This window comes from Pipistrellus hanaki (assembly GCF_964339955.1).
Source record: "Pipistrellus hanaki genome assembly, chromosome: 9".
Taxonomy (NCBI): Eukaryota; Metazoa; Chordata; class Mammalia; order Chiroptera; family Vespertilionidae; genus Pipistrellus; species Pipistrellus hanaki.
In genome coordinates this window covers 63212205-63283648 of record NC_140511.1, presented here as the reverse complement: position 1 = coordinate 63283648, position 71444 = coordinate 63212205, and the positions used below count along the sequence as shown (strand labels likewise).

The following is a 71444-nucleotide window of genomic DNA, read 5'->3' as shown; positions in this document are numbered from 1 at the left end:
CAGGATCTACCACCGTGCAAGCACAGAGGCACCCTACACGACGTTTGGTATGGTGTACTGTTTGGAGCAATGCCAAAGATAAAAAGATTACTACACACAAGCTGAGCAGAAAAAATTATTGCTTCTATGCTTTTTTTTGGGGGGGGGAGGAGGGGAGAGGTGGAATTTTATAAATGTTGTGGTTGGTTAAAAAAGATCATTTAATTTTTATAAGGATGCACTCCAGTGTATTCTTTGTGAATGGGTATTGAGGCCACAGTGTGAGAAATAGATTTTATTTCTATTTCTCAGGTGTGAGGGTTTTGATGGAATAAATCATTTTAAGCTTTTTTTAAGGGGTATATATAGCCGCAAAAAACTCTGACCTGGAATCAAAGTAATGGAAAGGGAATTTGGTAGGGTAATCCTAGAATATCAGTGTTTAGCTGGGGAAGGGGATAAAACAAAATAATATTTGAAAGGAGAATTGCCTTCAGCACCCAGGTCTAGAGAATATCATTAAAATACAAGTCACATATCATTAAAATACATCCAACAAAGGACAGTCACTTTCTCTTTTAGAACTTCTCCCCTTGTGGTTAGGATCACAGCTTTGGAGGTAGATTGCCTGGATTCACATTCTGATTCCCCTACCTCTGGCTGTGTGAACATGGGCAAATTACTTTACTCTGTGCTTCACTCTTCTCATCTGGAAAAAAAAGTGATTAATAATAATACTTGCCTAAAGGGTTGTTGGGATGATTAAATGAGTAAACAAGCACAAAGAATCCTCCCTGGTTCACAGTGAGTTCTACTTAGCAAAACCTACTGAGAGAAACAAGGTGCTTTCAGGAACTGGTAAAAGGAGAAATTTTGTTTCATAATCCAGCAAAAGGTCCGCCGTGTTTTTATTTCTTTCAAAAGGATGTGATCAAAGAGACACAAAAAGCTATTTTACTCAGCAGCCACTTGCTGGCTATAAGTACGGGCATTCGGTTTATATATGCCTTTTTCCCCCCACTTCTACCATCACCTAGGCAGCCACTGTTGACATCATTTTCTATTCTAGGCCTTTTCCTAAACTTGTTTCTCCAACATATTTACAAACATGGGGTATATGTAACCCAGCTGCTACCTGGTGTTGCTTTTCCCCCAGAGATATAAATACAGTTGATCTTTAAGGTCATGAAGCCCCATTGTGATTTTGCCAATTTCTGGAACCAACATTCTCATATTTTGGTTTCTGTATTTGCACATACTGCCCCAGTTTTGCTTCACAACTTCCAAGAAAACAGGTGTGAATAAGGTTGGCTCCTTAACAGAAAGTGCTTGGTCTTATACTTGAGGAATGGTAGGAGAAGATAATTTCCAAGTTCTGGCCATGATCTTGCTCCACTTGTAATTCTGTCCACAACCTCCAACATCACTCTATCACTCTATTTTCTGCTCTCCTTTTCCCTTTTCTCATATTACCTCAAGAAGGAAAAATAAACTCCTCTTCTTATTTCATACAGAGCCATTCTATTTTCTTCTCTAGAAACCCTTGACATCCTTCCTCACAGAAACACAGAGACTCATCTGCACCAAGAATGCTTGTCCAGATATTTTTCAAACCAATGTGGCTCAAGTCAACAAAGTGAAAGCAATTATAATTATTTACTAAGTCATGAAAAATGATTTAGAAAAATAATTCTAGTGGCAGCATAATATTCTGTTATATTTAGGTACCCTAGTATATTCTGTACCTAATGTAGCTAAATTCCAATAATTTCATTTAAAAAATATGTATTGAGTCTGATGCATGTTCTGGGTACATAGGATACATCAGTTAGCAAACAAAGATGTATTGCCACTGTGGAGCATATATTCTAATAGGGGTGTTAAGACAAGTAAAGATAACAATAAGGAAGTGTGTCAAAAGGTGATAGCTTCGCCAGGACCGGTTTGGCTCAATGGATAGAGCGTCGGCTTGGGGACTGAAAGGTCCCGGGTTCGATTCCGGTCAAGGGCATGTACCTTGGTTGCGGGCATATCCCCAGTAGGGGGTGTGCAAGAGGCAGCTGATCGATGACTCTCTCATCGATGTTTCTAACTCTCTCTCTCTCCCACTTCCTCTCTGTATAAAATCAATAAAATATATTTAAAAAAAAAAAAAAAAGGTGATAGCTTCCACAGGGAAAAAAGAAAAGAAAGGGGGGCTGCCATCAGTGGGCTATGTGTTGAACTAAAATTACCCAAATCCATCTCTTTTTTTTAATTCTTTATTGTTGAAAGTATTGCATATGTCTCCTTTTCCCCCCATTCTACTCCCCACCCACTCCAACCCCCAGCACAGGCCCTCACCTCACTACTGTCTGTGTCCAATGGTTATGCTCATATGCATAATTACAAGTCCTTTGGTTGATCTCTTTAAAAAAAAATATTTTCTTGATTTTTTACAGAGAGGAAGGGAGAGGGATAGAGAGTTAGAAACATCAATCAGCTGCCTCCTGCACATCCCTCACTGGGGATGTGCTCGCAACCAAGGTACATGCCCTTGACCAGAATCAAACCCGGCACCCTTCAATCTGCAGGCCAATGCTCTATCCACTGAACCAAACCGGTTTCGGCCTTTGGTTGATCTCTTAACCCCTCCTCCCACCTTCCTTTGCCCTCCCTAAGGTTTGACTGTCTGTCTTATGGAACAGAGCTTGAGGGAGAAAGATAGCCCTGCAGATATCAGAGGGAAAAGCAGTCCAAGTAAAGGAATCAACCATTTAAAATGCCCTAAGGTGAGAACATGTCTGGCATGTTCTGGCAAGAAGGTCAGTGTGGCCATAGCAGAATAGCTCAGAGAACAACAGTAAGGCATGAAGTCCATGAGCTATGGGGACCAGATCATGTGTGAGCTTTTAGACCAGCTTTTGCCCTAAGGAAAGTAGGAGAATATTTTGAGGAGTGATATGATGAAGTGTTTTAATAGGACCATTCTGACTGAAATTCTCTGATAATATTAAGGAGGGCAAGGTTAAGAGCAGGCAGGTCAGTTACTATAGTCAGGTAGGTAAAAGATGATGGTTTTAGACCAGGGTAAATGCAGTGGAGGGAGTGATAAATGCTTAGTTTCTGTATATATTTGAAAGTAATGCCAACAAGGGCTTCTTAATGGGTGCAGGTTGTGAAAAAAAGAGGAGTCAGAGATTAAAATAAAGCTTTTGATTTGAGCAAATTGGACTGAATTAGGAATCTTAGATATGAAGGTGGTATTTAAAGCAATGAAACTTGTCAAGATCTTCAATGGAAGGGGAATAGAAAAGAAGAAAAGAAACAAAAACTAAACTCTAGGACATTCTAACATTCAGAATAGGAAGAAGAGAAGATTATTTTAGTTGAAAGTTTTTTGGTTTGAGTTCAGAGTACAGTGTCACTTATATTTTATGAATGTGCCTGTTTTCAAATTAAGCAGAAAATAAATGTAAAGTGTATGTTTTTTTTTGCCCTAAATTTAAAAAGATTTTTAAACTATAATAAACATTAGGTGGCCCCTTATCTGGGTAAAAATTTGAGTTCACCAGGTTGTTTTTTTTTTCCTGGAAAACATACCTATTTATTTTTATGTTATCCTGGGGAAATCTTTTACCACCTAGGTAAAAATTTACTACCTTCCCTCTACCACCCAAAGCTCTCACTGCCCCATTGCATAGCATCACAGCTGTCTCTTCTAGGACTAAATTTCACCTTATTTAAAGTATTTGCTCAAGATTCACAATCTGTAGAAGGAGAATTGACCTCTTTTACTGACCATGGCCTAGCCATGGCTCTTGGTGATTCAAGAGAAGGGAGGACTTCCTTTCTCTGTATTTATAGTTGAAGCTTGATAAACTTCTGTTATAAAAACGAAACCAGTGAGAACTCCCAAAGCATAAAGGGGGCTACCTGCTGGACAAACAAAAATGAACATGTTCACATAAGTCCTTTCCTTTGGTTGACCACTATCAAATCACATCCTTCTTCCCATTACAAAAAAATAATTAAAATGTAACTATCCCCCCCACACATACATACAAAATACATGCTGCCCCTTCTCAAAGAGGCACAGCCTCCCTGTGCAACGTATGCAAGGCCCTCAGTACTCATTGCCATTCAAGGCTTTGGATGCTGTCTTCTGGAAAAGTATTAAGTAGTAAAGTGACATTACTGGAGAAAGGATAACACAAATCCTAGACTTGAAGCTTATCCATATGATATTTATTAAATGCTATTAAATTAAATTTGCCATTTTTTTCCTCCCATGTTAGATTGCAGGATTCTGAGTGGGATGCTGGACTGAATTCCTTGCACAAAGCTTAACATGTTGTAGGCACTGTACAATTATTTGTTAAATAAATACTTTATGCTTTAAAATATATTTTTATTTATTTTAGAGAGGAAAGGAGAGGGAGATAGAAACACCAATGATGAGAAAAAAATCATTGATTGACTGCCTTCTGCATGCCCCTCAATGGGGATGGAGCTCGCTACCCGGGATGTACCCTGATCAACAATGGAGCTATGACTTCCTGGTTCATATTTTGAGCTCAGTCAGTAAACCATTCTAGCCCGGCAAATAAATAAACAAATACTTTATGTAAAAAAATGTTTTTATCTTATTGGGTGTTAGAGTTCAGGCAGCATCCTGATATCAACCACAGAAAGATTCTAGAAAATCAAATAAAAAATTTCAACTTGAATGTTCTATTCACCACAACAGACTGATTGATTCACCAAAATCTGTTTATACTGCCCTGACTGATGTTTCTCAGTGGTTAGAATGTCAGCCTGAACACCAAATGGTAACAGGTTCCAATCCCTATCAAGAGCATGTACCTGGGTTGCAGGTTCCATCCCCCAGCCTCTGTTGGGGTGCAGGTACATGCAGTAGGCAACCAATTGATGTGTCTCTCTCACAGATGTGTTTCTCTCACTTTGATGTTTCTCTTCCTCCCTCCCTTCCTCTCTTCTACTCTACCTAAAAATCAATGAAAAAATATCCTCAGGTGAGGATTTTAAAAAGAAAAAATAATGTTTATGTTGTTCATGACCATTTTTTTTCTTTTTATATCAATTACAGTTTGTTGGTGCCATTATGATGAACATCATAAGTTTCTGCGTTGCTGCAATTGGCACAGCTATATTAACTGTTGCATGTTTAAGTTACCAGTCAAAAACTAATGACTATGTTTGGTCATACGTAAGTACCAAGTTTAAGAATAACTGGATAAAAAAAAATTAGATATAAATGAAAAAAACTATGATGAATGATGTATGTTGTAGTGAGCAAGATATGGAAAAAGCAACCAAACTTATAAGCCATCTTTGGCATAGAAATATAGGAAGAAACTGTATTTGCTACAGATATTTGCCATAGGGATATTTAAAACTCAGTTTGCATCCTCCAAAAAGATATATTGATGTCCTAATCCACAGTGCCTCAAAAGTTGTCATTATTTGGAAATGGGATCTTTGCAGATGTAATTAGTTAAAATTAGGTCATACTGGGTATGGTGGGCCATTAAGAAGAGGGAAATTTGGACACAGACACAGAAGGAAGATTGCCATGTAAACATAGAGTCAGAGATTGAAGTTCTTGCTTCTACATACCATAACTAACAGGAGCTGAAAAAGGCAAGAAAGAACTCTCCTATAAAGGTTTTTTTTTTACTTTTACCCTCCGGAACTCTGATACAGTAAATTTCAGTTGTGTTAAGTCACCCATTGTGACATTTTTATTATAGCAGCCTTAGAAAACTAGTATAGGAGGCCAATAAATAGCCATCCACCCTTCTCTCATGTTCGGAACCAACTGAGATAAAACACGAAAATCAAGCAGATGTAGATAAAACCATCTGCTTCATTGTTGATTATTGTCATTGGAGAATAAGTCTAAAAACTTTGGCTAAATGAGCTTGCTGGTACCTCCTCTCATGAATTAATCTCATCCACCTACTTACAGAGCCACCATCGGTCTCCCTATGCTAGGACCAGACAGTTATCAGATGTTAAGGAGAACTTGGGGTCATAAATACAAAGCATTCTGGAAAAAAAAGAGAATCCAGAGGAGCTGGGTTCCTTCTCTCAAAATCACCAATTAGATAATCCCTGCGTCTCACCTGGGGATCTGTAGTGAAGGGTTTTGGGAAGCACCAAAGCCATTCTTTTCTAAGAGAGCAGAAACTCCTACGTTGGGTAAGGTGACCAGACGTCCCGCTTTTGGCAGGACAGTCCCGATTTTTAACAATTTGTCCCGCGTCCCGTGGCGTTTTAAAAAAGTCCCGATTCTAAAAATTTTTAAAACGCCGCGGGACGACAGACAAATTGTTAAAAATCGGGACTGTCCCGCCAAAAGCGGGACGTCTGGTCACCTTAATGTTGGACCATGGTAGAAATGTGGAAAGAGAGAGAGAATGGTTCCATCCACTAAGTATAATAATGTTTGTAATGCACAAGTTAAAAGAAAATAGAACCTGCAATCACCTTTCTGCAAGCAAAAGAGAGAGCAGAAAAAAACAAAAATCAGTAACAGATCCTGAAGACTTCCAATAGTTCGAGGTATAATAGGTTATTTCTGTACTTTTCAGTCTTGTCATGTGTAACAGAAAAGTATCAAATTTGCAAGGCGTTGCCTGAATTAAAGTGCTTAACGTAATAGGTGGTACATATGTAAATATTCAATAAATGTGGTTCTTGTATAATTTTTAAATTGTTAATTAATATGAAGAATTAATTCCTTTTTTATTCAGATGGCTGGTAGTATGCTAATTAATTCCTTTTTTATTCAGATGGCTGGTAGTATGCTTTTACAATTTTTACTATTCAGCACCATCTCTGAAATGATCATTGCAGGCTTACTTATCCACTGGATTATGAAAGCATTGCAACGTACAGAATGTGATGAAGAGAGTGAGTAATTTTGCCTCTGGCTTTCAGTTTCTGTTAAGAACCCTCTGGGGGACTAGTGTTTAGCTAGAATTGGGGAACAGACATATTACTTCTAAACTAAGTAATTACTTGAAAATTTATGGAAATGCTTCTTGCTCGATACTGTGTAAAACTGAAGTCAAACAACCTAGATTAGTGGTCGGCAAACTGCAGCTCTCGAGACACATGAGGCTCTTTGGCCCCTTGAGTATGGCTCTTCCATAAAGTACCATGACCTGGGCAAGTATATTTTAAAGAAGTGGCATTAGAAGAAGTATAAGTTTAAAAAATTTGGCTCTCAAAAGAAATTTCAGTTGCTGTACTGTTGATATTTGGCTCTGTTGACTAATAAGTTTGCTGACCACTGACCTAGGCAAAACTATGAGAGAGAATTATGTCTTTTAGATTTACATCCTCCAGGAGATTAAAAGAAGAAATGTATAGACTGAGGAGTTTCACAGGTCATACCAGTAATGTGGGGACAATGAATGCTAATTCAAATTTATTTATGGATTGTTGGTTTCCAAAGTTTGAGATCTTCAAATGCCATCAGAAAATAAAAGTTTTGGAGGACCATTAGGAGAGTACTTCTGGAATAGAAGAATAGAATCTCTAACAATCCATTTCCTTATAAAGTAAATAAGGACACTGGCAAAAGTTGTCAAAATCAACTTTTTCAAGATCCTGGAAATTAATCAAAGACTTGCAACAATCCAAGGAGCACTTGAAAAAAAAAAAAAAAAAAAAAAAAAAAAAAAAAAGAATGGCTGATTCTTAGTAAGAACAGTGAGCTTTTTTGTGTTGTAATTTTCCCCAGTCCCATTCCCCTTGCCCCTTTAAATGAATCAACAGTGTCTGTGAAAAAGACCAACCTAACAATCCCAAGACGGTTGGGAAGGGGATGAAAGTGGAGTTGTGCCCCCCAGCTAAAACAAAAACAACACAACTTATTCCAAGAGAATTGATATTGATTTGTGTGGTAGCGCCCTGGAAATTCCTTCTTAATTTGACCACACTCAGAGCTCAGTCACTATGAACAACTTTTTTCCTGGCTGTCCATAAGGAACTTTGAAACTATGACAATACTTAGAAATAAAAAGGTGATGTGCATATGCAAGGATGTTTGCATACCAATAAAAACCCAAGAATGCCCTAATCTGCCACCTCTGGCAGACCTGAGGCTATCTGGAAGCAGGAAGTGATGGCTAAGGCAGAGGTGCAAACTGTCTTCCAGAGCTTTAAAGATTAACCACACAAACAGCTTCTCAGCAAAGACTGGGAAGCTTATTGGTTCAAGGCAATTAAGGAAACTTATGTCTAGTTATGTAATGACAACTAAGCTAACACAGCAGAGACATCAATGCCCACAAATGACAAATGTGAAGATTTTATACAATTAATTCAGGAAAGCCACTACACAGTATGATAAAAACAACAACAGCAAAAAACAATCCCTGAGAGGATCTGATTTTCAACATTGCCACATTATATTATTTTTAAATATGTAGTTTTTAACAAAAGAAATTATGAAATATGCAAAGAAACAGAAAATGATGGCCTAAATAAAGGGGAAAAGCAATCAATACAATTTGTATCTGAGGAAGTCTAGATATTGGACTTACTAAGAAAAAATGACTTTAAATCAGCTATTATAAATGTGCTAAAAGAACTAAAGAAGCAGTATTTTCCAACATGGCTTTGTCCATTACAAACTAGGAAACATTACTGAGAGAAATTTTTAAAGGAGACTTAAACAAATAGAAAAAATATCCCATGTTTATGGATCAGAAGACTTAAAGTCTAGTTGATAATATGCCCCACTAACCTACAATTCAGGCCAATCTCAACCAAAATCTCAGCTAATGTTTTTATAAGCTTATCCTAGTATTTATACAAAAATGGAAAGGACACAAAAATAGCCAAATCAATCTTTAAAAATTAAAACGACTGTCATTCATGTATTAAAAAGGTCAAAATCTGGAACACTGACAACACCAAAAACTGCAGAGGATATGGAACAACCAACACTCTCATTCACCATTGGTGGGAATGAAGATGGTACAACCACCTTGGAAGACAATTTGGTGGGTTTCTTACAAAACTAACCATACTCTTAACATACAATCTCATAATTGTGCTCCTTGGTATATACACAAAGGAAATGAAAAATCATGTTTACACAAAACTCTGCACACAGATGTTTATAGCAGCTCATTCATAACTGCCAAAAACTTGGAAGCAACCTAGATGTCTTTCAGGCCCTAACCAGTTTGGTTTGGTGGATAGAGTGTTGGCTGAGGACTGACAGATCTCAGGTTCTATTCTGGCCAAGGACATGTACCTTGGTTTCAGGCACATCCCCAGTAGTGGGAGTACAGGAGACAACTGGTTGATGTTTCTAACTCTCCCTTCCTCTCTGTAAAAATAGCAGTAAAATATACTTTTTAAAACAATGATGTCCTTCAGTAGGTGAATGGATAAACAAATTGTGCTCCATCCAGACGGTGGACTATTATTCAGTACTAAAAATAAATCAGCTATCAGGCCATAAGAAGACAAGGGAAACCTTAAATACCTATTACTAAGTGAAATAAACCAATTGTAAAAGGATACATGCAGTATGATTCTGGCTACATGATATCTGGAAAAGACAAAACTATGAAGACTTTGACTTTTTCTGGAGTAAAACAATCAGTAGTTGCCCAGAGGATGGGTATATGAAGAGGTAGAGCACAGAAAAAATTTAGGGCACTGAAACTACTCTTCATGATGCTGTAATAATAGATATATGTCATTACACTTTTGTCCAAATCCATAAATGAACCACCAAGAATGAACCCTAAGACTATAGAGGATTGTGATTATAATGGCTGATAATCTTATCTCTTTACCTATGCAGTTTGTTTAAAGTCTTTTAAAATTATTAATCTCCCCCACCCCCCAAAAAAAGTGCATATTGATAAGTCAACCTGAATCTCTGCCTGGAGCCAGAAGAATATTATGTTTGGTGGAATTCCTATAAAATAATATGTGGAGGAGGGTTATAGAAAATAAAGCTGGAGAAGCAAATTGAGGCCAAATTCTACTAGGGCTCAATCAGCTTACTAAATAATTTTTAATTTAGTCTGAAAGTGCAAGGAATGCTGTTGAAATGTTTTTAAAGTAATGTTTCTTAATAAGACTTTATGGTTATATAGTTGTTTCCATTAGAATATTTTCTATAGCAAATTACCTAATCAGAAAATGTGTCATCTCTTATAACAGCAAGTCTATAAGCAGGGGGTACTTCTGGCTCAACTGATTCAGATGGTCACTGATATTATTCTTTCTATCTTCCTCTGCTATTTTTAGCTTTATCATAAGGCTGTCTTACCTCGAGATCATAAGATGGCTAGCATACATCCTGGTTCAAATCCATCAGGAGAAACTAGCTGCTCTCTCTCAGAAGCCAAAAGAAAGCCTTTCTTTACCTCCCATTGGCCCAGTTGCCTCACACTAGCCCATCCCTGAACTGAATAATGGCAAAGGGGATGGGGCTGCCATGAGGATTTAGATAAATGGGGAGTAGAGAAGTTTTGAAAGAGTCAATCATAGTGTCCCCATGATTCAGCAGAATAGAGATAGAATTGGAGAAAAATAAGGCCAATAGGCCACATGACAGTCAAGTGCTGAGTACCTAAAATTTGAACAACAGAGAATAAAGAGAAGATAAATTTGAAAGATATTTAGGAAGTTTATTGATGTTTTATATATCAGATTCTCTCTCAATGTTGCTAGAGAATAAAGATCTTAGTTTCATTAAAATTAGCTTCATAAACTGCATATCCTTTATTTCTAATCCTTATATTGCTCAATAATTATTGAGCTTAGGTTTAAATACTGATCTGTATTTCACTTGATTATAAAATTCTTCAAAATGTCTATGCACATTCAGGGTGTTGTGTGTTTTTTTTTTTTGTTTTTTTTTTGTGTGTGTGTGTCTATGCTAATGCTCAACTATGAACTTCAAAACAAAACACAAAAAGAAAAAACATAAGAGTTTTACTCAGGAGAAGAAAATGATACTGTTTCCATTAAAATGCCTTCTACAATGATGCCCCAAAATCTTATGTGTGAGCCAGGTAGCTCTCCAATCCAGTGGTTGTTCAGATATTGCTCCTTCTAACCTAGAACATGAAGTTAGAAAAGCCAAGAGGAATCTTGGACTCACTAGAGTCCAGCTAAAGGTAAAGTCATTTTATGTAGAGTAATATTTTAGTTTAATATGGTTATTGTAATCTATCAAAACCTCTGGTTTCTGATGGGCCATAGGTCTGATGGGCCTTTGACTCCCCCAGGACAGACAGAGTAAGTAGGTGCTATCTTTTCAGTATAATTTCAACTGGTCACATTCTAAGTTTACATGATTGTTTGTTTGTTTGTTGTTCTTCCTTTATCTTGTTTTGACTCAAAAGCTCAGGTCAAGGCTCTTATTTTAGAGTTTAGTAATGATCAATTTTCTATCACTTAACCTTACTTCAGGTTTCTCACTGTCGGAATGCCAAATCTCCATCACTTCATAATTTATAAAGAACTGGTGTGACTCCATTCAAGAACAAAAGATAATTGTGAATTAGTGAAGAATTGTAATTTTTTTCAAGCAACCTCATAAGAAATGCATTCTAATGAAGTCCTTTCTGGTATACCTTTTTATTCAATAAAGAGTGCAATTTGAACACACACTGACTCTTTTATTTAAAAGCTATTCTGAGTTGACATGGATAAATACAGTCACTTGGAAGAATGCTGGATGGTCAAGTTGACTGCCCACTTTATTTCAAGAGGAGATTGTCCTAGTGAAGGGGGTCCATCTAAAAGAAGTAAATACTCTTATTTTGAAAGCGGGCATAATGCCAATGTAGCAATAGCAATATTATTTATCTCTGTGCTTTTATTTCACCTACAAAACAGAAGTAATAGTCCTTAGCCCACAGAGTAGATTCAAGGATTAAATGACAATATTTCATTTAAAGGACTTAGAACAGCACTTAGCTAATGATAATCCCTCAATAAATTGTTATTATTTATCCCCTATTAACTCTTGTCATTATATCTGTCACATAATGCTATATCAGGCTAGATGTACTGTTTCCTATTTTCTAAGAATTGGTGACCAGAGTTCACCTTTGAAAACAGAAGATATACTCAACATTCTAAGTCCAAAAAATCACTTGAGAGCTTTCTGAGGAGTGCTGTTATGGGTAGAATTTGGTCCCCTAAAAACAATATATTAGAGTCCTATTCCCTAGTAACTCAGAATATGACCTATTTGGACATGAAGTATTTATAGGGGTAAAATTAGGTCAACAGGGTGGGCCTTATTCTAATGTGACTGCTGTTCTAATAAAGGGGAAATTTAGATACATAAGAGGACATATACAGTGGAAATATGGAGTAGAGACATGTAAGAAAAACATCACATGAAGATGGAGGACTGGAGTGATACAACTACTAGCCAAGAAATTTCAAAAATTGCAGGCAAATCTTCAGAAGCTAGGAAGTCAAAAGGAAGGTTCCTTCTCCTACAGGTTTTAGAGGGACCATGACCCCACCAGTACCTTCATTTAGGACTTCCAGCTTCTAGCACAGTGAGACATTGGTGTCTTTATAGGAATTGCATTGAATTTATAGGTTGATTTGGGTAGTATGGATATTTTAATGATGTTAATTCTTTCAATCCATAAACACGATATTTTTTTCCACTTATTTGGATCTTCTTCAATTTTTTTTCTTTAGTATCTTATAATTTTCTGAGTAGAGGACTTTCACATCCTTGGTTAAATTTATTCCTAGGTTTTTATTCTTTTTTAATCAATTATGAATGGGAATGTTTTCTTAGTTTCCTTTTCTGTCAGTTCACTAGTGGTGTATAAAAATACAACAGATTTTTGTATATTTATTTTATATCCTGTTACTTTACTTAATTTATTTATCAGTTCTAGTAGTTTTTTATTGGATTCTTTAGGGTTCTCTACATAGAGTATTATGTTGTCTCAAGTAAGGGCAGTTTTACTCCTTCCTATCCAATTTAAATGCCTTTTTTCTTCTTCTTATTTGATTGCTTTGGCTAGGACTTTCAATACTACAGTGAATAAGAGTGACAGCATATGAGAAAGGAAATAGAACAACCTCTTTCATAAGAAATCCCAATTAGTTGATGATGGATCCTGGAAACCAAGGCCTAGTTGGATAATGGTATACTTTGCAGTATTTTTGTGCACTGATTAGCACATTTGAATCTCATAATCTTATTTGAGGTTTGAATCTAAAGCCCCTAGAAATGAGTACATAAAATAAGAAGAGGACCAAAGGACATGCCATCCTGGGGAGCAAAGCTTGAGGCACAAGAGGCAAAAGACGAGCCATTTTAGAAGAATTAGGAAGACATGTGGAGACACTGGAGCAAAATTAAATCAAGAGTGTATTGAAGGGTCAAATCCTGTAGAGGCCAAGAAAGAAAAGAAATAGAACCAATGAGCTTGGCAACATGGGGCTGGGCGAGGGGGTATTGATGACATTGTCCTTGGAATGGGGAATGAAGGTATTGGAGAAAATAAGGTTGAGAGTAGTGTTTGCTAAGATGAAAAGAAAAAAAAAAACTGTCTTCTGACCTTAACCACATTGCTTTTCCCACCACATGTCTCTACTTCTTCAAGGAGCCGTGGACTGGCTTTCTGGAGTTTTGGTCTTGTCTGTGCTCCTAGTTGACTTGAGCTGGGAATATTTCTGCCCTCTCTAACTCAGCATTTGTATCCATAGAACTCCAAGGTCTCTTCCAGCTTTTATGTGTCATTGTTTTAAAGAGAAGGGAGATGTGCAGAGAAATGACTTGTGGGATGATGCAGAACAAACAGTTTTATTGTCTACTGGATGGAGGCTGTGAGCTATCACCCCAAGTTGATGAAGGGGCCCTTAGGGATGAGGGCCTAGTACACTGAACTAACAGAGTAGGTAGTAAGATAAGAAAGGGACCCTTTTCTAACTAACCCCATGGTGATTTCAGCAGCGCAGGTGGGAGATATCCCTCTCTGGAGAAGCACCAGGTGTGTTAGAAGATGTCTTCTCTGAGATGATGCACATGTAGGAGGTAAGACACATCTGGAGTGTCTATGTTAACTCAGAGTTCAAATAAGTCAGGAAGGAAGCTCTGAGAAGAGAGTGTAAGATCAACATGGAAGATTGGAGATCAGTGGAGGGAGAAGATGTCAAATTGGATGGGGCAGTGAGAGGCAATCTTAGAAGAAGAGAGTGCCAGACTTACTCTGACAATCCAGCCTTCTAAGGATGGTCCAAATTAGCCAGCCCCTTATGGGGAGTGCAGAGTACTAACATTGGGCTCAGCTTACAAAACAGATAGGTGGAGAGCTGGTCTAAACCAGCTTATTACTTGCTCAACCTGTCATTTTTTGCTGACTGTCATTTCCCAAGGCTGCTAAGTTCTAGAAAACGCACTGGAGGCCTTAGAATATCAGCCATTCCTTCTTAGATGATGGGCAGCCAAAGGCTCTCTAGTCAGAAAAGATGTAGGTGCAGAAAAGACAGAGCTATGAACAGCAAGCTATTGAGAGGAAACTTATTTGGTAAAATCAGAGACTAAAATACTTTTTAAGTAAAATCATATTCCATATTTAGTAATAAAAATAAGTCATTGTCAGGATGTGTAGCAAAGGAAAATTTGATGGCACCTAGAATTGAAAGATTATTTCTATAATTTGCTGGCACATAACATTTAGGGAGCCAATTGGCCATCATGGATAACAATATGTAAATGAAAGTGTGCAAATTTAGAAGACATAACCATTTCTCTTTAAATGAGTCACTATCCTTTATTTAATAAAGATACAGTAGCCTCATAACTTTGGAAGATATTTTAAGACAATGTTTATTCTTGAGTAATATTGCATTGGAGGTAACAGCATATAAAAAAACTAATAATTTTAGTGGATGACTCTCCAAAGGTCCTCTCAAAATTGTGGTTTGCTATTGGACTAAAAAACAACAATATAAAAACCACACTACCTCCTTCAATTTTCCAACAAATGCTGCTTCCTTAACTAGACTTGTCCTCTGCTTCCCCATCACTGTTAGAATAAATTATTTCCCTCTCTGATCTCTCTGCACTATCCCCATATTCTGCCTTACTTTAAAAAAAATTGCTTGCATGTTCTTCTCTTGTGAGGCAGAAGTTGCTTGAAGTCAAGGAATTGCATGTTCCATGTTTACCCTCTTTCTGCCATAAATAGTTTTGAACATATAAAATACTCAGTGCATTTTTAATCAGTGAGTGAATGATTGGGAGAATGAAGCTTGGATTGTCTAGACATTTGTTTCATTAGCTCATAAGCTCATCAGTGCACTGGATGTCCCACAGGTGGATATCCTAGGGAGGACCTCTTTACTCAAATTCACTTTAAAGTCCTGTCTCCTTTTAAATGGAGAAACATCATGATTAACCAAGCTAAGGTGAATGAAGTACAGGGTGCCGACAGTTGAACAGACATATTCCTTAGTTTGTCAGAGAAGGAAGAAGCTGAGTTTCAGAAGCCCAGAGGGAGTTCTATTTTGGTTCCAGGGAACCATGCTACTGGAACCTTTGGCTTATTTGTAGTCCCGGACGTCACTGGAATAAGATGGTGGAGAGTTCATTGGTTCTGGATTGGCCACAAGGTTTGTCACATAGACGGTTTGGAAGACCACAGTGTCCTGAAAAAGACAGGCAAAGTAGGTGCATTAATGCAAAGTATGTATGCACAAAGGCCTTTACACATTCTGAGATTCCCTGTGCACCTGCGTGGGAAGGGAAAGCCAGATGACATTATTATTCCTCATACTCTTTGGGGCATCTTTCCACCCACTGAGGATCCTACAAACTCACGTTGTTGTATGAATCGCGGACCAGTTTGCAGCCAAAGTGGGCAGATGTGCAGGCAATGCAGAACTCCAGAAGACTAAAGATGAAGAGCACGGCAGAAATAGCTATTCCAGAGACCTGGAACCAAAAGGATCATGGAGGTCATGAGTGGTGTTCTGGGAGTGTGAGGTCTGGCTCAAAGCATGGCTCTGCAATGGACCTTGGCTAGGGCTTTGAAGAAGTCCTCTAACCTGGTCTCAGCCTTGTGGAGAAAATATTTCACCAGGTTTTGTGAGGGTCAAGTGTGTTTGTAAAATAATTATTTTAACACTGTTACCTGTGTTCTAGGGAAAAGAATAGTCATTGTTTAGGGAAACACCTTGATGACTTGTTTCGGGCACAGAGCAGGAAACCTAAGGATGGGGTTTGGAGTGAGAAAGTGAATGAGTGAAACTTCTGTGTAGGAAGCAAAGAGAAATTTGGGAGAATGGACAGTCCTCAGAAAGAGCAAAGGAAGATGAATAGAGGAGAAAGATGGGACTGAGAAACATGAAGGGAAGATGGAGTCTGCAAAGAAAGGCATCTTATGAGAAAATAAGACATTACAAAGCTGGAATGTCTAGCCTCCAAAGGTTACCTCCACCACCTCTCCAAACCTTTAGAGCACATGTGTCAAACACAAGGCCCGCGGGCCAAATCCAGCCCGCCAGGCCTTGCAATGTGGCCCGCACCACGCTGTCATCACTGCACTCCGCTGTCAGCTTATGACATTGTCAGTTTATGACTGTTCAGTAAACCATTCGGCCCGCGATTTAGGCTGGATTTTAGATTTTGGCCCCTTCTCTGATTGAGTTCGACACCCCTACTTTAGAGAAAGTCAGCTACTGAAACAACCTTCCTGGCTTGTGACCATGGCATTTTGTGGAGAGAAACAATTGGAACTGTCTTTAACTTAAGAAAAATGGTCAGTAAAAGGATCCCTAAATAGAACTAATTCAGCAGTAGTCGATTTCATGTGAGTACCAGGAGTCATCTAAGCCCTTCCCTTTCTGTTCTACAACAATGCTCAGGAAAAATGGGATTTCCCACTGTATCTGGGGAGAGAGTTTAGGTAGAATCTACTTTAATCATGAAAGGACAAGAGATGAGTGATCTCAAAACCATTTGGATTCCAATTACAGGGGAGAATAAATATGAAAGTGAAAGTGCATGGCAGGTATCAAACAAATGTTGATCAATTATGATTTTTTAAAATGGCTTTGGTGATAGCTGGCTGCTCAGAGACTCCTCCTTAGCACTTTCCTTCTCTTCCCTCTCAAATTATCAAGCACCTATTAAACATCTGGTTGCTCCGAATGGCTAAGAAAGCATCCCAAGAGGCACAGTCTAGTGAGGGAGGCAGATACAGATGGAGATAGTCATAATTTAAATAAGACTTGGTAAGAGCTATAAAAGAGCCAAAAATAGTGCTTGGGAGCACAAGGGGACACAGATTCATTCTCAGCATAAGATCCAATAATGTGGGGTTGGTGTCTAGGCAAAGGGAACTGCAGTATGGTGATGCCTTAGTCAAGGAATCACAGAAGCATGGGGAGAAGGAGCCTCTACAAATGATGCTGGTCCTTTTCAAATCTGTTTTTTAACAAAATCATTGTTTTATAAAGAAAGCTTTGTAATAACAGGAAGAGGGCTGGGGGATGGATGAAAAACATGAAGGTTATTAATAAGTACAAATGGGGAATTATAAAAATAGTCCCAGGAAGGTAAATTAAAGTACAATATAGAGTATATAGTTACCTGTACATCCTTATGCTGTACATTTGAAAGTAATATAGTATTGTATGTCAACTGTAACTGAAAAATAAAATGAAAAACACCTTTTTCATGAGGAAGAAGGGTTTCTCAAGAAGCTTAAATAGTTATTGTTTGATGAGAAATAATTCAAGCTTGTTGAGACCTTGGAGCACCCCCTCCCTTGGCTCTTCTTTTGCTAAACTATGTCCAAGTCCAGCCCTCTTTCTTCTGGACTGAAGCCGGGAAGTGTGTGGGTGGCCAGAACGGAAAAGTTCCTATCAAACACTGGCAGAACTGAGATTAGAAGTCAGGTGGCAGTGGCTCCAGTCAGTGTGTTGATTGAGAAACTGGTGAAAATGACTGAGTTCTGGATGCTCAAAAGTGAAACCAGCAGGATTCCCTGAGGAGTTTCCTGGGAGGTGCAGGAAACATGATTTCACCAGGTTCTTGTCCTGAGCAAATGCATGGATGCAGTTGCCATCAACCTGGAAAAGGCAACCTGTGAGAAGGTTTGGGAAGTAAAATCTGAAGATGAGATTTGGGTAGGTTCATTTCAAGATGGTGAGTGGACAACTGAATACAAGAAACTCAAGTTTGTAAGAGATGTTTTGCAGGAAGTTATGCATTTGGAGTCATGGTCATAGAGAAAGTGTTTCAAGTCACCAGACTGGATGACACTGCCAAGGCAGGGAGTAGAGAGAGAAACAGAAGAAGATTGAGGACTGAGCATGAGAAATTGAGGTGGGGGGGGGGGGGCGGCGGAATAAGAACTAGAAAAAGGGACAGAGAAGAGAGCAACCAGTGTGGGTGAGGAACACCAGCAGCAGGGCCTGGGAGCCACTGGGAATCCACCAAAGAGGAGGAATGATTGAGGACTTTGAGCAGAGGAGGCTTTTGGAGAAGTGAGACTGAAAGTATGCCTCTAGTGGGTTTATGAGATTATGAGAGAAGAGAATTGGAGACTGTGAGGTAGACAATTGTTTTAAGGACTTTTCTACAGAGAGGGCCAGAGAAATGGGGTGGTAGCTAAAATAACTGAAAGAAGTTTGTTTTGTTTTTTTAAGATGAAAGAAACAAAAGTATATTCAGATGCTGATAGAAAAGCTGTAGCAAATAGCCCACAGTGATGTAGAAGGGAGGTGGGGATCAGGGAGAAGAGAGAAACACATGGAGAAATAACCTTGGGCAGAGAGGACAGGGCTGCTGTGCAGAGGAGACATTGGTTTTACATGAAGACTCATCTATAGCTTCAATTTCCCATCTGGTAACCAAGTGGATCCCTAGGACTTGAGATGTATTGTAAGTGTAAAATGCACACTGATTTCAAAGATGTGGCCGCCAAAATGCAAAATATTGAATTGATAGTTTTTAATACATATTACATAATGAAGTGACATTTTGGATTTATTGGGTCAAATAAATGTATTATTAAGATTAACTTTACCTGTTATTTTTTCACAGAGACTAGAAAAACTTAAGGCGTATACCAGGATTACATTACATTTCTACTTTATAGCACTGGTCTATAGCATGGGATGGCTCATTCATCTATGCATTTCTATGGCTGCTTTCACACTGTGTACTTGTAACAGATACCAGATGGCCTGCAAAACCTAAATGTTCACTCTCGTCTTCTTTTGAACACCTTTGCAGACCTCTTTGACAATGAAGATGGGCAGGAAGGTGAGCATGTGAATAAATGTACAGGTTGGTGGGTACCAGTGTATTACCTGTATAACTTCATCTAATTTTCTGAACAATATCAAAAGGTAGGTAATGTTTTATAAGCATGCAAAGTGATACTAAGGAAAGTCACATGCTTAGAGTAACAGCAATAGAGCTATAGGTACGGGACCTGAAACTCTGTTCTGATTCTGAGAACACCTCTGTTTTCTTTGGTGTTTGGTGATGAAGCTTGGTAGGGTCAGTCCTTTCCCAATGATTTCCTAAAGATAGCTCAGGTGAAGCTCAGAGGAGCATTGGTCAAGAGGGATACTTACCATACCATTGGAGCTATTGTGGATAAATAGGGAGTTGATAACTATATCTGTGATGAGGAGCAGGATTCCAACCACAGAGCAGACTGCACTGGTGATACTCAGGCCCATGCTACCTTTCAGCTGAAGAAGACACAGAGGGACAGTATGAGGGAGGAAAACAAGTGCTTCATAACGTGAACTCATGGGACCCTAGATTTGAGGCAAGTAAGGAGATATCCTGTGCAAGATAGGTCTGGTGGTAAATTAACTTTGAAAACATCTGGGTTGAACAAAGTTAAATAGGTCTTTTGTGCAGGACCTTTCAGTTTTTAACAAGGATTATGGATCCCCTAGAGAAGAACCTACTAAATAAAAATCGCTCCCAAGTTTATCTAACCATCTTCACAAAGTATCTCGTAGGATAAGTATCCCATGAATAATGTTTAGGAAACACCTGACTCGTTTATCTCATAGGAAATGGCCCAAAGATTCAGCCCGAGTGTTCTGGTATGTGACAGGTTCTGATGCTCCATGATTCTAGTCTTTGTGCAGAGAGCCATGCCCTGTAGGGATTTTAAGATAGATCTTATCTGGTGTGGGACTGGTTCAGTTTGAGGCCCCATGCCCCAGATAACCTGCTTGTGAGAGAAACAAAGGTCCTTTCTTGGTCCTGTGCTTGGGGACCACAAAGCCTTGCCCATGTTAATTCACAGAACTTGTTTGGAAAGATTCCTTTGCCTGAGCCTCCCCTGGCTTCCCTGTAGAAATGTCTGGCGCTGGGCTCTGTGTGCTGCAGGCAATCAGTGCCTGCTCTGCTGTAGGGAAGCCATGCACCTTAGGTAGTTTTTTGCCTCCTCTTGTAAGATCCTCTTAGTTAAAGTTATTATCTGTCTCTCCACACCATGAAGCTGCCCTTCCTTCCACCGAATCTTCTGGACTCTTTCCCATTTGTGACTCTGTTCAGGTTCATGTGGTCTTGTTAAGTGAGTATGAGTGAACATACATTCAGTGCCCTGTATCTGGTTATTAGTAGGTGCAAGGATGAAGGAGGCATTGTGTGTGACCTTCTTTCCCTTGTTGTGTGTCTCTCCTAAGAGTCCATGATTCAGAGAGCCTGCCTCAGGATGTGACTTACCAGGCAAGAAGATCTTGGTAGCTCTTCTGATGCCACTGACAGGGATCCTGAAATGATGAACTGGCACAGAGGAGAGGGAGTTTATAAAGAGGTCAGAGGTCAGGGCCCCACCTTCAGGTGTCCATGCTTCTGGTCACATACGTATTCTCTCACACATGCTAGGATCCTCTGCTGGGATATCTTACTCAACTTGGGAAAAATTAATTAATTAATTAATTAATAAAGGAGGGAAGGAAGGAAGGAAAAAAGGAAGGAAGGAATGGAAAAAGAAAGGAAAGAAGGGAGAAAGGGCTATTTTGCACCACTAGACAGGGCAGTGAATTGGGATAAATATATATTTTAGAATCCAGTATACCAGTTTTTAAACTCTAACTTGAAACTCATGTGATCTTGGGTAAGCTATTAATTTCTCTAAGTGTATAGTTCTTATTCAAAAAATGGGAAAAACTATGTATCTTCTTAAGTGTTATTATCATGAGATAATTTGTCGCTTGCATCTAACATTTAGATCCTGTACAGAGTAGATCCTATACATCAAGCATGTCAAACTCACAGCCCATGGGCTGCATGAGGCCCACAATGAATACTTTTGTGCCCAGACAATATAATGGTATGTAAGAACCATTTTAATAAAATTTTTGTAACTTAATTTTTATATTTTATTATACATAATTATTAATAACAAACTAGAATGTTTGCTAATGAATGATTACCATAATTGTATTGCATTCATTTTTTTTTATGCACCTTATGCATGGGCATACTGTTTCTCTCCACTAATACTAGCAGCAAATATTTTAGCAGCTGATGAAAACTTACTCTAGCCACCTGTGCCTTCTAAGAGGAATGACATTTTTCTTTTGAGTGGGAAAATTAGTCCCAATCTTCTGTCCTTCTATTTCTACAGATTTGACGAGTAAGGAAGGAAACAGTAGGCTGGACTTCTGGTGTCCCTGCTGGTCCCTTTGAGATGCCTAAGGAGAGGGCCTTTGGTTTGGAGGAGGATCATATGACCTTTAGGAAATAGATAGTCCTGAAGTCAAGAAGGCAACAAAGAGCAAAAGTGCCCTGTAGGAAAAAGGGAGGATGAAGTCATGAGGGCTTATGGGACCTGAGCAGCCTGGTGGAAGGTTAGATGGCCAGCAAGGCCTTTGAGATGTCTTAGGAGAATCTAACACTCAATAGGAACTGTTTTGTGACTGTGTTTTCTCCATTTCCCCAAACTTCACAGAAATCTGTTATACACACAGGTGTCTGTGGTTAGCTGAGTTCCAAGTCTGGGTCTGTGCAGAACCGAGAGAGGATTTAGGCCTCGGAGGATGAGACACAAATGGGAACAAGAGAGAGCAGGTGCTCAGACAAAAATGCTCCCCAGAATCTAAGCCCTGCCATTTTGCAGATGCTGTGTGTATGAGGTTGGGGAACAACTCTAGGCTATTTATTTAAATTGCATTGTATATGTTGACATGGTTGATGTCCAGGTTACTCTGGAGTTTTTCTATTTGTGAGAAAAGTTGCATTGGGTTATAGATATGTGAATTGAGAGAAAAACTGTTATAGCAAGGAGAAAAGAAGATGGTTGGTGAGAAAGGGATTGGAGTGTGTGTGTGTGTGTGTGTGTGTGTAGGAGGGAAGACACTAAGGAAAATGGAAAAGGATCATAAAGGCAGTTCATTTGAGAAGAGAACAGATCTGTTGTTCTTAACCTTTTATAGGATTCTAGGTCACCTAGAATGTGATAAAAATGGTGGGCTTTTCCAGAAAAAAACAAACAAACAAACACAAAAACATGTAATATACCAAATATTTTGCAAAATGGTGGAATTTGGGCCCATTAGGGATCTGCAGACTGATTAAGTCCCTACTGCTTCATGACTGTTCTGTGCCTGGGCAGCCACTCTTAACCCCTGGTGGAAATGTTTTTCTCCTGGCGCTCCAGCTGTGGGCCTGATTTGAACAACATATGGGCACTGGGCTAAAGAACTATGAAAAGGTTTCCTTACCTCTGAGGCAGGCTAATTAGAAAGCTGCTTACTCAGGGGCAATGGCACCTTGCAGGCTGTCACTTGTTATTACCTGGATTTTATCTCCTCATAATTCATCTTTTGAAGTCCAAACCCCCAGGACCTCCAAATGTGACTGTATAGTTTTATTCCAGATTCACTATAGTTGGACTTCTGATTTTTTTGACTTTACAATTGTGTGAAAGCCATATGCCTTCAGTAGAAACTGTACTTTGGTTTTTGAACTTTTATCTTTCCCAGGTGAGCGACATTAGTAAGGTACTCTCTGGTAATGCTGGACAGAAGCAGCCAGCCTGAACTCCCTGTCAGCCATGCAATCATGAGGATAAACCACCCATTCTCTGTAGTGAAGTATCTATTTAATGCACTTTTCTTAAAATATATTTTTACTAATTATAGAAAGAAAGGGAGAGGGAGAGAGAGATAGAAACACCAGTGATGAGAGAGAATCATTGATTGGCTGCTTCCTGCATGCCCAACCTTGGGGATCGAGCCCTAAACCCAGGCAACATGTCCTTGACCAGAATTGAATCTGAGACCTTTAAGTCAGCAGGCCAACACTCTACCCACTGAACCAAACCAGCTAGGGCAGACTCAGGATATTTTCAATTTATGATGGGTTATTGAAATATAATTCCATCATAAGCTGAAGAGCATCTATATTTGAAAATAGGGCCTTTAAAGAAGTGATTAAAGTTAAATGAGGTCATATGGGTGGGCCCTAATCCAATATTATAACCGGTGTTCTTATAAGAAGAGATATGAGGATACAGACACACACAAAGGGTAAACCAGGTGAAGTCACAAGGAAGAAGATAGTCATCTACCCATCAAGGAGAAAGGCCTTGGGAGAAAAAAACCCTGCACACACCTTGATCTTGGACTTCCAGCATCCAGAACTATGAATTAATAAATATCTGTTGTTTTGCCACCCTGTCCGTGGCTTCCCAAGAGGGCTAATATTTCTGTGAATGAGGCCTGAGCTGGTTTCACAGCCCACATGCTCTGTTGAGGTGGGCTAATTAGAAAGAAGCCCAGGTACTCTATTGGCTGGAAATTTTCTGCAGCAAAATACACCACTTGCCAAGGTGGAACTGAGTATGTTGGCACTTTCTGAAACTCACTTGCAGGGCAACTGACATTACTTACCAAGATGCCTCCCCAGAAGGGATAGCCTCCATAGAATGAGACAGATATGAAGGTCCCAGGCAGGAACGTCCCAAGGATGATGCCCAGGCCAATGTGTATCAGGCCGATCAAGATCTGGATGGCCTGTCAGGAAAGCCAGAGCTGAGACCTTTGTTTCTTAGGCCAGATCTCAAAGAAAATAACCACTTATATTTTGGTGTATAACCTTCGATTAGTTTTTAAATATATACACTGATAATACAAAATGAATGCATATTTAACTTAATATTTCATTATTAATACCTCCCCATGGTATTAAATATTCTCTGAATATATGTTTTTTTAAGGATTGCCCAGATATATTGGGCAGGTATAATATGTTTCCGTGTTATAAACAACACTGCAATGAACATCATGTTAGAGATAACTCTTTGTGCTCATCTTTTATTTCTTTGGAATATTGTTTTGGATTTGATTGGGTCTTCTCTCCCTCATCAAATTAATATATGGCTAAGCAACTGTTTAACTGTCCAACAGGTAGCTATCACCTGCACTGATCCACAAAGGGGGAAGACCCTTGCTGAAACTGGTTTGGCTCAGTGGATAGAGCGTCAGCCTGTGGACTGAAAGGTTTTGGGTTTGATTCCCATCAAGGGCATGTACCTTGGTTGAGGGCACATCCCCAGTAAGCTGTGTGCAAGAGGCAGCTTATCGATGATTCTCATTGATGTTTCTAACTCTCTATCCCTCTCTCTTCCTCTCTGTAAAAAATCAATAAAATATATTTTTAAAACAAAACAAAAAAACAAACAAACAAAAAAAAAAAAACAAAACAAAGGGGGAAGACCCTTAACACTTAATGACTTGGCAGCTACAGTTCTCCCGTGATGCACCCTGGAACCATAGAGGAGGGAGCCCAATTCTGGGGGTGTATCACTTGAGAACTGCCCTCTGGCCATACAGAACCCTTTGGAGAGCTGGTTTTGGCCCAATCCCCACAGGCCAGGCAGAGGGACCCCATCTGCTGGAGGGACCCTGTTCACTCCCTTTGAGCATCTGCACGGCCCCAGGTGTGGCTGGCCAGGAAGGAATCACTGGGGGTTTGCTCCAGGGCATGTCTGGCCCATCTCGCCCAGTGCCACCCCACCAGACACCTTCTAATTAATTTCCTTTCAATGTGCATGAATCCATGCACCAGGGCACTGGTATAAATATATATATATTTGTTAATCTTTACATGAGGATATTTTTTGCATTGATTTTTAAAGAGAGCAGAAGGGAGGGACTGTGGGAGAGAGAGTGGCAGAGAGAGAGAGACCAAAATACTGATGTGCAAGAAACACATCAATTGGTTGCCTCTCACACATGATAGCACCAGGACTGGGTATTGGACCTGCAACCTAGATATGTGCCCTTGACTAGTAATCAAACTTATGACCCTTTGGTGCACAGGTTGACATTCTAACAACTTAGCAATTCTAACCAGGGCTCAAATTAATATTTTGAAGTTCAACCTCCAGTGCCTCAGAATAGGATCCCATTTAAAATATGGTTGCTGTTAATATGCTGTAAATGTAGTTAGGTAATACGAGGTATACTGGAATAGGTGGCCCCTATATGACTGCTATTTTTTCAAAGGAATGCCATGTAAAGAGAAACATGTGCAACCAGGAGAATGCCAAGATGGGAGTTTTGCTGCCACAAGCCAAGGACCTACCAGAAGCTAGGAGACTGGCCTGGAACAGATCTACCCCTAGAGCCTTCAGAGGGAGCATGGCCCTATGGATACCTTGAGTACAAACGTATGAACTGAGACAGTAAATTCCTTGTGTTTTAAGCCACCCCACTAGTAGTACTTTATGACAGCTTTATGGAACATATGTATTCTAGCCCAAATATACAAATATATATACGCACAAACACACACACACACACACACACACACACGTACTTGTGTGTGTGTGTGTGTGTGTGTGTGTGTGTGTATTTGTATATGTGGACATAGCACAAACATGACAGAGAATACAAATATATTATTTCATTAAATTTTCACAAATGGTAGCAAATTATATGAAATGTCTGCCCCCAATAATTTTTCTCAATAATGATATAACATATAATTACACAAGAAGCCAAGGAGTTTTATTTGTATCTAAAAAACATATTTTGTATTTAAAAATATGTTGTTATTGATTTTAGAGAGAGAGAGGAAGGAAGAGGGAGAGAGAGAGAGAAAAAAAAAACATTGATGAGAAAGAAACATTGAAGTGTGCCTTCTGTACAATTCCTACTGGAGATGACGTCTGCCACTGGGCATGTGCCCTGACTGGGAATAGAGCTGGCAACCTCTGAATACATGGTATGATGGTAAAACAACGGAGCCACACCAACAAGGGCAAAGAGCCTTCTTTGTATAGCTCCATCACATTTCATTCTTTAGACATATATAGGTTTCGCTGGAATTATATTGATGAATTCTATGGTTGTTTCCATTCTTTTCCTATTGTAACAGGATATAGGGTATAAAAAAAATCTCACATCTAATTGATTAATCGAGGATTAAAAGTAAGAATATACTAATAAAACTTACAGTCTAAAATATTAATAATTTCATATTTATGCATGTTACAGGCAGAAGCAGTTTCAGGTTCCCTTTTCACTGGCCTCTACCATAAATCTGTAGTAGATGGCGATGGCTCACCAGGCCTGTAACATCCTGATGCCAGAAATAAAACCCACAGAGAGAGCAAAAAAACCCACAAAACACCAGTTGCTGACAGACATGAAAAAAGTCATCGAATCCACGAGATAGCTGAAATGTGAAACTAATGTCATCAAAATGCCTTAATACCCTTCTTTCCACAATCCCTCTAGAAAAGCCTTTTGTCTATCCTGAGACATTTAGATGGTTGTTAAGGCATGAGCCTGACGCCTTCTCAGGTAGTCACCACCTAAATAAATCACTTTCCTTCCATCAACAACAGTGTCCTGTGTTTGGCTTCATAGCAACAAACAAAAGAAACTGAATCATTTGGACCATTTTCACTATCACAAATCACGCTGTAATAAATAACCTCATACATGTCATATATCTTATGTAAACAGGCATGTTTGCAGGACAAGTCTCAGAAATGGAATTATGTATTTTAAAATTTGGAAGATACAGAAAGCCCTCCATACAGGTTGTATCCACTGACATTACTATGGAGGTGAAGCTAGAATTTGAACCCAGGCAGCCTGAATCAGAATTAATGCCTGTATTACCCTAGCTAGTATGGTCAGTGGGTAGAGCATTGGCCTGAAGACCAAAGGGTCCCGGATTCAATTCTGGTCAAGGGCACATACCTCAGTTGCATGCTCCTCATAAATATGGAGCCCAGGCCCAGGTCCTGGTCTGGGTGCATTCAGGAGGCAGCCAATCAATATGTTTCTCTCACATCATTGTTTCTCTCTGCCTTTTTCTCTCTCTAAAATAGGGGTGTCGAACTCAATCAGAGAAGGGGCCAAAATCTAAAATCCAGCCTAAATCGAGGGCCGAATGGTTTACTGAACAGTCATAAACTGACAATGTCATAAACTGACAGCGGAGTGCAGTGATGACAGCGCGGTGCGGGCCACATTGCAAGGCCTGGTGGGCTGGATTTGGCCCGCAGGCCTTGTGTTTGACATATGTGCTCTAAAAAACCAATGGAGAAATAGCCTCAGGTGAGGATTAACAACAACAACAACAAAAAGAATCCATTCACCCAAGCAATGAAATGGGCTTTCCCCTGTTCCACCCAGCTCATTGAATCCACCTTCAGGTTCACTGGACCCACCTTCTATCAGAGAACACATGGGTCAACATGGATTCTAGCAACAGAAGCAGCATTCCAATTTACTGCTTCTTTGTTGCTTTTCTCTCTCTTTCCTAAAATGCCCAGGATAGATAATACAAGGTCCCACCCAGAGGCCCTGGTCATGCTCAGAGTTAATAGAGCTGAGTTTGGCAAGGCTGGATCAGCTCCAGCCCCACCTGATGGATTTGGAGATTCTGTGTTTCCAAACCTCCTCCCACCCCTGACTCCAGCCATGTGGCCAGTGCTCACAGTGTGAAACTTCACTTACCCCTAAAACTTTGGCTTCTTTAAAGGATCTCTGGGCTGGTTGCATAGACACAGTCGGCTCCAAACCAGGTGGGTTCCCAGAAATTTGGTGGACTTGGGGCTGGGTGAGTGGATGCAGGGGCACCTGAGACATGCTTTCGGGGATCACAGGATGCCGGTTGTGGGGTGCCATCACAAACACAGAATTGGCTGTGGGGCCTGCTGAAGTCATCAGATTCATGCTGTTAAGGTATAAATGCAGTAGAGTAGTCCCTTACGTGTGCACTAATGTTTACATTGGAAAAGGACTTCCGTTTTCATTAACTCATTTGAGCATCAAAACCCCCTATGAGGTTATTGATAGCAGTTAGAAGACACATATGCAGTCAGTGCTTTACAAACACATCTCCTTGATTCCTCTCACCTGGACAGTTTTCTAGGTGAGAAAACCGAGGCCCAAAGTGGCTAAGAACTTCAGAAGGCAGGGCTGTGCTATTTTCACTTTAATGAGTATCTCTCATTGTGCTTAGCAGGTGCTTTGCACATAGTGGTACTTCAACATTGCAGAGCTAGAGAGTCTCCTAATGAACAGTGTGTCTAATTAGCTCAATTTCTAAAAAAGAAAACTGAGGCTGGGAGCAGGGAAATGAATTCCCAGTCATGTAAATATTCATTAAATAAAGATCTTAATACTTCAAAAAAGCCCATTGCCAGAACTGATTATATTCACTGGGAGTTTCATATTGCTCAATGTTCTAGGTCAGTGATAGGCAAACTCATTAGTAAATAGAGCTAAATATCAACGGTACAACGATTGAAATTTCTTTTGAGAGCCAAATATTTTAAACTTAAACTTCTTCTAATGCCACTTCTTCAAAATAGACTTGCCCAGTCCGTGGTATTTTATGGAAGAACCACACTCAAGGGGCCAAAGAGCCGTATGTGGCTCGTGAGCCCCAGTTTGCCGACCACGGTTCTAGGTCATTTGTAAATTGTGGTTTCATTTAAAAAAAATGTATTTTATTGTTGTTGTTTTTTTACAGAGAGGAAGGGAGAACGATAGTTAGAAACATCAATCAGCTGCCTCCTGCACAGCCCCCACTGGGAATGTGCCAGCAACCAAGGTACATGCCCTTGACCGGAATCAAACCTAGGACCTTTCAGTCCACAGGCCAATGCTCTATCCACTGAGCCAAACCTGTCTTTGGCTCTAGTTTCATTTTTAAATTTTACTTTTCTTCCTCTCTCTCTCTCTCTCTCTCTCTCTCTCTCTCTCTCTCTCTCTCTCTCTCTTTCTTTCCTCCTTCCTTCCTTCCTTCCTTTCTTCCTAAGAGACACAAAGTAAGTTAAATTTATTTTGCTTATTCTACTATGTATTCATTTAATTCAGAATGCTCATATTTTATGCAGAAAATTTAGAGAAAAAGTTAAAGTGAATAGTAATAACATATCAGGAAGCATGTTATTACCTTAGGTAAAGGTGATGACTCACAGAATTCCATAAAGGTAGCATAACAAATACATTTGATGACAGAAATACTCAAGAATTCGGTACCTCTGCTGATTGGCCATGTTGGTAGGGCTCTCAGCTCTAGAACATTCTAAAATGACTTACCATGCAGACCTGAGTCTCCCACCTGAGAGAGTACATTCATTTTATGAGATGGGATTTATAATCTATTTTCCAATTCTTCAGACACTACTTGCATTTTCTCCCCAATGCCATAAACTGATATACATATATTTACCTAAATACCACCATGCATGTCCCTTCTATAAGGTTCTAAGATCCTAAACAACAGTGATAATATTTACTAGTTATAGCAGCTACCCCTGAGTATCTGATAAGTAACTTGGTGTCATGTCACTTTCACTGTAATTTGTTTTTAAGCTGCTCTCACAGATCTTTATAGACATGGTCTCTGATTTCATAATAACTCTGTAAGGGAGATATATAGTACTACTCTTGTTTTATAGAGATGGTAACTAAAGATAAATAAGTTTTATTATTTCCAATTTAGGATCCAATGACACAGATTTTGAACAATCTCTCTGGCTGCAAAGTCTTCATGATTTTTCTTAAAGGAGAGCACTTTGTATTGGGAATTACAAATTTTGCAGCTTCAAACAGAATTCATTTATTAGCTCCTGTCTGTGAAGGTCAGAAGTCTGGCATGGCTAGGGGTCCCTGATCAGGGTATGATAAGGTTGAAAACAGAGTGCCTAACCTGACTAAATTCTTTTCCTTCCTCTTTTTTTGGAGGGCTCCCTCAAAAGCTAGTACAATAAACCCTGCCATGGGCTCCTCCTCACACCCACAGTTATCATTTGGCAGGAAGACCTTATCAGCATGCCTGAGCTGCCCATAGAAACCCTTAGATTGAGTCATACTCACTTTGTTCTGTCAGTGGCTAAGTCTCCTTGCTTCTCTTCCCCAGGGCTTGCTGTAGGCAACTTGTTTTCCGGGAAAGAACAAATGCACCAGGTTCATATATTTAGAAAGATTCAAAACAAAGTCCTTCTCCTAGGGGCAGGGCAGGTTACGAACTGCCAGGAGCTCAGCTTCCTCACCCACATATACTTCCTATAATTGACAAGGAACCAATCAAATGCTGTCCAATTGGGTAAGTGTATACTGGTATCTGTGTGGAGAAAAAAGGGTTGTGCTTCTATTGGGCAATCAGGGTTACTGTATTTAGCTCCTCAAAGGCCCATTGTTCCACTTTGGTCCAGTTCAGTGGCTGCGTCTCCCCAGTATGTGTTCCTTCCTAGGTCCACAGTCCTTTATGATGTCCAAGGAAAATAGGCAGTTTGTCTGGTGGCTCCTTGGACTGATATCTTCTTAGAGGTCCCATCGGCTCTGTCAAGACTGAATAGACTGCCCCAGTATCCACCAGGAAACTAATAGGTTTGCCCTCTACTTGTAAGGTTACCCTTGGGGCTTAATTGAAAGGAGCCCCGGTCCTGTCGGTCTTCTTCCTCTAAGTTAAAAAACCCTTGGAGTCTAAGTCTCCCTTTCTTTCAGACTGTCTCTGTCTTGGAGTCTAAGTCTCCCTTTCTTTCAGACTGTCTCTGTCTTGGAGTCTAAGTCTCCCTTTCTTTCAGACTGTCTCTGTCTTGGAGTCTAAGTCTCCCTTTCTTTCAGACCGGCCTCACCTTCTGTCTCTCTCCCTCTCTAATCTCTGTCCCTTCCTGTCTCTTGCTCATGTCTCTCTCCCTCCCTCATACATATACTTATACTCATGCACCCATATCACTTTCTCTCCCAATCTTTGTTTCTGTTTTTGTCTAAATTCTTTCCTCTCGGACTCCCAGAGTCTCTCTTAAGTTTCTGTTTCGTTTTTGTTTGTTTGTTTTTCCTCTCTCCCTCTCTGTCTCTCTAGACCTCCACTTCTGCTGTTTCTTTCTCATCACATGTACAACCTTCACAAAAACCTTTCCTATTTTATATTAGCCTTTAAACCTTCTTTCTATGTCCTTCAAAAATGCATAACAATGCCTTAAATCTCCTATTATTTTAAAATATTTAGAAAAGGCAGAGGGAAGAGGGTGTAGGCCCAGCACCCTGTTACCAGGCTCCAGCTGCTTGAAATTTAAAATGCCACATTTTTCCTACAGATACAGATCTCAGATTCTGATAGGCCTGAAAAGGGGAATGGGAGAATTTCTAACTGTGCCTTTAAGCTCCCTCACAGAACACGGTGAAAAGTGTCCAAGCAGTCACCCGGGGGTTTTGGGGTTTCATTGGGGTGCAGGGGGTCACAAAGGAATTTCTCTCCTGGCCACTGCTCATTGCTGCCTCCAGCTACTCTAAACAACCCCTGGGGGGGATGGACACCAGATGGGCGGAGGCAGGGAGCATGCGGGTCCCAGTTGGCGAAGGAGGTGCTTCCACCCAGAGGCGTTTTTATCTGGCAGTCCACTCTGTTCCCACTGGGAAAAAACGCTTGCCTCCTGCTAGCAAAGGTGCTGTAGGGGAACTGGTGACCCCCACACTGTAATCAGACTCTCTGAACTTTCTGAAAAGCTCCTCTGTGTGTGTTTCCATTAATATTACTGATTTTAAAACTATAACTTAAGAGTTGACACACACACACAAGGACTAAGTTGCCCTCAAAATATTTTCCTTTTCTTCTAAAGATTTTATAATGTACTGTAATCATTAATTATATCAAACTTAAATTGATCAATTGAAACAAACAGTTCCTCCACCACTGATCAAGACTGGGTGGTGGCAGAAATAAGATTCATTTAGTTTTTGTGTTGTTTTGTTTTTGAGCTTGCTGGGCAGACTTGGCAACTTTGCCAGCTCAAGCTTCCTTCTTGTAAATAGTTAACTTTAGAATTTGGTCTCTGCTTTTAACTTTTTGTGCCACAATTGTTATAATTTCATACCTTTAAATTAATAAACATATAAATCTTGTTAGGTGGGCCGATTCCCCTCTGACAGAAAGCAAAGCACCCCTGGGAAAAAGGAATCTCAGTGGCCATTTAGGGCGGTTTGCTAGCCGTCAGAGCACTCAGCTTTAAACAAATGAAAGGTTTCTTTCTTTTTCTTTTTTACAGATTTTCATACTTATATGAACAAATAATTATACCCAAGCAGACAAACAAAATATCAAACAAATGTCTGTACTTATACCCTTTCAGTAAACAAGTACTATTACAGTGTTTCAGCAAAACAGAAATGGCACTCATGTTGGACAAAGGAAACAAGATCAATACTCTAGGAACTGTGAGGGGAAAGTTATCCTACAGACCGGCGTTGACCTGGGAAAAAGAGTGGTTAATTCAAAAGCATTAACATCAGAGCCCTAGTCGTCCGCCCGTTTCTTGAAGTCCTGAAATTTTTCCAAAAAACACTGTAGAGGGGAACACCGAGATACTGACAGACCTTGACCCATTTTGACAGAGACCAAAACACAAAACACAAAACAAATATGCCTGACACAAACATGACAAAACACGACAACCAGTCTGGACACCTGGGGCCGAGGACACATACCATCGTGTCCTCTGGCCAGAGCCTGGAGGTTAAACTGCATCCAGCCCTCCAAGGACTCTTACCCTTTTGAGATATCAACCTGGGCACCTTATCTCCTGAGACCAGTCTCCCCGATTTCAATAAATCCTTGTGGCTTCTGTCTCTGGCTAAGGTCCCCGAAAGGATGGAGAGCCTCCTGCCCCTTCTGGGGGGTCCCTCTCTCCTCCTGCTGGAGGGAGAGCCTGGAATTTAGAGATTATTCCTATAATCTGATGGCACATAACCTTTAGGGAGCCAATTTGCCATCGTGAATAACAATATTTAAATTGAATGTGTACAAATCTAGAAGTTATAGATTCAGCTATTTCTCTTTGAATGAGTTCCTATCCTTTGGTAAATAAAAGATATAATTGCCTCATCACTTTGGAAGATATCTTAAGACAATATTTGTTCTTGAGTACTATTGCATCAATAACAACAGCATATAAAAAGCCTAATAATTTTAGAGGATGAACTCTCTTCAAAGGTCTCAAAATTGTAGTTTATTACACTAAACACAACTTAGAAACCACACTTTCAGAATTGTGGTGCTGTGGGAACTCTATTTAGAGTACTCTGGATATTCAAGACCAATCTGAGCAAGGGAACCCTAATCTGGATGCTCAAAGCCAATCTGTGTAAGGACACAGCAATCTTACTGTGTACACTTTACAGGCATGCCTATCAATAGTCCAAGTACTGAGGTCACTATTTGGCAAGAAGCCGCTTTTGTCTAAGTTAGTATTAAAGTATGTTACTGACCGGCCAGTGAGAGGTTGCCTTGTCAGACTTGTGTGATAGCTCCCATGTTTCTAAGCTACTTTTATGCATGGGGACTACTTGTCTACAAGGGCTGCCTTGTGCAGCTACTTGGTCAGGCTACTTTGTTAGTAATGGCTCCTGTGTTTACTACTCTATTAGCAAGGGCTGCTTTGTGTTTAATATTGTTTTAGCAAGGACTACTTTGTGGACTGTCTTGCTAGCAATGACTATTTAGTCTACAGTAAAGACTTCTTTTTAAAAAAATATACTTTATTGATTTTTTACAGAGAGTAAGAGAGAGGGATAGAGAGTTAGAAACATTGATGAAAGAGAGTCATCGATCAGCAGCCTCTTGCACACCCCCTACTGGGGATGTGCCCACAACCAAGGTACATGCCCTTGGACCTGGGACCTTTCAGTCCGAAGGCCTACGCTCTATCCACTGAGCCAAACCAGTTTTGGCTACAATAAAGATTTCTAATATGCCTGTGATTGCTCATATTGTCTTCCCTAATACCTAACACCTATCAAGGTCCAGTTCCTGGCAGAGGAACTGAGACCCCACTCTTAGCATAGCTGAGCAGAATCAAGGAAGAACTTACTCCAACAATTGGCACAGCAAGCAGGATTAAGGAGTAAGTACCTCCCAACAGGTAATTTTACACAATGGAATACTATGCGACAATAAAAAAGAAAGAACTCTTATCACTCACAACAGTGTGGATGGACCTGGAGAGTACTAGACTAAGCAAAGTAAGCCAGTCACAGAAACATAAGTATCACCTGATCTCACTCATATGTGAAATCTAATTATCCAAATAAACTGATGAAAAAAGTAGACCCAGAGTCATAGAAATATGTTGAACCTTAGAGGGAAGGTAGGGGAGGGTAGGTAGGACGAGATCAATCCTGACATTGTATGCATATATGCATAACCCTTGGACACAGACAATGGGGTGGTGAGAACCTGGGGTGGGGGACAGAGGTGGGCTGGAGGAGGTTAATGTGAGAAAAAGAGGAACATAGATAATTCTTTCAACAATATTTTTTTTAAAACACCCCAAAACAACTCTCTTTGATACCCCAACAAATGCTGCTTCTTCAAACACACTTGTTCTCTACCTCACCATTACTGCCAGAATAAATCATTTTCATCTCTGATCTCTCTTTACACACCCCTAAATCCTACTGTGTGTTATAGAAAACTGCTTGCATGTTCTTCTTCTCTTGTGAGGCAGAAGTTCCTTGAAGTCAAGGATTTTGCATATTCACCCTCATCCTACCATTAATAGAGTTTTGAACATATCAAATGCTCAGTGCACTTTTATTTGGTGAGTGAATGATTGGGAGAATGAAGCTTGGGTTGTCTAGACATTTGTTTAACTAACATGTAAGCTCACACAAGTAAACACATGAATGTGTGCACTAGACATCCCACAGAGATGTCCTAGGGAGGACCTCTTTACTCAAATCCACTTTAAAGTCCTGTCTCCTTTTAAATGGAGGAACAGCATGACAAACCAAGCTGAAGTGAATGAATTACAGGGTGCCAACAGTTGGAGAGACACATTCCTTAGTTTGTCAGGGAAAGAAAAAGCTAAGCTTCAGAAGGGGGGGTTCTTTTTTTAGTTCCAGTGGAAGATGCTTCTAGAACCTTTGGCTTATTTGTAGTCCTGGACATCACTAGAATAAGATGGTGGTGAGTTCACTGGTTCAGGATGGGCCACTGGTTTTGTCACATAGACGGTTTGAAAGACCACAGTGCCCTGAAAAAGACAGGTACATGGAGGTGCGTTAGTCAGAACCACAATTGCACAAAGGCCTTTAGACATTCCTGGACTTCCCATGTTCCTGGACAGGAAACAAAAACATAACAACCTTTTTAGGGTCCACACTCTTTAGGGCATCTTTCCACCCACTAAGGGTCCTACAAACTCACGTTATTGTGTGAATAGCGGACCAGTTTACAGCCAAAGTGGGCAGACGTGCAGGCAATGAAGAATTCCAGGAGGCTAAAGATGAACATCATGGCAGAAGTAGCTACTCCAAAGGCCTAGAATCAAGAGGAACACAGAGGTGATGAGTGCTGCCCAGAGAATGTGAGGTCTGGCTCAAAGAATGGCTCTGCAATGGACCGTGGCTAGGGCTTTGAGGAAGACCTCTCACCTCATCTCAGCCTCACAGAGAAAAGATATCACCAGGTTTGTAAGGGTCAAGTGTATTTGTAAAATAATTATTTTAAGACTTACGACCGGTGCTCTTCTAAGGAAAGGAATAGTCATTGTTTAGGGAAACACCTTGATGACTTATTTTGGGTACAGAGTACAAAACCTATGGATGGGGTCTGGAGTGAAATAGTGAGACTATTCTGTGTAGGAAGCGAAGAGAAATTTTGGAGTATGGAAAGTTCTCAGAGAGAGCAAAGAGAGATGGATAGAGGAGAAATATGGGACAGAACAACATGAACAGATGGTAGAGCCTACTTAAAAAGGCATCTTGTGAGAAATTAAGACATTATAAAGCAGGAATATCTAACCTCCAGGCATCAGTAGTTACCTTCACTACCTCTCCGAATCTTTAGAGAAAGTCAGCTACTGAAACAACTTTCCTGGCTTGTGATTGTGGCATTTTGTAGAGAGAAATAATTGAGACTGCCTTTAACTTAAGAAAACAGTCAGTAAAAAGATCCCCAAATGGAACTAATTCAGCAGTAGTTGATTTCACGTGAGCCATCAGGAGACATCTAAGCCTTTCCCTGGCTGTTCTCCAACAATGCTCAGAAAAAATGGGACCACTGTATCTGGGGAAAGAGTTTGGGTAGAATCACTTCAGTCATAAAAGGACTAAGAGATACATGATTCTAATAACCATTTGTATTCCAATTACAGGAGAGAATAAATATGAAAATATAGTATCAAACAAATGTTGGTCAATCATAACTTTTAAAATGGCTTTGGTGATAGCTGGCTGCTCAGAGAATCCTCTCTCATGGAGAGACCTCTCCTTAGCACTTTCCTTCTCTTCCCTCTTGATTTAGCAAGCATTTGTTTAACATCCGTTTGCTATGAAAGGCTAAGAAAGCATCCTGAGAGGCACAATCTAGTGAGAAAGGCAGATACAAATGTGGATAGTTATAATTTAAATCAGACATGGAAAGAACTATAAAAGAGCCAATAATAGTCTCAGGGCATTGAGGAGAGAAAGTTTCATTCCCAGTAGAAAATTCAGTGATGTGGGTTTGGACATCTGTCCAGGCAAGAGGAACAGTAGTATGATGATGTCTTAGACATGGAATCACAGAAGCTTAGGGAGAAGTAGCCTTTACAAATGATGCTGGTCCTTCTCAAATGTTTTTAACAACAACATTCTTTTATAAATAAATCTTTCTAATGGGAGGAGGGTTGGGAGGATGGGTGGAAAATGTGAAGGGTATTACAAAATACAAATAGGAAGTTGTAAAAACAGTCACAGAAAGATAAATTAAAGTACAGTATAGGGAAAGTAGTTCCCTCATAAGTTTTACGTGTCTAATCATCACACCATATACCTGAAACTAATATGGTATTGTTTGTCAACTGTAACTGAAAAATAAAAACAGCCTTCCATGAGGGAGAAGGGCTCCTCAAGCAATAATAGTTATTACTTGGCGAGTATTAATTCATGCTTGTTGAGACCTTGAAGCAACCCATCCCTTGGCTCATCTTTTGGTAAGCTCTGTTGAAGTCCAACCCTCCTCCTTCTGGATGGAAGCCAGAGGTGTGTGGGTGCACAAGATGGAAGAGATTTCTTTCCAAGATCAGACATTGGCAGAACTGAGATTAGAAGTCAGGTAGTAGTGGCTCCAGCCAGTGTGGTGACTGAGAAACTGGTCAAAATGGCTGGATTCTGGATGCATTTTAAAGTTGACATCAGCAGGATTCTTTGAGGAGTTGGCTTAGAGGTGCAGAAGACAGAGTGGGACAATCAATGATTTCACCAGAGTTTGTCGTGAGTGACTGGAAGAATGCAGTTGCAATCACCCTGGAAACGGCAAGATTTGGCAAATAAAATCTGGAGGTGAGATTTGGAGATGCTAATATTCAAATATAAGATGGAGAGTGGACAACTGGATACTAGGCAGGAGTTTGTGAGAGATGTTTTGCCAGAATCTAGGCATTTGGAGTCATTGCCATAGAGAAAGTGTTTCAAGTCACCAGATTGTATGAGATTGCTAACACACCGAGTATAGAGAGAAACAGAAGAAGATGGAGGACTGAGTGTGAGAAGTTGGGGGAAAGACAAGAACCAGCAAAAGGGACAGAGAAGAGAGCAACCAGTGTGGGTGCAGAAATAACAGCTGCAGGGCCTGGAAGCCAACAGGAAGTCCACCAAAGAGGAGGAATGATTGAGTGCTTGAGTAGAGGAGTTTTTTGGAGAACTGAGGCTAAAAGTATGGCTAGCATGGGTTAAGAGAGATTATGAGAGGAGAGAATTGGAGACAGTGAGGCAGACAATTCATTTAAGGAATTTTCTGCAGAGAGAGCCAGTGAAATGAAGTGGTAGCTGAAATAACCAAGAGAAGGCTAGTGTGTTATCAAAGATGAGAGACAGAATTGTGTTCAGATGTTGATGGAAAAGCTGTAGCAAATGGCAGGTAATGATGTAGAAGAGAGGTGGGGCCAGGGAGAGGGGAGAAGCACATGGAGTGATAACTTGAGTGAGCAGAGAGGGCAGGGCTGCTGTGTAGAGGAAGACATTGAGTTGACATGGACTCATCTATAGCTGAATTTTCAGATGTTAGCCAAGTGTCCCCTGAGAACTTGAGATGTGTTGTAAATGCAAATTACACACAGGATTTCTAAAATGTGGCACCTAAAATGCAAAATTTTGAAATAATAACTTTCTTTTACTGGGTATACTTTCAAATGATGTTTTGTATTTATGGGGTTAAATATATGTATTGTGGAAATTAATTTCAGGTTTTTTCACTCTTTAATACAGAGACTAGAAAAGGTAAAATCACACATGTGGCTTACATTAGATTTTTATTTGACAGAATTGGTCTATAGCAAGGGATGGCTCATTCACCTGTTCATTTCTATGGCTGCTTTCACACTGGATTGAGAACTTGCAACAGAGACCAGATGGCCTTCAAAACCTTAAATGTTCACTCTCTGTCCTCTTCTGAACACCTTTGGTGACCCCTTTATCTATTAAAATGGTCAGGAAGGTAAACATGTGGGTAAATGTACAGGTTGGTGGGTACCAGTGCATTATCTCTAAAACTGCATTTAATTCTCCCAACAATGTCAAAAGATAGGTACTACTTTATGAAGATAGGAACTAAGACTAAGAAAAGTCACATGCTTGGAGTAGCAGCAATAAATCTACAGGTCAGGGACTGAAACTGTTCTGAGAGCATCTCTGTTTCCTTTGGTGCTTGGTGAAGAAGCTTGGTGGGGCCAGGCCCTTTCCAATGATTTCCTAAAGATAGCTACGCTGGAAGTCAGAGGAGCATTGGTCAAGAGAGATACTTAACATACTACTGCAGGGATTACTGAAGACACTATCCAGGTTGTTAATAACCGTATCTGTGATGAGGAGCATGATTCTGAACAAAGAGCAGATTGCACTGGCAATACTCAAGCCCATGCTACTTCTCAGCTGGAGAAGAGACAGAGACAGGGTCAATATGAGAGAGGAAAACAGTTGTAGCTGAGATGAGCAGAGACTCAACAAGTGCTTCATAATGTGAATTCCTGGAACCCTAGATGTGAGGCAAGAGATGTCTGGTTTGGTAGTAAATTAACTTTGAAAACACCCGTTTTATGCAGGACTACTCAGAGCCTTTAACAAGGAATATGGATCCCCTGGAGAGGAGACTACTAAATAAAGATCTCTCCCAAATTATCTAAATAAAGTATCATCTTCATAAAGTATCTCATGGGATAAGTATCCCCAAAAATAATGTTTAGGAATCACTGGACTCATTTATCCCACAGGAAATGTGCAGGAGACTCAGCCCACCTGTTCTGGGATGTGACAGGCTCTGATGCACCATGATTCTGGTTCATACGGAGTTTTTAAATAGATCTCATCTGGTGTGGGACCAGGCCATCCTGAGGAAACAAAGGCACTTTCTTGGTCCAATATTTGGGGCCACCAATCATTGCCTGTGTTAATTCACAGAGCTTGTTTGAAAGGATTCCTTTGGGATGCTGCTCTTGAGCCTCCCCTGGCTTCTCTGTAGAAATGTCTGGCACTGGGCTCTGTGTGCTGCAGGCAGTCAGTGCCTGCTCTGTTGGAGGGTAGCCTGGCACTCATGGTAATTTTTTGCCTCTTTTTGAAAGATCCTCTTAGGAAACTTATTGTCTCCGTCTCTCCACACCCTGATCTACCTTTCCTTCCACCGAAACTTCTGGACTTTTTCCCATTTGTGATTCTGGCATGAGTAAGCATGCATGTCAGTGGATGCTTACTCATCTTTGCACCTACTTACAACCTGTGTCTGGTTGTAAGTAGGTGCAAAGATGAGGGAGGCATTGTGTGTGAGCTTCTTTCCCTTGTTGTGTGTGTCTTCTAGGGGTTCGTAATTGGGAGAGCCTGTCTCAGAATGTGACTTACCAGGGAAGAAGATCTTGGTAGCTGTTCTGATACCACTGAGAGGGATCCTGAAATGATGAACTGGCACAGAAGAGAGGGAGTTTAGAAAGAGGCCAGAGATCCCTAGCTGGTTTAGCTCAGTGGATAAAATATCAGCCTGTGGACTAAAGGGTCCCAGGTTTTATTTCAGTCAAGGGCACAGGCTTGGGTAATGGGCTCGATCCATAGTGGGAGGCATGCAGGAGGAGGCCAATCAATGATTCTCTCTCATCATTGATGTTTCTATCTCTCTCTCTCCCTTTTCTTTCCTCTCTTAAATCAATAAAAATATGTTGTAAAAAAAGAAAGGCCAGAAGTCAGAGCCCCACTTTCAGGCTTCCATGCTTCTGATCACACACACATATCTCCTACATGCTAGCATCCTCTGCTGGGACCTCCTACTCAATCAAGGGAGGGGGGGAGGAAAAGAAAAGGAAGGAAGGAGACAGGGAAGGGAAAGGTAAAGAAGAGAAAAGAGAAAAAGGAAAGAAAAGGAAAGGAAAGGAAAGGAAAGGAAAGGAAAGGAAAGGAAAGGAAAGGAAGGAAAGAAGGAGAGAAGGGGGGGGAAAGGAGAGAGGAAGAAAGGGCAATTTTGTACCACATGACAGGGCAGTGACTAGGGATAAATATGTATTTTAGGATCCAGTACACCTGGTTTTAAACTCTAAATTGAAACTCATGTGATCTTGTGTGAGTTACTAATTTTTCTAAGTGTATATTTCCTCTTAAAAATGGGGAAAACTATATGTCTTCCTAAGTGTTATTACCATGAGATAATTTGTCCCCTACTTCTTGCATTTGGTATATCTTGCCCATGGTAGATCCTGTACATAGTAGATATTCAATGAAATCACTTCTTTTCTTGTCTTTTATTTTCTCACATGCACTTGTTGTTGGCCTCCCAAAGCAATTCACTCAGACATAGGGGCTCTGGAGGGAAGGAAGAGGTTCCCATATTTTCACTGCTTTGAGATAAAAGCCCAGTATTAGTCCTTTCCTGTCTACAATTGGTACCTTTTAGTTACTCCGAAAACTGTTAAATCTCTGCAATGATCAACTATGCAAGCAACCGGATACTAGATTGTGTGCATCTATTTCAACACTTATGTTCTGCAGGCATAGTGGCTGATGGGATTCCCTGCTGTCAATAAGAGTCTGAAAGGGCATCAGCTATGGTTTAATGGAAGCTTTGCTCAACCCTACATGAAGTGCTTTTAACTTTGCGTTACTTAACTCCATGATGGCCTATCAAGCACCATTATTATTCCCAATTTAAGGAGGTGTGGACTGAGGCTTAGAAATTTTAAAAGACATACCCAAGACCATCCAGCAAATAGCATATCTGGGAATTAAATCCGGGTAATTGACTCCAGATCTCAGGTTCTTAACCCTCATCCTGAACTCATTCCACCTCAGAGTAGATTGCCTACACCTTGGAATGGAAATGGACATTCACAATGAAAACTTACTCTAGCCTCCTGTGCCTTGTAAGAGGAATGCCATTTTTCATATAAGTAAAAAAATGAGTCTCAATTTTAGGTTTTCTACAGACTTTGTAGGAAAGGAAGGAAACAGAAGGCTGGACTTCTGGTGTCCTTGCTGGTCCTTTTAAGGTGCTTAAGGAGAGGGCCTTTGGTTTGGAGGAGGACCATATGACCTTTAGGAAATAGAACATGAGATCTGGAGTCCTGGGGCCAAGAAGGCAACACAGAGCCAAAGTGCCCTGCAGGAAGAAGGGAGGGTGAAGTCATGAGGGCTGATGGGACCTGAGCAGCCTGGTGGAAGGGGAGATGGCCAGCAAGGCCTATGAGATTACTTAAGAGAATCTAACACTCAATAGGAACTGTTTTGTGATTGTGGTGTTAGTCTTCTCCATTTCCCCAAACTCCACAGAAGTCTGTTTATAGACACAGGTGTCTGTGATTGGCTGAGTTACAAGTCTGGGTGTGTGCTGAACTGAGAGAGAAGACCTCAGCCTCAGAAGATGATACACAAATGGGAACAAGAGAGAGCAGGTGCTCAAACAAAAATTCTTCCAAGAATCTAAGTCCTGACATTTGCAGATGCTGTCTGGGTATATGAGGGTGGTGGATGACTATAGACTATTTTATTTCAATCTCATGGTATATGGTGACTTTGCTGATGTCCAGGCTACTCTGGAGTTTTTTTATTTGTCACAGATATGTGATTTGAAAGAAAAATTGTGTTATAGTGGGTAGAAAAGGACATGGTTGATGGGAGAAGGACTAGACTGCATGTGTGTGCCTGTGGAGGAGGGAAGTCACTAAGGAGAATAGAAAAGAATCATAAAGGCAATCAATATATTGTAGAAGAGAAAGGATCTGTGGTTCTTAACCTTTTAAGGGGTTCTAGATCACCCTGAAAATGTGATAAATATTATGGGCTTTTCCATAAAAACAAAACCAAAAACATTTATGTGCCAAATATTTTGTAACAAGGTGAACTCTGAGCCCATCAGAGGACTCAAGGTTGAGTTCCCACTGCTTAATGACTGTTCTGTGGCTGGGCAGACACTCAATTAGTAGTGAAAATGTTTTCTCCTGGAGCTCCAGTTGTGGGCCTTTGTCCAACAGCACTTGAGCACTGGGGTGATGAACTGGGAAAAGGTTTCCTAACCTCTAAGGTGGGCTAATTAGAAAAGGTGACCTAATTGGAGTGTTGGTGCCTTATAGGGCTGGGACTTGGTATTATGAGCTGAAGTTTATCTCTTTATAATCCATCTTTTGAAGTCTAAACCCCCAGGTCCTCCAAATGTGACTGTATAGATATTTCCAGACTCACTATAGTTGGAACTATGATTTTTTTTTTTTACTTTTCAATGGTATGAAAGCTATACATATTCAGTAAAAACTATTCTTTGGATTTTGGATTTTGACCTTTTCCTGAGTGAGTAATATATAGCAACATACTCTCTGGTGATGCTGGACAGAAGCAGCCAGCCTCAGCTCCCTGTCAGCCACGCAATCACTAGCCTAAACAACCCATTCTCCACAGTGTAGTACTTAATGCATTTTTTACTCAGGATATTTTCAATTTATGATGGTATTTTGGGGATGTAACCCCATCATAAGTTGAAGAGCATTTATATTTGAAGATAGGGCCTTTAATGAGGTGGTTGAGGTTAAATGAGGTCATGTGGATGTGCCCTAATAAAATATAAGTGGTGTTCTAATAAGAAGAGCTATGAGGAAAGAGACACACACAGAGGAAGATCATGTGAAGACACAGGGAGGAAGACAACCATCTACAAGCCAAGGAGAGAGGGCTCAGGAGAAACAACCCTGCCCACACCTTGATCTTGGATTTCCAGCATCCAGAACTATCCTATATAATATAAGCCTAATATACTAAGTGTTGTGTCATTTCTGGTCAATATATTAATAATATGCTAAGCCCGCTCAACACTCGCTATGATGTACAATGACCACCAGGGTGCAAATGCTGGACAGGTAGGTTAGCTTGCTGTTGGGGTCCAGCAAATCAGAACTAAGCAAGATGGGCCAGACACACCCTGGAGCCATCCAGTCCCCCTCCCCCGCAAGATAGCCCACCTCCCACATCTCTCCCCACCCCTGATGGTACACTAGTGGGGACCCTTGGCCTGGCCTGCACCCTCTCATAATCTGGGACCCCTCGGGGGATTTCAGAGAGCTTGTTTTGGCCCAACAGCAGAATGACCGATGGGGGTAAACACTCAATACCGGAGCTGCTCCATGATGTTCCCACCAGGAGCACTGCTCAGCCAGAAGGAGGGCTCATGGCTGGAGAGAGCAACAGTGGTTTCAGGAGCCTCTCCCACCTTCTCCAGAGCGCTCAAGATGTCTGACTGCTGGCTTAGGCTTGCTTCCCATGGGGAGCGGGCCTAAACCAGCAATTGGACATCCCCTGAGGGCTCCCAGTCTGTAAGGGGGTGCAGGCTGGGCTGAGGAACCACCCCTCCTCCTCGAGTGCACAAATTTTGATGAGATAATAAATGTCTATTGTTTATTCACCCAGTCTGTGGTTGGCTGCCCAAGAGGGCTAATATTCCTGGTAAACAAGGCCTGAGCTGGTTTCACAGCCACCATGCTCTCTTGGCTAAAAAAATTTCTGCAGCAAAGTACACAACTTGCCAAGGTGAGCATGAGTATGTTGGCACTTTCTGGAACTCACTTGCAGGGCAATTTATGTTACTTATCAAGATGCCTCCCCAGAAGGGATAGCCTCCGTAGAATGAGACAACGGTGTAGTAGTAGTACCAGGAAACGATCATGCCTATGATACTGCCAAGGCCAATGTGTATCAGGCCAATCAGGATCTGGATGGCCTGTCAGGGGAGCCAAAAACTGAGACCTTTGACTCTAAGGCCGGATCTTAACCCCTGCACCCTTGGGCCTCCTTTTTATTTTAATAAATATTTTGTTCTCTTGATCAATAAAGTCATATTTAAAATGTACTCATGAAATAATACTTCCCATAATCCCCCCCCCCCCAAAAAAAGAAAACAACCACTTATATTTTGGTGTGTAACCTTCCATTATTTTTTCAAATATATACACTGATTATACAAAAGAGCTCTGCATATTTAACTTCATATTTCATTATGAAAACATCCCCATGGTATTAAGTATTCTTTAAATATATGCTTTATAAGGTTGCCCACATCACATTATATGGATGGTTTGTGGAAGAATTCAAATAGCGATATTGGGCCGGTATAATATGTTTCTATATTATAAGCAACATTGCAATGAATATCATTTTGTAGATAAGTCTTTGTGCTCATCTTTTATTTCTTTGGAATATTGTTTTGGAATGAATTGTGTCTTCTCTCCCTCATCAAATTTATGTATCTCTATTTTTTAATCTTCACCTGAGGGTCTTTTTAAAATTGATCTTGAGAGAGAATGGCACAAAGAGATGATAGGAGGGGGGGAGGGTTAGAGTTATGTGGCACTCACACTCAACATTGCCACAAGATGGCTGCCACAAAGATGGACACCACAAGATGGCCGTGCACACAGCTGAGGCAGGGCCCGGCAGCCGCTCTGTATGGTGAGGCCTGGGAGTCCAATGGTTTCGCGCAGCACAAAGGAGGTTGGTCCTGGCATCTCTGCCGCCTTGTACAGAGGAGGCAGGTCCCAGAGGAGGAGGCAGGTCATGGCAGGGGAGGGCAATTGGGGGTGATCAGGCCAGCAGGGGAACAGTTAGGCATCAATCAGGCCATCAGGGGAGCGGTTAGAGGGTGATCAGGCTGGGAGACAGAAGCATTTAGGGGCAATCAGGCAGACAGGCAGATGAGTGGTTAAGAGCCAGCAGTCCTGGACTGTGAGAGGGATGTCTAACTGCTGGTTTAGGTCTCATCAGGATCAGGCCAAAACCAGCAGTTGGACATTCCCTGAGGGGTCCCAGATTGGAGAGGGTGCAGGCTGGGCTGAAGGACACCCGCCCCATGCATGAATTTCATGCACCAGGCCACTAGTAATTACATAAAGGGCTAAGGAGTTTTATTTTTATTTAGAAAACATTTTGCATTAAAAAAAATAAGTTATCATTGATTTGAGAGAGAGAGAGAGGAAGGGAGAAGGAAGAGAGAACGACTGATGAGAAAGAAACATTGATCAGTTGCTTCCTACTGGAGATGGAGTCTGCCATGAGGCATGTGTCCTGACTGGGAAAAGAATTGTTTGGCTACCACTGAGTACATGGCATGATGGTCAACCAACTGAGCCACATTGGACAGGACAAAGAGTGTCCTTTTCATAGCTCTATCACATTTCATTCTTTAGAAATATAATATATTGATATAACCGGTATTATATTGATGAATATTTGGTTGTTCCCATTCTTTAACTATTGTAGGGTTATAAAAAAACACACACACACACACAAAAAAAAAACAAACAAACAAAAAACTTCACACCTAATTGACTAACTAATTAAAGATTAAAAGTAAGAATATAGCCAGGACCGTTTTGGCTCAGTGGATAGAGCATTGGCCTGCAGACTGAAAGGTCCCGGGTTCGATTCCGGGCAAGGGCACGTACCTTGGTTGCGGGCACATCCCCGGTGGAGGGTGTGCAAAAGGCAGCTGATCGATGATTCTCTCTCATCGATGTTTCTAACTCTCTCTCTTCCTCTCTGTGTAAAATCAATAAAATATATATTTTTTTAAAGTAAGAAAATGCTAATAAAACTTGTAGTTTAAAATATTAATAATTTCATATTTAAGCATGTTACAGGTAGAAATGGTTCCAGTTCCTCTTTTCACTAGTCTCTATCATATATGTGTAGTCGATGCCAATGGCTGGACAGGCCTATAACATCCTGATGCCAGAAATACAATCCACAGAGAGAAAACATATCAGATATGTCTGCTGACAGACATGAAAGAGAGCATCAAATCCATGTGAGAGCTTAAATGTAAAACTAATGTCATCAGCATTCCTTAATACCCTTCTTTCTATGATCCCTCTATAAAAGCCTTTTGCCTACCCTGAGACATTATGATGGTTGCTAAGGCATGAGCCTGCCATCTTCTCAGGTAGTCAGCACCTAAATAAATCACTTTCCTTCCATCAGCAATGGTGTTATGTATTTGGCTTCACAGCAGCAGGTATAAGAACCCGAGGGTTGCCAAAACCGGATTAGCTCAGTGGATAGAGCCTGAGGACTGAGAGGTCCCGGGTTTGATTCTGGTCAAAGGGCATGTACCTTGGTTGCGGGCACATCCCAGTAGGGGGTGTGCAAGAGGCAGCTGATTAATGTTTCTCTCTCATTGATATTTCTAACTCTCTATCCCTCTTCTTTCTTCTCTGTAAAAAAATAAAAAAAAATAGCCGAGACCGGTTTGGCTCAGTGGATAGAGCGTCGGCCTGCAGACTGAAAGGTCCCGGGTTCGATTCCGGTCAAGGGCATGTACCTTGGTTGCGGGCACATCCCCAGTAGGGGGTGTGCAAGAGGCAGCTGGTCAATGTTTCTCTCTCATCGACGTTTCTAACTCTCTATCCCTCTCAATTCCTCTCTGTGTAAAATCAATAAAATATATATTTAAAAAAAAATTAAAAAAAATAAAAATAAATAAATATATTAAAAAAAAAGAACCTGAGGGTCATTTGGGCCAGTTTCACTATCATAAAACATGCTGCAATAAATAAACACATACATGTCATATTACTTATGTGAATAGGCATGTCTACAGGACAAGTGTCAGAAATGGAATTACTGTGTATTTTAAAATTTGGCAGATATAGAAAGCCCTCCATACAGGTTGTATCAATTGACATTACTATGAGCAGTATTGGGATGGGGGGAGAGTTAGGATTCGAACCCAGACAGCCTAAATCAGAATTCATGTATGTCTTGCCCTAGCTGGTTTGGTTCAGTGGATAGAACATGGGCCTGCAGACTTAAGGGTCTTGGGTTCATTTCTGGTCAAGAGCCCATACCTCAGTTGCAAGCTCCTCCCTAGCCCAGGCCCAGATGTGGGTGCATTCATGAGGCAACCAATCAATGTGTTTCTCTTACACCCGTGTTTCTCTCTGTCTTTTTCTCCCTCTCTCTAAAAGATCAATGGAAAAATATCCTCAGGTAAGGATTGACAACTACAACAACAAAAATAATCCATGAGTGTCTTCTGTCACCCTAACAATGAGATGGGCTTTCCCTGGTCCCACCCAGGACAGCCTTTTGTTGGGGAAATCATCCCAAGCCCATATCTTATTCACATTGGAGATAGATTCCATTCAAGCACATTGGGTTTAGTAGCCACCTTCCCTCTCGATGGACCCACTTCTTCCAGAGGCCACATGTGTCAACGTGAATTCTGACAACAGGACCAACATTCCAATTTACTGCTTCTTTGTTGCTTTTCTTTCTCTTTCCTAAAATGCCCAAGATAGATAATACAAGGTCCCACCCAGAGACCCTGGTGATGCTCAGAGTTAATAGAGCTGAGTTTGGCAAGGCTGGGTCAGCTCCAGCCCCACCTTCTGGATTTGGAGATTCTGTGTTTCCAAACCTCCTCCCACCCCTGACTCCAGCCATGTGGCCAGTGCTCACAGTGTGAAACTTCACTTACCCCTAAAACTTTGGCTTCTTTAAAGGATCTCTGGGCTGGTTGCATAGACACAGTCGGCTCCAAACCAGGTGGGTTCCCAGAAATTTGGTGGACTTGGGGCTGGGTGAGTGAATACAGGGGCACCTGAGACATGATTTCGGGGATCACAGGATGCCCGTTGTGGGGTGCCATCACAAACACAGAATTGGCTGTGGGGCCTGCTGAAGTCATCAGATCCATGCTGTTAAGGTTTAAATGCAGTAGAGTCATCCCACACATGTGCACTAATGTTTACATTGGAAATAACTTTTGCTTTTCATGAACTCATTTGAGCATCTAAATCCCCTATGAGTTTATTGTTTGAGATAGTAGGCAGCAGTTAGAGAGCACAAATGCAGTCAGTGCATTACAAATACATCTCTTTGGTTCCTCACACCTTGCCAGTTTTCCAGGTGAGAAAACCGAGGCCCAACGTGGCTGAGAACTACGGAGAGCAGAGCTGTGTCATTTCACTTTTGTAGCTCTCATTGTGTTCAGCAGGACATTTTGCACAAAGTGGTACTTCAACATTGCAGAGCTGGAGAGTTTCCAGGAGAACTTTGACTCTAATTCTTTCAATTTTTGAAAAAAAGGAAACTAAAGCTGGGAGTGTGGCCACAAATTCCCCTAGTTCCCAGTCATATAAATATTTGTTAAATGGAGATCCTTATCCTCCAAGGAAGCCCAATGTCAGGGCTGAATATACCCACTGGGGGGCTCATGCTGCTTAGGGTTCTTAAAATTTCATTTTTTAAATTTCTTTTTTTTTTTAAAGAAATACAAAGTAAGTTAAATTTATTTTGTTTCTTCCACTGTGCATTTCATTTGGATACAGAACTCTTATGTTTCATGCAGGAAATTTAGAGGAAAAGTTAAAGTGAATTGTAATAACATATCAAGAAGCAACTTTTAAATAAACCTTAGGTAAAGATAAATGGCTCACAGAATTCCATAAACGTAACATTGAGAAGGAAAACCCCTATTTTGTAAAAACTGCTGTTTGGAATTTTCTGCTGTTTTTAAAAATATTTGCTTTCTAGTCTGCGTTAGCCTGTTTGAATAATGATGAAGATAAACTTAGCTGAATGACCTTGTAGGCCAGAGACCAGATATGCCCATAATCTCAATGCCATGCCAGGTGCATTTTTTAATTGGATAGAACTGTATTGTTTTCAAGGCCAGCATAGAGATAACCACTAAGTGCACATAGGGCTGGCTCTTTAATAAAAAGAGAAGTTCTGCTAATAGCCTTGCTTAGAATTTAAATTCATTTTCTCTAAGCCCATCGTGCGATGAATAAAGTGAGTCTCTCCAAACTCTCCTCCTGCATTGTTTGATTGTTCGGGAACTCTGTAACAGCATAACTAATACATTTGAAAATAAAATGGTACAGTACATCTTCAGAAATACTCACCTCTGATGATTGGCTATGTTACTAGGGCTCTCAGCGCTAGAATAAAATAGAATTATAAAATAACTTACCAAGCAGACCTGAATCTCCCATCTGAAAGAGTGAATTCTTTGGGGCATTTTATCTTTGGGTGAATTTTTAATCTATTTTCCTATTCTTCAGACACTACTTGCATTTTCTCCTCAATGCCATAAACTGATATATATATATATATATATATATATATATATATATATATATATATTTAAATATTTTACTGTCATAGATATCCCTTCTATAAGGTTCTTATTGTAACAACAGTAACAATATTTACTAGTTATAATTTTAACAGCTACCTCTGAGTATCTGGTAAATAACTTGGTATTATGACACTTTCCTATGGCTTATTTCTAAGCTGCTCTCACAGATCTTTATACACATGATCTATAATTTTTATAACTCCGTGGGGGGGGGAGAGGTAATATATTACTACTCTTGTTTTATAGAGATGGTAACTAAAGAGAAAAAAAGTTTCATATTTCCAATTTAGGATCCAATGACAGATTTTGAACAATCTCTCTGGCTGCAAAGTCTTCATGATTTTTCTTAAAGGAGAGTACTTTGTATTAGGAATTATAAATTTTGCAGCTTCAAACAGAATTCATTTATTAGCTCAAGTCTGTGAAGGTCAGAAGTCTGGCATGGCTGGGGTCCCTGATCAGGGTATGATAAGGCTGAAAGCAGAGTCCTAACCTGACTAAATTCTTTTCCTTTTTTTTTTTTTTTTTTTTTGAGGGCACCCTCAAAAGCTAGTACAATAAACCCTGCCATCCTCACACCCACAGTTATCATTTGGCAGGAAAACCTTATCAGAATGCCTGAGCTACTCATAGAAACCCTTAAATTAAGTATACTCACTTTGTTCTGCCAGTGGCTAAGTCTCTTTTGCTTCTCTTCCCCAGGGCTTGTTTTGTGCAACTTGTTTTTCCGGAAAGAACAAACCCACCAGGTTCAGTTACAAAATCTATTTAGAAAGATTCAAAACAAAGTCCTTCTCCTAGGGGCAGGGCAGGTTACCAGCTGCCAGGAGCTCAGCTTCCCCACCCACATATACTTCCTATAATTGACAAGGAACCAATTAAATGCAGTTCAATTGTAACAGCTACCTCAGTGTTTAATAGTATATCTGTGCAGAAAAGAAAGGGTTGCTTGAGCTGGGAGGTCAAGGTACTGCATAAGCTACCTTTAGGACAGAAAAACAAATGTCTCAGAGGAGAAACAGAAACCCTTCATCATGTAGTTTCATTGCTTCACCTGAAGTTTCACTGTTGGCTTCCCAGAAAGCAGCATTTCTGCTGGACATTTGCCGAAATTCTTATGGTCAGCGAGGGAGGAACTACAATTAGCTTACTAGTATAGGGACACTATATATGAATTACTTTATCACTTTTAGTACATTTTATTCTAATTCTGTTTAATAGTTAGAATAGTATATATATATATATTTTTTAATTTTCTGTTACAATATTGGGATTTTTGTACATCCTGCCCACATTTCTTTTTTAGAGACACAAAGTAAGCTAACTTTATGTTGCTTATTCCACTGTGCATTTCACTTGAATTCAGAACTCTTATTTTGGATTCAGAACCCACATTTTGGAGGGAAATCCTGAATTAAATGTCCCTCAGATTATCCTATTTTGCAGTCTTACTGGTAACCATTATAATTAACCCAGTTATTATATTTTGTATTTACTTATTTATTAACAGAAAAGTGGCAAAAAGAAGGCCAGATAATACAGGCATGCCATTTGTACAGCTCTGCCAGGAGGAATCTGCCACTTAACACTCTCCAGGTCTGTTGCCCGCACACCACTGGGGGAAGAGACTAGATAATAGATGTATGCACAGAAAGGTCTAAATGAGGTAAAGGACACCTGGGTTCAGAGCATTGGCCAGAATAGACATGGCCACTACAAGGGTGGAATTTGAGCTAGAAAAGCTCTTGATCAAAGGACTTTTCTCTCTTGGCCCTCTTGTGTTCCTGGCTCCCCTATAACAGGGGGGCGTGCTCCCCCTGCATGCACCCATGTGACTCACAGCCCTGTGGACTCCATACAATGGACAGATGCACTGTGACTATACTGATGCTGGTCTCAACTCAACTCCTTCAATGGAATGGAAACTTTGGACACTGGCTTTGCTTCTAGCTCTGCTGAAGCCCCAGCTGCACATTTTTCAGGGCTGCTTTAAGAGAAATGGGACTTTGTAACCTTGAATAAACCTTTCTACCATATCTCATTCTCCCATGTGAGTCTTAGGAATTTCTTTTTCTCAGGATATCATAAGAATCCCACTAGCAACGGAAAAATTCCACCTGTGCAATTCTCTGATAACATAACCAGTTACTGCTCTAACAGCAGAAAATGGATCTGGATGGGCAAGTGGGGACTTGTTTGCCTCCTTGGTCTTCCCCAACAACAGGTCTGAGCCCCTCTGCCAGGGACTGGACCTTTTTGGATGCCAGGTATTTGACGGAGAAGCCCTGAGAAATTGTGGGTATATAAGAGAGTCTTTAATGTAGCCCAAGCAGCCATTGCTGAAACATGGGCTATTAGACAAAGCAGTTCTTCAAATTTCAGTCCTCAGCAGCCTTACACCAGCTAGGTAACAATATATCTTTCCTACAAAGTAGCAGTAGCCTCAACATAAGAGCTATACAGGAACCACCCTTAGAGCTACAGCCTAACTAAGTAGCCATCTCTGAGCCTGCTACCTGCTGGTCAGTAATATACTTTAATACTAACTTAGACAAAAGAGGCTTCTTTCCAAATAGTGACCTCACTCTTTTTGGGTTATAGAAGGGCACCCTTTTGCAGTATACATACAGTAAGAAAGTGTGTCCTTGCTTCTTGCACCTGCTTATAGCAACTTATTAGGAGTCCCATGCTCAGAGTGGCCTGGAACATCCACATTCTAGATAGGGTCCCCACACCCACCCTGCCCCAAATGGAGGCCAACATGACATCTATGGCTATTTTTATTTAAAGGAAGAACTTGGAATCCTAATCATGCAAGTTAACACAAGGGTCCCAATAAATGATTTCAGGTTTCCTCACTGAGCAGAATATAGTCAAACACTGATACAGTTAAATAGTTTACCCTTTGTTCTCCCTTTGTGATCTACAATAATAATATGCTTCATGTTAATATTTACTGCTATGTTGCTGACAATTGCCTGAAAGAGAAGTCGGGGTGCTTTACTAGGCTGGAAAATGTTTAGCTAAATCAGAAAGCAAGTCTAATTATGTAAGTTTGTTCCATATATATAAAAGGTTAAGTTGACTCACACATGCGCAATACATATAAAGCTCTCACTGGTGCCAATTGCATGCGTGTGTTTCGATCTGTCATTGTTGATCGTGAATTTGGTTGACACTTCTATCATAGAGAAAGGGTGAAGAGAGAAATATTTCTTCTAATTAATTTCCTTTCTATGTGCGTGAATCTGTGCACCAGGACACTAGCAAGTAACAAATAACAAAATTAAGTTATAAAGGAGTAGACTTATTAGTCTAATATAGGAGAAAGAATAATAAAATATTAATCTGTGTAATCACAATCAAGGCAAAGTACAGAATGTGGAAGTAGAGAAAATTAGTATTTTTATAATTAACCAAGGCAAATATAATATCAATTTCCTTTGTTATGACATAGGAAGAGAAATTGAAAAATATTCCAGAAAAATGTATGCACCAAGAGAGATCCCACTATAGGTTGAGACATATGTTCACGTGATGTTCTTAATATAATCTTGAGTACTATCACCTTCAAAAAGCAATGAGGTATCAGAATGTACTGCAAAATGAAATGGTCAAAAAATGGCTTGATAACCCTGGGAAATTTCTGCCCTCCATCGATGGAAACTGCATTTCCATTGATCCATAGGTCTCCAAGGTCTCTTCCAGCTTTATTTGTCATTGATCTGAAGAAAATGGGAGTAAATGAAGGTGTGCAGACAGATGGCTTGTGGGACAGTGCAGGGTAAGTATGTAATTTTATTACCTGCTGGAGGCAGTGAGCTATCACTCCAGGTTGGAGAAGGAACCCTCTTGGATGAAGGGCCTAGCACACAGAACTAATAAAGTAGGTAGTATGATTTAAAAAAAAAAAGAGAGACAGAGAGACTCTTTTCAAACTAGCCCCGCGGTGATTTCAGCAGGGAAGGTGAAAGGTATCCATCTCTGGAGAAGCACCAGGTGTGTTAGAAGATGCCTTCTCTGAGATGATGCACATGTAGGAGGTGAAACTCAGAGTGTTTATGTTAACCCAGAGGTCAAATAAGTCAGGAAGGAGGCTCTGAGAAGAGAGTATAGGATCAATTTGGAGGTCTGGAGATCTGTGAAGTGAGAAGATGTCAAATCCGATGGGGCAGTAAGAGGCAACAACAAAGACGAGAAAGAAGAGAGGGCAGGACTCACTCTGACCATCCAGCCTTCCAAAACTGGTCCAAACAAGTCATCCCATGGTGGGGAGCTCAGTGTACTAACATTGGACTCAGCTCACAAAACAGATAGGTGGAGGACTGGGCTAAATTAGAACAGTACATGCTCAGACTGACATTTTTTTGGTATCTGTCATTTCTTAAGACCCACTAAGTTCTAGAAAACACACTGTATGCCTTGAAATCTCAGTTTTTCTTGACTGGCTGATGGTATCCAAAGGCTCCTTGATCAGAGAAGGCACAAGTGCAAAAGGAGACAGAACTTTGAACATCGACCCATTGAGAGGAAACTTCTTAGGTAAAGTCAGAGCTTAAAAATATTTACAAGAGTTAAAACATGTCTGTACTTAATAATAATAATAAGAGTGATTGTCAGACTGTGTAGCAAAGGAAAACTTGATGGCACCTGGGATTTACAAATTATTTCTATAATCTGTGGGCATGTAACCTTTAGGGAGCCAATTGGCCATCATGGGTAACTATATTTAAATTGAAAAAGCAGATATCTTGAAGTTATGTATATAACTTCTATGAATGAGTTCTGATCCTTTGTTAAATAAAGATATAATTGCCTCATAACTTTGGAAGATATCTTAAGATAATGCTTGTTCTTGAGTACTATTGCATCAATGGCAATAGCATATGAAAAGCATAATAATTTCAGTGGATGATTCTCTCTGAAGGTCTTCTCAAAATAATGGTATATTATTGTAGGAAGCGGTTATAGGGTTAAGCATAGGACTGACCTGCTGGAAAGCCACAAACAAGTCCCAACTTAGAGGGCACAGCCCTCTTAGCATAATTAAGCTTGATCTTGTGACTGCTCCCTAAATCTTTCCTGGGTAGCTAATGGGCTGCGGGAGGTGCAACAAGTACTGCCAAAACAAATGAAACTTTCAAGAACATTGTAAATTACCTTGTTTACCTCTGACTATAATTAAAGCATCAGCTTGCAGTCTGGATCTGTTCTGTGGTCTCAGTCACACAGATAAAATCCACCTAGACCCAGCTTATTCTCTTTGTCTGTCTTTTCTTCATCCTTCACCAGTCCTTCCTCAGGCTCGCTGAACCTTTGGTTGTGCTGGCACAGCACATATTATTGCACTAAAAAACAACATAGAAACCACACATTCTCTTTTAATGCCCCAACAAATACTGCTTCCTCAACCGGGCTTGTTCTCTGCTTCACCTGTCAGTCAGAATAAATCATTTCCCTCTCTGATCTCTCTGTACTATTCCCTCATTCTGCCTTATGTTAAAGAAAACTGCTTACATGTTCTTCTCTTGTGAGGCAGAAGTTCCTTGAAGTCAAGGACTTTACAAATTCACCATATTTACCCTCATCCTGCCATTAATTGAGTTTTGAACATATCAAATGCTCAGAGTACTTTTATTCAATGAGTGAATGATTGGGAGAATGAAGCTTGGGTTGTCTAGACATTTGTTTCATTAGCTCATAAGCTCACACAGGAAAACACATGAATATATGCACTAGACATCCCACAGGTGGATGTCCTAGGGAGGACCTCTTTGCTCAAATACACTTTAAAGTCTCCTTTTAAATGGAGAAATAGCATGATTAACTAAACTGAAGCGAATGAAGTACAGAGTGCCAAGAGTTAGAAAGAAATTTTCCTTAGTAAGAGAAGGGAGAAGCTGAGTTTCAGAAGAGGAGAAAGGGGAATTCTTCTTTTAGTTCCAGTGGAAGATGCTTCTAGAACCATTGGCTTATTTGGAGTCCTAGTCTTCACTGGAATAAGATGGTGAAGAGTTCACTGGTTCAGGATCGACCACTGGGTATGGCACTGGTTCAAGATCGGCCACTGGGTATGTCACTGGTTCAGGATCGGCCACTGGGTGTGTCACATAGACTGTTTGAAAGACCACAGTGCCCTGAAAAAGACAGGTACATGGAGGTACATTAGTCAGAACCACAATTGCAGAAAGGCCTTTATTCTGGGATTCCCTATGTGCCTGGGAAAGAAGGGGAAGCTTGAAAACCTCTCTAGTCCTCACACTCTTTAGAGCATCTTTCCACCCACTGAGGATTCTACACACTTACTTTGTTACGTGAATAACAGATGAGTTTGCAGCCAAAGTGGGCAGACACGCAGGCAATGCAGCATTCCAGGAGGCTAAAGGTGAACATCACAGCAGAAGTAGATACTCCAAAGTCCTAGAACCAAGAGGAACACAGAGGTGATGAATGCTGCCCGAATAATGTGAGGTCTGGGGGAAAGACAGAGAAAAGAGCAATCAGTGTGGGTGCAGAAATAACAGCTGCAGAGCCTGGAAGCCAACGGGAAGTCCACCAAAGAGAAGGAATGATTGGACGCTTGAGTAGAGGAGTTTTTTTGAGAACTGAGGCTAAAAGTATAGCTAGCATGGGTTAAGAGAGATTATGAGAGGAGAGAATTGGAGACAGTGAGGCAGACAATTCATTTAAGGAATTTTCTGCAAAGAGAGCCAGAGAAATGGAGTGGTAGCTGAAATAAACAAGAGAAGGCTAGTTATCAAAGATGAGAGACAGAAGTGTGTTCAGATGTTGATGGAAAAGCTGTAGCAAATGGCAGGTAGTGATGTAGAAGAGAGGTGGGGCCAGGGAGAGGGGAGAAGCACATGGAGTGATAACTTGAGTGAGCAGAGAGGGCAGGGCTGCTATGTAGAGGAAGACATTGATTTGACATGGACTCATCTATAGCTGAATTTTCAGATGTTAGCCAAGTGTCCCCTGAGAACTTGAGATGTGTTGTAAATGCAAATTACACACAGGATTTCTAAAATGTGGCACCTAAAATGCAAAATTTTGAATTAATAACTTTCTTTTACTGGGTATACTTTCAAATGATGTTTTGTATTTATGGGGTTAAATAAATGTATTGTGGAAATTAATTTCAGGTTTTTTCACTCTTTAATACAGAGACTAGAAAAGGTAAAATCACACATGTAGCTTACATTAGATTTCTATTTGACAGAATGGGTCTATAGTATTGGTGGCTCATTTGCCTATTCATTTCTATGGCTGCTTTCACACTGGATTGAGAACTTGCAACAGAGACCAGATGGCCTGAAAAACCTTAAATGTTCACACTATATCCTTTTTTTAAAACACCTTTGCTGACCCTTTTCTCCACAGTAATGGGCAGGAACATGAGCAGATTGGTGGGTATCTGCTGTATAACTGCATTTAATTCTCCAAACAATGTCAAAAGGTAGGTATTGTTTTATAAAGATGGAAACAGGATTAAGAAAAGTCACTTGCTTAGAGTAATAGCCATAAAGCTACAGGTAAGGGACTTGAAACTCTGTTCTGATTTAGAGAGCTTTGTTTTCTTTGGTGCTTAGTAAAGAAGCCTGGTGGAGTCAGGCCTTTTCCAATGATTTCCTAAAGATAGCTACATTGGAATCCACAGGAGAATTGGTCAAGAGGGATACTTACCACACTGTAATGATAGGGTTCCTTGTACTTATTTAGGGAGTTGATAATCATATCTGTGATGAGGAGCAGGATTCCAACCATAGAACAGATTGCACTGGCAATATTCAAGCCCAGGCTAATTTTCAGCTGAAGAAGGTACAGAGAAGGTCAGTATGAGAGATAAAAACAATTGTAGCTGATATAAGCAGAGATTCAACAAGTGCTTCATAATTTGAATTTCTGGAACCCTAGATGCCAGGCAAGTAAAGAGATGTCTTGTGCAAAATACAGTAGGCTTGGGGATAAATTAACTTTGAAAACACTTGGGTTACACAAAGTTAGGTCTTTTGTGCAGGACTTCTCAGAGCCTTTAACAAGGAATATGGATCCCCTGGAGAGGAGACTATTAAATAGAGATCCCTCCCAAGTTATTTAACCATCTCCATAAAGTATCTCATGGGACAAGTATCCCCAAGAATGTTTAGGAATCGTTGGATTCATCCCACAGGACATGGCTAGAAGACTCAACCAGTGTTTTGGGATGTGACCAACTCTAATGCTCCATGATTCTGGTCCATGTGCAGAAAGGCATGCCCAGAATTGGTCTTCCCTGTAGTTTTTAAATAGACCTCTTCTGGTGTGGGACCGGGCCATCCTGGGGAAACAATGGTACTCTCTTGGTCCAATACTTGGGGCCAGCAAGCTTTTCCCATGTTAATTCACAGAATTTGTTTGAAAGGATTCCTTTGGGAAGCTGCTGCTTGAGCTTCCCCTGGCTTCCCTGTAGAAATTTCTGGCACTGGGCTCTGTGTGCTGCAGGCAGTCAGTGCCTGCTCTGCTGGAGGAGAGCCCTGCGCCTCTGGTTATTTTTTTTATTTTTTATTTTTTATTTTTGCTCCTCTTGTAAGATCCTTTTAGGAAAGTTATTCTCCCTGTCTCTCCATACCCTGAAGCTACCGAATCTTCCACAGAATCTTCTTGGACTCTTTTTCCATTTGTGACTTTGTCCAGGTTCACATGGTCTTGTAAGTGAGTATGAGTGATCATGCATGTCAGTGCCCTGTATGTGGTTATAAGTAGGTATAGGTGCAAGGATGAAGGAGGCACTGTGTATAAGCTTCTTTCCCCCGTTGTGTGTCTCTCCTAAGGGTTCACAGTTCAGAGAGCCTGTCTCAGAATATGACTCACCAGGCAAGGAAATCTTGGTAGCTTCTCTGATTCCACTGAGAGTGATCCTGAAATGATGAACTGGCACAAAAGAGAGGGAGCTTAGAAAAAGGTCAGTGGTCAGGGCCCCACCTTCACACACATATTCTCTCACACATGCTAGGATCCTCTGCTGTGATCTCATACTCAATTTAGGGAAAATAAGTAAATTAAGGAAGGAAAGAAGGAAGGAAGGAAGGAAGGAAGGAAGGAAGGAAGGAAGGAAGGAAGGAAGGAAGGAAGGAAGAAATGAAGGAAGAAGGAAGGAGGGAGGAAAGAAGGAAGGAAAGAAGGGCTATTTTGTACCACATGACAGGGCAGTGACTAGGGATAAATATATAATCGAGTATACCAGTTTTTAAACTCTAACTTGAAACATGTGATCTTATGTAAATTACTAATTTTTCTCAGTGTATATTTCCTCTTCAAAAAAATGAGGAAAACTGTATGTCTTCCTAAGTGTTATTATCATGAGATAATTTGTCCCTTGCTTTTAGCATTTGGTATATCTTGCCAATTCATGGTAGATCCTATTCATGGTAGATACTCAATACAATTACTTCTTTTCTTGCCTTTTTTTTCACACAGGTACATCTTGTTGACCTCCCAAAACAATTCACTCAGGCACAGGGGCTCTGGAGGGAAGGAGGAAGGAGTTCACACACTTTCACTGCTGAAATATCAGCCCAGTGTATCTTTTAGTTACTCCAAAGAATGATGCATCTTAGCCCTCAACTATGAGGGCTACAGGGTTAAATGTTTGGATTTATAATATTTCAACACTGATGTTCTGCAGACATAGTGGCTGATGGAATTCTCTGCTGTCAGTGAAGGTTAGAGAGGGCATCAGCTATGATTTAATAGAAGCTTTGCTACGTCCTACCTGAACTACTTTTAACTTTGCCTTACTTAACTCCATGATGGCCCATCAAGCACCATTATTATTCCTATTTTATAGAGGGGTGGACTGAGGCTTAGAGATTTTGAATAATACACCCAAGACCATCCAGCTAATGGTATATCTGGGAGTCAAATCCAGGTAGTTGACCCCAGATCTCATGTTCGTAACCCTCATCCTAAACTCATTCTACTTCAGGGAATGGAAATTGATATTCACAATGAAAACTTACTCTAGCCACCTGTACCTTCTAAGAGAAATGCCATATTTCCTATAAATGAAAAAATAAATGTGAACCATTATGTCCTTCTTTTTATAAAGACTTGAAGGGGAAGTAAAGAAACAGAAGGCTGGACTTCTGATGTCCCTGCTGGTCCTTTTGAGATGCCTAAGGAGAGCACCTTTGGTTTGGAGGAGGACCATATGACCTTTAGGAAATAGATATTCCTGGAGTCAAGAAGGCAACAAAGAGCAAAAGTGTCCTGTAGAAAAAAGGGAGGGTGGTGTCATAAGGGTGATGGGACTTGAGCAGCCTGGTGGAAGGGGAGATGGCCAGCAAGGCCTTTGAGATGACTTAAGAGAATCTAACACTCAATAGGAACTGTTTTGTGATTGGGGTGTTAGTCTTCTCCATTTCCCCAAACTCCACAGAAGTCTGTTTATACACACAGGTGTCTATGGTTGACTGAGTTCCAAGTCTGGGTCTGTGCTGAACAGAAAGAGAAGACCTCAGCCTCAGAAGATGAGACAAGAATGGGAACAAGAAAGAGCAGGTACTCGGACAAAAATGCCCCCAAGAATCTAAGCCCTGTCATTTGCAGATGCTGTGTGTGTATGAGGGTGGTGGATGACTCTAGGCTATTTTTATTTAAAGCTCAGTGTATGGTGACTTGGCTGATGTCCAGATTACTCTGTAGTTTTGCTATTTATGAGAAAAGTTGCCTTGGGTCACAGATAAGTGATTAGAGAGAAAAACTGTGTTTTGGCATTTAGAGAAGGACATGGTCTGTGGGAGAGGGATTGGAGTGTATGTGAGTACGTGACTTTGGTAGTGGGAAGACACTAAGAAGAGTAGAAAACAATCATAAAGGCAATACATTGGAAAGAGAAAGGACCTCTGGTTCTTAACCTTTCAAGAGGTTCTAGATCACTCTGAAAATGTGATAAAAACTGTGGACTTTTCCAGAAAAAAAAACCAAACATCTAATATACCAAATATTTTGCTACAAGGTGGACTCTGAGCCCATCAGGGGACTCTGGGTTGAGTTCCTAATGCTTAATGTCTGTTCGGTAGCTGAGCAGCCAATCTTAACTCCTGGTGGAAGCGTTTTTCTCCTGGAGCACCAGTTCTGAGCCTGAGTCCAACAACACTTGAGCGCTGGGCTGATGAGCTAGGAAAAGGTTTCTTAACCTCTGAAGTGGGCTAATTAGGAATCTGCCTGCTTTGAGGCAATGGCACTTTACAGGGCTGTCACTTGGTATATGAACTGAATTTTGTCTTCTCATAATCCACCTTTTGAAGTCTAAACACCTAGGACCTCCAAAAAACTGTATAGACATTTTCAGACTCACTATAGTTTGCCTTGTGATTTTTTATTTTACAATGGTGTGAAAATGATATGCATTCAGTAGAAACTGTTCTTTGGATTTGAAGTTTGATATTTTCCTGGGTGAGTTATATGTGGTGATGCTGGACAGAAGCAGCCAGCCTCAGCTTCCTGTCAGCCACACAATCACTAGCCTAAACTACCCTTTCTCTATAGTGTAGTACTTAATGCATTTTTGACTCAGGATATTTTCAATTTATCATGGGTTTTTGGGGATGTAGCCCCATCATCAGTTGAAGAGAATCTGTATTTGAAGATAGGGTTTTTAAGAAGGTGATTCACACTCAGAAGTAAGAAAGGATGAAATAGAGTCATTTACAAGAACATAGATGGACCTTGAGAACATTATGCTAAGTAAAATAAGTCAGACAGAAAAAGCTAAAAGCCATATTATTTCACTCATATGTGGGATATAAAACTGAAACTTATGAACAAAAACAGTAGTGTCATGGTTGCCAGGGGAAGGGGAGTGGGGAGAAGAGGATGCTGATATGAGGTGACAGAAGATTTAACTTTGGGTGGTGGACACATGAGGCTATATACAGATTTTATAACTTAGAAATCCACACATGAAACCTATGTGTTCATGTTGACCAATGCCATCCCAATAAAAATTATTTTAAAAAATTAAAAAAAGAAGATGATTAAGGTTAAATGAGGTCATATGGTTGGGCCCTAAAACAATTTGAATGGTGTTCTAATAAGAAGAGAAATGAACACAGAGGGAAAACATGTGAAGACAGTGGGAAGAAGACAACTATCTACACTCCAAAGAGAGAGGCCTCAGGAGAAACAACTCTTTCCACACCTTGATCTTGGACTTCCAGCATCCAGAACTCTGACATAACAAATGTCTGTTGTTTAGCCACCGAGTCTATGGTATTTGTTCTGGCTTCCCACATGGACTAAAGTTTTTGGTGAACAAGGCCTGAGCTGGTTTCACAGCCAACATGCTCTCTTGGCTAAAAAACTTATGCAGTAAAGTACACAACTTGCCAGTGTGCTGGCACTTCTGGTACTCACTCACAGGGTGACTTATGCTACTTACCATGATGCCTCCCCAGAAGGGATAGCCTCCGTAGAATGAGAAAGCAGTGTAGGGCCCACTCATGATGGTCGCCATGATGATGCCCAGGCTAATATGTATCAGGCCACTCAGGATCTGGATGGCCTGTCAGGAGAAACAAAAACTGAGACCTTTGTCTCTAAGGCTGGATAATACATTGCTTTAACCAGTATTATGTTGATAAATATTTTGGTTATCCCCATTCTTTTCCTATTATAGCAGGGTATAGGATATAGGATATTTAAAAAAACAAACAAACAAAAAAATCCCTCATGTTTAATTGACCAACTAATCAAAGATTGAAAGTAAGATATACTAATAAAACTTGCAGTCTAAAATATTAATAATTTTATATTTAAGCATGTTATAGGCAGAAGCAGTTCCAACTCCCCTGTTCACTGGTTTCTACCATATATATATAATAGATGCTGATGGCTGGCCAGAGATAAAACCCAGAGAGAAAAAAAATAGCAGATGCTGACAGACATTATAGAGAGCATCAAACCCACATGAGAGCTTAAAAAAAAAAACACTAATGTCATCAGCATTCCTTACTACACTTCTCTCCACGATCCCTCTATAAAAACCTTTTGCCTCTCTGAGACATTAAGATGGTTGCTAAGACATGAGCCTGCCATCTTCTCAGATAGTCAGTACCTAAATAAATCACTTTCCTTCCATCGGCAACGGTGTCCTGTATTTGGCCTCACAGCAGCAAGTAAAAGAACCTGAGGGTCATTTGAGCCAGTTTCACCATCACAAACCACATTGCAATAAATAATCTCATACATGTCAAATTTCTTATGTGTACAGATATATCTATAAGACAAGTCTCAGAAATGGAATTACTATGTATTTTAAAAGTTGGCAGATACAGAAAGCCTTTCATTCAGGTTGTATTGATTGACATTGATATGACCAGTAAATAGGGGTGAAGCTAGGATTTGAACCTGGACAGCCTGAATCAGAATCCATGCATATATTCATTTACCCATGTAATGAAGAGGGCTTTCCCCTGTCCCATCCAGGACAGCCTTGGGGCGGGGGGGGGGGGGGGGGGGGGATCATCATGAGCTCTTATTTTGTTCCCATTGGAGAGAGATTCCATTCAAGCACATTGGGTTTGGAAGCCACCTTCTGAACTCGCATTCTTCCAGAGGCCACATGTGTCAACATGAATTCTGACAACAGGACCGACATTCCAATTTACTGCTTCTTTGTTGCTTTTCTTTCTCTCTCCTAAAATGTCCAAGATAGATAATACAAGGTCCCACCCAGAGGCCCTGGTGATGCTGAGTTAATAGAGCTGAGTTTGGCAAGGCTGGGTTAGCTCCAGCCCTACCTTCTGGATTTGGAGATTCTGTGTTTCCAAACCTCCTCCCACTCCTGACTCCAGCCACATGGCCAGTGCACACAGTGTGAAATCTCACTTACCCCCAAAACTTTTCCCGCTTTTAAGGATCTCCTTCCAGGTTGCAGAGACCGGCGTGTCTCCAAACCAGGTGGGTTCCCAGGAATTTGTTGGACTTGGGGTTGGTTAAGTGGAGTCACAGGAATCTGAGACATGCTTCCCAGGATCACACGATACCTGTTGTGAGTTGCCATCACAAACACAGAATTGGCTGTGGGGCCTGCTAAAGTCATGATATTAAAAAGATATAAATGCAGTAGAATCACCCCTCACATATGCATTTTTAATGTTTACATTGAAATAAGACTTTTGCTTCCATTAACTCATTTGAGCATCTAAATCCCCTATGGGTTTATTGTTTTAGAGATATTAGATAGCAATTAGAGGGCACATACACAGTCACTGTTTTACAAATACATCTTGAATCCTTTCACGTGGCCAGTTTTCCAGGTGAGAAAACTGAGGCCCAAAGTGGACAAGAACTACGGAGGGCAGGGCTGTGTCATTTTTCACTTTGTATCTCTCATTATATCTAGCTGGGTGCTTTGTACAAAGTGGTACCTAAACATTGCAGAGCTGGAGAGTCTCCAGAGGAACAGTGACTAATTCTCTCCATTTCTGAAAAAAGGGAACTGAGGCTGGGAGGGTGGGCACGAATTCCCCTAGTTCCCAGTCATTAAATATTTGGTAAATGGGGATCTTATCCTCCAAGGAAGACCATTGCCAGGGCTAAGTATATCCACTGGGGAACTCAAGCTGCTCAGTGTTCTAGGTCACTTGTGAATTCTGGTTTTGTTTTTAAATTTTCTTTCTTTTATATTTTTAGAGACACAAAGTAAGTTAAATTTATTTTGCTTATTCCACATTACATTTCACCTGGATTTAGCACTCTTATGTTTCATGCAGGAAATTTAGAGGAAAAGTTAAAGTGAGGTGAGTAACATATTGGGAAGCAACTTCTAAATAAACCTTAGGTAAAGGTGATGACTCACAGAATTCCATAAAGGTAGCGTAACAAATACATTTGAAGACATCCTCAGAAATACTCAAGAAGTCAGCAACTCTGGGGATGGGCCATGTTGGTAGGGCTCTCAGCTCTAGAATATTCTAAAATGACTTATCATGCAGACGTGAATCTCCCATCTGAGAAAGTCCATTATTTGAGACATTTTATCAGGTTGGATTTTTAATCTATTTTCCTATTCTTTAGACACTACTTGTCCTTTCTCCTCAATGCGATAAACCGATACACATATATTTATTAAAATACATTACCCCCATGGATGTCTCTCTATAAGGTTCTAAGTTAAGGTGACCAGATCGTCCAGGTGTTGGCAGGACAGTCCTGATTTGTAACAAATTTTCCAGCGTCCTGCGGGTTTTAAAAAAGTCCCGATTTTTGGAAAGAATCTTTCCAATATTTCCAATCTTTCCAAAAATTGTGACTTTTTTAAAACGCCACGGGAAGCGGGAAAAATTGTTAGAAATCAGGACTGTTCCACCAAGACCTGGACGATCTGGTCACCTTATTCTAAGTTCCTAAACAACAGTGACAGCATTTATTAGTTATAATTACAACAGCTACCCCTGAGTAACTTGTTAAGTAACTTGGTATCACGTCTCTTTCACTGTAATTTGTTTCTAAGCTGCTCTCACAGATCTTTATACACATGATCTCTAATTTTTTTTATAACTCTGTGGGGGGAGATAATAAATATAGTACTACTTTTGTTTTATAGAGAAGGTAACTAAAGATAAAGAAGCTTCATTATTTCTAATTAAGGGTCCTGTGAAGCAGAGATTTTGAACAGTCTCTCTGGCTGCAAAGTCTTTACATAGATTTTCCCTAAAGGAAAACACATTGTTTTAGAAGTTATAAATTTAACAGCTTCAAACAGAATTCATTTATTAGCTCCTGTCTGTGTAGGTCAGAAGTCTGGAATGGCTGGGGTCCCTGATCAGGGTCTGTCAAGGCTGAAAGCAAAGTTTCTAAAAAGATTAAATTTCCTTTCTTTCTTTCTTTCTTTCTTTCTTTCTTTCTTTCTTTCTTTCTTTCTTTCTTTCTTTCTTTCTTTCTTTCTCTCTCTCTCTCTCTCTCTCTCTCTCTCTCTCTCTCTCTCTCTCTCTCTCTCTCTCTCTTTCTTTCTTTCTTTCTTTCTTTTGTTCTTTCTTTCTTTCTTCCAGAGTTTGTCAAGGCTGAAAGCAAAGTTTCTAAATAGATTGAATTTTTCTTTCTTTCTTTTTTTTACTTTTTTTATTTATTTATTTATATTTTTTTAGCAGACCCTCAAAAGCTAGTACAATAAACCCTGATATGGGCTCATCCTCACACCCACAGTTATCATAAGTCTCATTTGGCAGAAAAACCTTTCCAGCATCCCTGAGCTACCTGTAGAAACCATTACATTAAGTATACTCACCTAGTTCTTCCAGCGGCTAAGTCTCCCTTGCTCCTCTTTCCCAGCGCTTGCTGTAGGCGACCTGTTATTCCGGAGAGAAAAAACACACTGAGTTCAATGCTCCCAAAAGAGCAATCTCACTGGGTGCAGTTGAGCAATACCTTTATGAAGATCTAAGACAAAGCCCTAGGGGCAGGGCGTGTCACTAGCTACCTACAGCTCAGTTTCCCCACCCACATTTACTTGCTATGGATACCAAGTGACCAATGAAATGCAGATCAATTGGATAAGGGTTTAATGGTGTTGGTATGGAGACTAAAGGGTTGTGGTTGGTGGACAGGGAGACACAGACATGAAATGTGCACTCAGGGGCACTATATATGGCTGCATGTAAGAGAGAAAAACAAAGCCCCCAGGGGAGAAAAAAAATGAACCCCCTATCACGTACCAGTAGCTTCTGTTAGGAATGCAGGGCAATGCAATCCTTAAAGGTCATTTGTAAGATTCCTGAGATAGGAGAACTAAAGACCAGGAAAAGCTTGCTGGACACCAGGAGTCAGACCATATAAGGAATGGAAACTGTCCTGAAGATACCTGACCACACACGTACATTCTGTCCGCATTCCAAGTTCACCTTAGCACCGAAACCCACTGAAGACAAGTTTCCTGCCAGTGACTGCATATAAGGATGAAACTCCAGGGCCTGGGTGCTGCCATCATTGACACAACATCCCCTTGGCATGGCACTGTGCAGTCCTTCCTTTGGATATCCCCGTCCCTTACAGAAATTTAATTTTTTAAATCAGTGTCTGAGATGGCTATTTGGTAGCCTGCCTGTGAACCATCATGCTAAACAGCCATGTTCACCTTTCATTTTGATGGCCAAATGAAAAATTATAGAACTCTTGACAAATGACTAAAAACATAAAATTCTGGCAACTAATCAGGACAAAAGATTAGTTATTTGGAAAACTTTCTGTCTTCCAGATATAAAGAAGCTTATTTGTATTTCCCTAGAACAATCTGGTAAATTATGCCTTCATCAACAAAATGAAAGCTTTTATATTTTTCTCCTTACTTGATCCCTCCTGAATCTGACAGTTCTTAATGAATGAGTCATGGCAATAAGTTTCTTTGCATGAGTTCAATGAGACCAGTTTCCAATTGTGGAATGTCATGTCTGAATAGGATGTGCCTGAACTCTGGGCACTACCACAAACCATTCTCAAAACTGTTCAAAGCCAATCAAAAGCCAGTTGCAAGAAAAAGCCTGGTGCTTTGCTTGATCACATGGTTCATGGCAGTCTTTACTGGAAAGGCACAAAGGTTGCTTTCTTGGAAGCTGGCAAGGAGAGAACCTCAAGACATCATTGGGGACCTCAAGAACTTAAGAAACTCACCCACATCTACAGTAATTGCAGAAAAACCTCATGTCAGCCAGGTGGCTCAGTACTTCGCCCTGAAGAGCTAATTAAAACTTAATCATGATGTTCCAGCAAAGCAGGTTTTTAAAAGCCCGTGTAATCTTATTGTATTCATGCAAATAATCAGGCCAACTTGTAACTAGACAATATAGTAAATGAATTGCTCTTATTTTGGCTCTTCAATAAAAATGAGGGTGACTTTAGGGGGAAAATTATATTTCAATTGTATTTCATATACGGTTGTAAATGTTAGACTCCAGTTCATTTTCTTCAGTTTATTTTTCACAGGAGCTAAACTGAACTAAATCCTTGAAGTGTGTTTTTGTTGTTGTTGTTGTTGTTGTTGTCATTGTTTTGTTTTGTTTATTTGTTTCCTTAAATATTTGGCTATAACCCTCCAAACTAATGTTTCATTTTACTCTCATCCTTTGACTTGGAATTAGCAACCGGAACTTTTTCCTTCCACCATACTATTTATTATTATTATTATTGTCATTCCAGCTTTTACTCTACAGTTCGTCTCCACCAGGTTATAAGTCCTACTTGTGATACTGGAACTGGAGAGCAGAAATTTCTCCCTGGTTGCTGTCTCAAGGAATCAAAGAATGAAGCCGCAGACCAGAGATGTTCAAACAAGACAGGAATTTATTGCAAACACAGGGTGGCTCCTTAGGAGGGAGATTCAAATGGGTTGCCATGGAAGCATTCTGCTCTTCCCCTTATAGCTGCTAAAAGCCTGCTCTTTGTCTATCTGTGCTGCTCTCTGATTGGTTCCTGGCCTTTCTGCAACCTTGTTCACTTTCACTTCTAAGAAAAAAACATCCTATTTCCTGCAAAACACATCCTTTGTTTGTTTCAGCTAGCTCCACCATTTCTCCTTCTTCAATCCCTTAACCCAGTGGTTCTCAACCTTTCTAACGCTGAGACCCTTTAATACAGTTCCTTATGTTGTGGTAACTGCAAACCATAAAATTACTTTCGTTGCTACTTCATAACTCTAATTTAACCCACAAGTTGAGAACCACTACTGTAGGGCCCAAGACCATCGGAAAACACAGATATTTACATTACGATTCATAACAGTAGCAAAATTACCGTTTTGAAGTAGCAACAAAAATAATTTTATGGTTGTCACCACACATGAGGAACTGTATTAAAGGGTTGCGGCATTAGAAAGGTTGAGAACCACTGCCTTACCCTAACTACCTAATTCTTCATTAACTCCTTTCACTTATTCTGACATCATCACAACCTCTTTCTGTGCCCAGGTCTCATGGTCCCTCTGACAGAAAGCAACGATATTTAGCTCTTAAGGGAAACATTCCTTTTCAGCAGAAAGCAGTTACAGAAGAGATATGACACCGCTTCTTCCCTGAAAAAAAAAAAAAATTCATTGCCAAAATTCCTTGGGGGAGGGAGAGTGGGATGTAAACCCTTAGACCCCCAGAACAATAAAGATGGGCCAGCTACAGAAACTCACCAGCACAGAAAGCTCCAGATGCCTAGCAAGGAACAAAACTGGGAAAACAAGAACCTCACCCCCAGGTAACCTTTCATGCCTTAGCATATCACTTGTCACGTGGTCTGGACTCTGGATCGTTCCTGTCACTGGTCAGGCAGTTTAAACACCTTGACCCTCTCCTCCCTAAAGGCAACATCTAGCCCTCAGCTGTATTTCAGCTCCAGGCCCAGAAAAGCAGCAAAATGAGACAAGTTGATTCCATGGCTGGGTCTGGACCAAATTTTACCTACCTAACCACACAACAGGTTTCCTCAACTTTGGGTATACTTTTGCCTTTCAGGAGGAACCTCTGTAGAACAGACCTTTACATCTTGCCTAGTAGGAGTTGGAACACCTACAGATGTACAGATTTATACTCAGTCTATTCATTTTTTGTGGAAAGTCACATCTGGGGACCTTTATGTGTTGGGACCCACTGACCAGGAGAAGATGCAGGGATGTTTTCTCTAAAGCCTGCTGCAGTAGCTTCCTGTGGTGAATGTCTGACTTTTACTAGATGTTCTAGTTACTTTTTCAGTATCTAGTAATCTATATACTATTTATAAAAGGCTGTTTTGCAAAGTATCCCTTCAGGAGTTTGACTGGGAGAATGGGAGTTTGATCGTTCCCTGTGACATGTGCTGACCACAGCAGGAAGCACAGAATGAAGGAAGGCCCCAATCAACCCTGATCACTGGCCAGGCCAGGGACCCTACCCATGCAGGAATTTCCTGCATTGGGTCTCTAGTTACAATAAAAACTGTTCTGATTATTTCATTCTCCCATATACTAATGGACATACTAAGCAGCCAGCTGGTAAGTTTCTAATATGTGGGGTAGCTGTTTATTTATATATCCCTGCGAACAGCACTGGGATGCTATGTTCATTAAGACAACAGACAGAGATAGACACCTTTGCCCCCATCTATATATATAAAAGGCTAAGGGACCAGCCAGTAGGTATAAAGTGCACTAACCACGAGGGGTAGACGCTCAACTCAGGAGCTGCCCAGTGACAACTCTTGCACTCTGGGACCCCTCGAGGGGATGTCAGAGAGCCAGGTTTCACCCCAATCCCAACAGGTCAAGCCAAGGGACCCTACCTGCCAGAAGGACCCCGCTCACTTCCCAGGTGCCCTTCAAGCTGCAGCACTGCCCCAAATGCAGCTGGCTGGGGAGAGACCACGAGAGGTTGACTTCAGGGCTTGTCTGGTCTGTCTCTTGCCCAACTCCCCCTCCCCACACCCACCTTCTAATTAAATTCCTTTCAATGTGCACAAATCTGTACACCAGGCCACTAGTTAAGAATAATTACTAACAAATAGAAAGAGGGGAGTAATGTAGGACTGTACTGCAATACAATCCTTAATGGCTATTTGTAAGTTTCTCACCACAGAACAAAAAATCAGGGAAACCTTGCTGGACACCAGAATTAAAACTGTCCTGAAGATATCTGATCACACACTTACATTCCATCCACATTCCGAGCTTACCTCAGCCCCCAAACCACTGAAGAGTTTCCTGTCAGTGACTGCATATCAGGATGAATTTCCAGCTCCTGGGTGCTGTCCTCATTGACCCGATGCCCCCTTGCACGGTGCTGTGCAGCCCTTCCCCCTGGATATCTCATCCCCATCCCATTCCCTCAAATAAATTTAATATTTTTAATCACTGTGTGAAATGGCTATTTGGCCTGCCTGCACACCACCATGCTAATCAGCTATGTTCACCTTTCCGTTTCATTGGTCCCTCTGCAGTTTTACTGCTTGTGTCTGGTAACAGGACATTCAGGCAACATTTCTGACAGCGATTTTGCTGGTCACTTGCCCAAATTCTTACGGTCAGGGTTGTTCCTTGGTCAGGCTATGAACTGACTGCAACTGCAATCTGCTTATAAGAAACTGTCAGTATGCAAGTTCCTTTGTTTGCGTTTTAGTACATTTCATTCTAATTCAGTTTCATGGTTCATCAGAGTAGTACTAAGTTTTTATTCCCTGCTACAGTATTGTTCTATCACTTGGGATTTCTCTACACCTTGCCCACATTTTAGAGGAAACTCCTGTATGAAAGCCCCTCCAATTATCCTATTTGAATGTTCCATTGTAGTCTTACCAGTTACCTAACTGTTTAACAGCAGAAAATAGATCTGGATGGGCAAGCGGAGAC

At 40.5% G+C, this 71444-nt stretch overlaps 3 protein-coding genes across 6 annotated transcripts; all 3 read right to left on the bottom strand.

The window, feature by feature from the left end:
* Window positions 1-14820: 14820 nt before the first annotated feature.
* On the bottom strand, window positions 14821-30934 carry LOC311627314 (membrane-spanning 4-domains subfamily A member 8-like). Of its 4 annotated transcripts, none has more exons than XM_084893686.1 (7): window positions 30346-30934; window positions 27973-28172; window positions 23887-24009; window positions 20714-20773; window positions 19600-19719; window positions 15830-15943; window positions 14821-15657 (listed from the first exon to the last, which is right to left on the bottom strand). In XM_084893686.1, exons 2-7 carry the CDS (start codon window positions 28141-28143, stop codon window positions 15553-15555), a joined length of 693 nt encoding a protein of 230 aa, XP_084749812.1. In that variant the 5' UTR covers window positions 28144-28172; window positions 30346-30934; the 3' UTR covers window positions 14821-15552. The 4 variants fall into 4 exon arrangements, with proteins under 4 accessions (XP_084749812.1, XP_084749813.1, XP_084749811.1 ...); XM_084893687.1 differs by having other exon boundaries at window positions 27973-28169; XM_084893685.1 differs by having other exon boundaries at window positions 27973-28192; window positions 30346-30933.
* Window positions 30935-34591: 3657 nt separating this feature from the next.
* On the bottom strand, window positions 34592-50811 carry LOC311627316 (membrane-spanning 4-domains subfamily A member 8-like). Its single transcript, XM_084893690.1, has 8 exons — window positions 50763-50811; window positions 49869-49904; window positions 48437-48656; window positions 44555-44683; window positions 40339-40398; window positions 39249-39378; window positions 35675-35775; window positions 34592-35501 (listed from the first exon to the last, which is right to left on the bottom strand). Exons 3-8 carry the CDS (start codon window positions 48653-48655, stop codon window positions 35397-35399), a joined length of 744 nt encoding a protein of 247 aa, XP_084749816.1. The 5' UTR covers window position 48656; window positions 49869-49904; window positions 50763-50811; the 3' UTR covers window positions 34592-35396.
* A 5277-nt stretch (window positions 50812-56088) lies between these two features.
* LOC311628456 (membrane-spanning 4-domains subfamily A member 8-like) lies at window positions 56089-64187 on the bottom strand (the record flags this gene model as incomplete). Its single annotated transcript, XM_084895679.1, has 6 exons — window positions 56089-56241; window positions 56411-56524; window positions 57788-57913; window positions 58955-59014; window positions 62526-62648; window positions 63978-64187. The coding sequence occupies 6 exons, from the start codon at window positions 64185-64187 to the stop codon at window positions 56089-56091; spliced, it is 786 nt and encodes a 261-aa protein (XP_084751805.1).
* Window positions 64188-71444: the final 7257 nt, after the last annotated feature.

Excerpts from the sequence above, each read along its gene's own strand:
- LOC311627316 (XM_084893690.1), bottom strand. The coding sequence starts at position 48,655 with ATGGATCTGATGACTTCAGCAGGCCCCACAGCCAATTCTGTGTTTGTG. Across the intron at positions 39,379-40,338 it reads TACCAAGATCTTCTTCCCTG|CTGAGAAGTAGCATGGGCTT; the intron begins GTAAGTCACATT and ends TCTCTTCTCCAG. Across the intron at positions 35,502-35,674 it reads TCCGCTATTCACACAATAAC|GGCACTGTGGTCTTTCAAAC; the intron begins GTGAGTTTGTAG and ends TGTCTTTTTCAG.
- LOC311627314 (XM_084893685.1), bottom strand. The coding sequence starts at position 28,191 with ATGAATCTGATGACTTCAGCAGGCCCCACAGCCAATTCTGTGTTTGTG. Across the intron at positions 20,774-23,886 it reads CCTTCTGGGGAGGCATCTTG|TTCATCATTTCAGGATCCCT; the intron begins GTAAGTAATGTC and ends CCTCTGTGCCAG. Across the intron at positions 19,720-20,713 it reads TACCAAGATCTTCTTGCCTG|CTGAAAGGTAGCATGGGCCT; the intron begins GTAAGTCACATC and ends TGTCTTCTTCAG.